General features: G+C 38.1%; 1 protein-coding gene and 1 pseudogene across 2 annotated transcripts; both read left to right on the top strand.

Moving 5' to 3' along the window:
• Positions 1-20,148: 20,148 nt before the first annotated feature.
• On the top strand, positions 20,149-42,593 carry LOC103256250 (probable small intestine urate exporter). Its single transcript, XM_008054151.1, has 12 exons — positions 20,149-20,232; positions 28,082-28,208; positions 34,632-34,837; positions 35,503-35,736; positions 35,820-35,907; positions 36,350-36,436; positions 37,522-37,640; positions 37,762-37,923; positions 40,131-40,263; positions 40,356-40,503; positions 41,355-41,445; positions 42,360-42,593. Exons 2-12 carry the CDS (start codon positions 28,118-28,120, stop codon positions 42,492-42,494), a joined length of 1,494 nt encoding a protein of 497 aa, XP_008052342.1. The 5' UTR covers positions 20,149-20,232; positions 28,082-28,117; the 3' UTR covers positions 42,495-42,593.
• Positions 42,594-67,650: 25,057 nt separating this feature from the next.
• On the top strand, positions 67,651-68,449 carry LOC103256249 (annotated as a pseudogene). The gene has a single exon (XR_504066.2). The product of XR_504066.2 is annotated as a male-enhanced antigen 1 pseudogene (transcript).
• The last annotated feature ends 3,640 nt before the right edge of the window (positions 68,450-72,089 follow it).

Here is a 72,089-nt window from a genome sequence, read left to right as displayed (position 1 = left end):
ACACCCCAGCCTGGATGACAGAGCAAGACCTTATCTCAGAAGAATAAAAGAAAGATATGATATAAAAATAAATAAATCAACCAGGCATAGAAAAACACATATCACATGTTCTTACTCATATGTGGGAGCTACAAAACTTTTTCTCACGGAGGTAAAAAGTAGAATGATTGTTGCCCGAGGTTGGGAAAGGTTGAGAAGGAGAAGGAGGGAAGAAGAGAGGTTGGTTAATGGGTAGATAATACCATTAGGTAGAAGAAATAAGTTCTAGTATTTGACAGCATGGTAAAGTGACTATAGTTAACAATTATTTATTGTATATTTAACAAGAGCTAGAAAAGAAGATTGGAAATGTTTCCAACACAAAAGAATGATAAATGTTTAGAGTGAAGGATATCCTAATTATCCTGACTTGACCGTTTCATAGTGTATACATGCATCAAAATATTACATTGTTAAAGTATGCTCTCTGCCTACAGACAAAATGAACTGACTCTCTAATGGCAAACTGAGGTACTAAAAGTTCAAACAAAACCAGAAAGCCATAGTTGAATGATCAAGAGGTCACAGACCCTGTGTCCTCAGAAAGATGTTGTAAAAGTGTCATGGACCTCCCATAATCAAGCAAAACCAGTCGTTGGAACCAGGATACACTGCAGCCTGAATCTTCCCACCTCCTTCCTACTATTTGCAAGAAACCTTGAAGAGAGACTTCTGAGCTTAGAAACCAGTCAATCAGAACTCATCTGCCCATTTCAACCACATTGATTAATCAGACTTCAGCTACACTGACCAATCCAAACTACAAGTGTTTCAATCCTTCATATGCATAAATGGGCCTGACAGGGAACAATGTACTTTTTTATTTAACACAGAAGGCTGCTCTCCCTGATTTGCAAACTATCACTGGAATAGCCTCCCTCCTCCAAATTTCGTTTCAGAGAACTTATGTTCACAACATATACCCTATAAATATGTACAATAATTATGCATCAATTTTTAAAATATTGCTAAGATTGGAGATTTCAAGTGTTCTTACCACAAAAAATTGTGAAATAATACATATGTTAATTAGTTCATTTAGCCATTCCACAAGCATGTTCAACACAATTAAATATATACAATTTTTATTTGTCAATTTAAAAATTTGTACAAATTTTTAAAAGTTGATGCACATGAGGCTCTCTGAAGTTACAAACCACAAAATGTAGAAAAGTGCATAAATGCTTATCGGTGCTGATTGTTGAACTGAGAAATCATTAGTCCAGATGACTAATTAGTTTGAAAAATTAATCCAAGTAATTAGTCCAAAAGTACTCTTCTTTTGAGAAGGCAAGTGAAAAACAACTTTAGGGTTCCAATTTAACAACTCACTTGCAGTAATGTTCTTGGCGATCAATATATGGGAAACATCCCTTCCATTAAAGAACTTTAAGTGACTCTGAAGAAAGCCTTTGGCTTCTGGTGAAACAGCCCAATAGCCTTGCAATTCCCTGGAAAGTGATAAAGTGCCACATTCTGGAAATTTTTGCCCAGCAAGTCTTGATACCCATTCACACAGCCAAACTTTGGAACAAACTTACTTTAGGATCTTACCAATCAAATAAAACTTGTAATGCCAACATTTGTAGTTCTGACATTTCTCATCGCCTTTCCTAGGCATTCATACACCCACTCCACCTAAGAATGCATACTTAAACCCCTTAGATAATTAATCACAGAGTGAGTTGACCTTGGTTAAGAAAACAACTGTTGACTTTGATGGATGTGAGAAGGTGTCCATTGTTCATGTATTCAAATGAGGCTTTTAAATGATCAGGTCTGGCCAGGCATAATGGCTCACACCTATATCCCCACCATTTTGGGAGGCAAAGACGGGAGCTTTGCTTCAGCCCAGGAGTTTGAGACCAACCTAGGCAACATAGTGAGACTTTGTCTCTACTATGGCACATACCTGGGAGACTGAGGGCAAGGATCGCCTGAGTCCAGGAGATGGAGGATGCAGTGAGCTGTGATTATGCCACTGCACTTCAGCCTAGATGACAGAATGAGAAGATCCAACTAAAAAATAAATAGATTTAAAATTTTTAAAAATAAATAACTAGGTCTGATTGGATGAGTGATCATAGTAGAACATATGTAAAAATAAAATTGCTAATTCAACCTTGGTTTGATATATACCTAATCAGCATCATCCAATCAGAACACTTAATCTCCCCTTTCCCCTAGTCAAGAAGTTCAAATAGCTGCAAACACTTTTCTCAGTTATGTACTAAGTACTATTACTTTTCTGTTTTCTTCTTTTTTTGAAGGAGGAGAGCAGAAAGGCAAAGCTTACAAGAAAGTTCTATGTGTCATCTCTGGGGTTGGCAGGGAGCCAGTTGGCCAAGAGTGTCCATTCTGGAGTTGGCAAACTATGTGACAGCCACAAGACCCTTAATATCCCTGGATAACTCTGCAGGACTCTGCATGATCATTGCACAGGGCAGGCGTCCTGTTCAATACTCAAGAAATCAAGCACTAACACCACAGAGTCAAGGGGAAGTGAAGTCACTAGGTCATAAAGCCCAGCTAGTAATATACATTTCTGGGTAAAGGAAACAACAACAACAAGGAACCAACACCAAAGGCTTTTCAGAGCTGTGCACGTAATTTCAAAGAGTCTTCGACAAATGCTAGAGAATGATATACAATATTTTTTAAAAACAGCTTATTGTAAAAATGTAACCTTGACACCCTCTCTGTAAGTTCTGTCAGTAACTACCCTGTGAAAATGAGGTTTCCATGAAATTTAGATTGTCAATAGACTAATTCTGTTCTGTCCTCGTCTTTTTCATTTCTTAAAAACCATTCTTTTAGTGGCCATCATTGACCTAAAGTATAAACTGAGGTAAAATTAAAACAGTAGAGAGTTTATTTGACCCAAGCACAAGGATTGCAACCTGGGAGCACCTACTCCAATTGCCCTGAGTATACACTCTGATTAGCCGCAGTTACAAGTGGATTTTTAAAGACAAGAAAAAGGAGGATAGAAAGCTGTCAGGAATTCTCATTGACTTACAGAAATAACATTGATTAAAGATTGGCTATACATTGCTAAGCTATAGGAAATGGGTTATAGTGTCTAGTTTGGCAATATTAGATTAATTTGAGACAATACTAGTTTCAAGAGATTAAAATCCAGCTCCTGGGGGAAGGGAAGCAAAATGTGATTACTGTATTATTTTAATGTTTCTCTAAGCCTGATAATTTAACAGGACTCACATTTCTCAGATTAATGTTCTTTTCTTTTCTCACACTAAATTGATTTCAAGGTGTAGTAGAAAAACCGCAATTAAAAAAAAGCTAGACTAATTATCTCAAGAGAGTAGCCCCTTCCCCTGCCCCTACAGGCTTATGGGTAAAATAGAGCTGCTCTCCTGGGCCACAGTGATAGACCAAAGATGGAAAAACATCCTGAGTTGAGCTAGTGACATTTCCTGGAATTTTTGGCTCTACAACTGAAACATATTGTTTTCCTTTATGAAGAAGTTGCTAAAACTCTGGAATTGCTGTGAAAATATCCCCCTTCTTGGAAAAGATTGAGAAGAAAGGCAAATGAAAGGGAACAATAAAAATGAGAGCTTGAAAGTTTGGGGAAGGGAAGAGAGAGACTGGCATTTATATATCTTGATCTCAGTAGCTTTGCTTATTCCAAAGACTCTTTTCTTGTGATTGACCCCAGTTCATATAATGCTAAATTCTTCCACCAATTTTGTCTTTTTTTTAATGCTATTTGAGTTTGACTGCTGTCATTTGCAAGACATTGTGTCTGACAAATGAAAAGTAAAACTAAGTACAATGAAAATCCCATCCCTCCCATATTCCCCAGCCAAATGGGCAAATGAATGCTGTAATTCTGACCTTTCTTTTTTGTAGCAAAAATATTGATGTCTTCGCTGTTAATCCTTATATTTCATTATAGGAGAGGTGGAAGAGATAATAATTTAAAAGAATTGAGCCCATTTAAAAGTTTTAATGTAAATGGTAGAAGTGGAGAGAAGTCAAGTTAAATCTAAAGCTGTGCATGAGATTCTTAAAGAGAATAATGGGTATTAAGAAGAAACAGAAATCAAAAAGAAAAAAATGAAATCACTTATTGTTTTTGTCTCCAAGCTAAGATTCGAATTCTGAACTATTTGAACTAAGTAAGACTAATACAGAAAATTGAAGGGAAACTTTCATTTTCTAATGGGTGGTGGGTAGGAGGACATATCCTATAGCCAAACTTGAGGGCTAGAATTCTGACTCCATTCATTACAAGCAAGTTACTTAATCTCTCTGTGAAGGATAATGACAGTACATTGGAGATTTGTTATGAGAATTAAAAGCATAAATGTATACAATGTCCTCTGAACACTGTCTGACACATAGCAAGTGCTTGATAATTGCTATCAAAAGGAGTCCCAGAAAGGTAGAAAATGGAATCACAGGAATCAGAAAGAGGACAATTACTTTATCTGTAGGCAGCAAGGCAACAATATTGGAGAGAACCCAAAAATCAATGAAAAGCTACAACAGTAAGATAATTCAGTAAGGTGGCAGGATATGAAACTAACAAAAATCAATAGCACTATGTATAAATTCTAGCCATTTAGAAAATTTAAAAGGAAAGACCAAGTTTTCAAAACAAAATACATAAAATATTCCAGAGTAAACTTTATAAAAAATATGCAACACCTATTCAATAAAAACTATTTTTTCATTTTTACTTTTTTATAATTTTTAAGCTTCATAAAATTCTCTGAAAGACAAAAACTTTAAAGCATTCTTAAATGAACCAAAAGTAGATCTAAATAAAGGAGATATATCTCATACCTGTGGACAGAATGACAAAACATCCAAAAGATGCCAAATTCAGTATAATCCTATTTATTTAACAGGATAAAAAAGATAATTCAGCAGGGAATGAAAGTCAAATGGCTCCTAAACACGTGAAAATATGCTCATTCAAAATCAAAATAAAGGACAAATTAGTGCCACACTGAAATGTCCAATGCCTCTCATATGTTCAAAAATTCTATAATCCACTCTGCTGACAGTACTGAAGAGAAGTACACAAACTCATCCATTGCAGGTGACAGTGTGAAATGGTATAATGCATATGGTGGGGAATGTTGTAAAACCTAACATAAAACATATACCTCAACCATGAACCCAAGAAGTCCTCTGAAAATACATTTCCACATATGTGAAACAACAGAGATATACAAGGTTGCACATGTAGATTATCGGTAATATAAAACTTGTAAATAATGTCAAGGTCCTTTCACAGGGAAAATCTTGAATAATCTTCAGGAAAGACTCACATTAGAGCATCAGGGAAGCCATGAAAATGAGTGAGAATCATCCCCATGTTTTGGTAGAAAAAGCTCCATGATATACTGTGAAGTTAAGGAAAGGAATGTGGACAAATTGTGTATGTGCTACTTTGTGTAAAAGGAAGGACATTTAAAATCATGTTAATGATTCACATGTCCAAGAAATAAAGTTAAATCTAAAAGAATAAGCAAACTCTGATACTGAAAACAAACTGAAATGAATGAAACTAGTTGTATTTTATATTGGTAATGTAACCACAGAGAATAGCTTATTTCCAGTGACTTTTGAATACAGTCTTCTGATTATACATTCTTAACGAGATACCTTCTGTTTGTGCCAGAAACCTAAAAAAAGAAGAAAAAAATTACTAAGTTTTGTAAACTAATTCAAAGCACAGAAAAATAAGGCAGTTTTGAGATGTGTCAGGGCTTCGGTAGGGATGACAAGTGTCCCGGGCATGAGCCCTACTAGCAGCTGCTCCAGGAGACACTGCAGTGGGCCAACAGTTGCTTCACAATAACCACATTTGATCCAAAGGCCCTGATCAAAACTACAGATATACTGAAAGAGATGCAACAGGACTCGATGGGGTAGGTTAGTTAGTTGTTGGAGTAATATAATGTTACTCAGTTAGTTGTTGGAGTAATATAAAGTAGAAAAGGACTTTGGAGCCCACAGCAAGGATTTGAGAAGAACAATACTACTTGGCATTGCATAGGGGCAGGGAAGTTGGTAATATGGCACACGGAAACTAACACTTCATCTACTTCTACCTGGGCCAAGTGTCATTTTTCGGTTCAAATATGGTCAAAACAAACTGAAATAAATGAAACTATTTATATGGTTACATGACTACACGGAGAACCACGTATTTCCAGTGACTGTGCCACACATTCAGTGATTCTTGTAAAAACAAGGATTGCAGCCTAAATTCCAAATACCAGAGATCGAAATTTTCAGCCTTACTAAGGAAATGCCTCCACCTCTGAACTTTTGTTGTGTTTTGTACAGGGCACCCTGCACTAGTTTGCTGTGGTTATAAAATAACAACACAGCTTGCATTTATATTTTTTTAATCTAAAAATAAATTCCTTGAAAAAAATAAATTTGTTGCAAATGTGGGAGAAAAAATGAGAAAAATATAGTCGTTTCTATGGGATGTTGTAATCATTACCATGAAATCAAAACTAGACAAAGGTAACTCAAGATAACCTGAAGGTAATCTCAATTACTAGAGTAGATGCAGAAGTCCTAAACAGAATAATATAAAATTCAATTAAGCTATTTATTAAGGAAAAATACGTCATGGAAGCATTTGATTTATCCTCGTAATGCCAATATACTTAAGATCTTAAAATGTCATCCACATTCAGTTACTGAGGTGACATCCAAAAATGGGTTACTGAGGATGCACACATGACAGATAATGCTCTTGGCACAGGAAAATAGTGACTAGCTGGGCAATATTTCAAGGAGTTTATAAATAAAGAAGTGAAAAAATAAATAAATCATAATTTTAGAACATCAGTGCTAAAAGAAAGCTGTTGCTGTAGCATATATATTTACAAAAATTACTGAGAGCTACTGGGTTGAGAATGTGGTTCTGTTACAGCCCGATCCAACAATCGGCTGCTTCCCTCGTGATCAATCAAATAGGAGAGGCAGAAAGCTGGGAAAAGGAAGGAATTTTATTTTGATACCATGGTATCAGGGGAGAGGCTGTGTATTCACCAAAAACCTATTCATTTAAGCAGAGTTTCTATCCAGTATTTATATAATAAAACATACAGTTTCTTATCTTTTTCCCACTATTGATTAATAGTGACTACATGTCTAATGACCATTATTCAGTTTTTTTCTTACTCAGTGTTTAATCCCCAAACAGTTACTGTCACAAACTGGTGCTCAGATAACATCAATCCTGCCATTTTTCTAAGTTACAAGTACCTTGAACAACTTGGGGCTGCATACTTTCTAGTTCATTACAGTTTTTGCTTATTTCAGGAGTTCTGGTTCACAAGGCTTGATTAAATATTATACATGAAATTAATACAAAGACATGAAAGAAAGCAGTCATTATTTAGAGACTAAGGCATCCAATACATTTTTTGGTTTTAGAAAGTTTCAGCTGAGTCCATTTCTTATCTAGGTTTGATGGAGCCTTTTCCAGGGACATGCAGTCTTTTTGTGTGTGCCTTCTGCTTATCAAGGTGTTCAATGAAGATGGTTGTGCTCCCTTCAGTACCAGCAACAGTTACTAAATACAAGGACAGTGAAAGGGGGACAAGGAAAAATGTTCACTTTTAAATTCACATGGCTTCTACATTTAGCCCAACTTAGCTTAATACAAGTTTCCAATTTCTTTCTAAATGACTGTTTTAATATAACCAAAATGGCCTCTTTTCAATCTGTAACAGTTCTGATGGGAGGGAAAGAAGGATGAAAAATTTTCCCAAGGGAAGGAATATTTGAGCCAGATCTGGAATTTGTAACATATCTGTAGCTATTACATTGTGAATAACCCAAAATATTAGGGAAATATTATTTCAGTATTCAAAAACTATTATCTGATTCAGCAAAATAGTTACTCATGCCATTGACATCTGAGCAAAGTTTTGATATACTTCCATTTCACTACCTTGCAGAGAAAAGGACAAGGTTTATTTAGCGAGATAGAAGAGAGTCATTAAAGGCACTGACAGAGGTATGACCAAAGATTACTTCTTTGAGTAATAAAAATTTCGTTGAGTAATAAAAAGTAATCTGATTAGAGAACACAGACATAAAGTGAGGAGATATGACTGGGTGGCATCTTGGGGTCACTTGACCCAAACTTTTATGTGACATGCTAAGGCGATTGGAAACTTTAATCAAAAGGGCAGACGTCCAAGTCTTCTGAGTACAGGAGTGAAATAATCAGATGTGTGAGTAATCAAAAAACTACTGGCCCCAAAGTAGGTAGATTGCAATGGGAAGATGGTGAAATAAAAAGATCTATACCTATCCAGTTTGCTTGAGCAGAAACTTGGAATTCTCTGAAGCTTAGAACTCTGCCCTTCATTCCTATGAGCAGTCAGTCATCCACAGAGCCCGTATTGTGCTGGAGCTGGCTCTAGAGAGAGCAAACCTATTCACAGGGGCCAATTGTTCAAATTTCAGGAATTTTGCAAGCTGGTTGCTAAACGCCATTATTAAAAATTAAATTACATATAAAATGTCAAATAAATAAAGTTAGAACAGTTAAAATATAGTACTCGTTACTTCTTAATTATGTGTCAACATCTGACAATTTGCTATCCATGTTCTTGAGGCTATTTATATCCATTCTATCTGAGTGATAGAATTGCTATTTAATTGTATGCTATTGTGCATCTCTTCTCAACTCTGCATTCAGTGATGTGTAGTTGGATATCAGCCTGGTGCACTTTTTCACATTGTGGTAATCAACAAACACTATAAATCAGGGCTTCATTCTTTTGCTGACTGTCTAGACTTATGAACTTTCAAGCAACTTGGATGGACTTAGAATCTATAATACTGAGTGATCTATCACAGAAACAAAGAACTGACTGAGTACCACATGTTCTCACTCATAAACGGACCTTGAACAATTATCAAAATACAATAAGAAAGGGATTGGCAGTAGTTGGAAACTGCCAGTGTCGTGGGGGGGGAGACTGCCAGGGAAGGGGGTGACACCTCATCAAGGGTGCCTGCATAATGACCATTTGTATACCTAACCCTGAATTGTACCCCACATCTTTAAAATTTAAAGAAAAAGAGATTTAACTTCAAAAAGAAAAAGAAAAAGAAAATCTTGGAGAAAGTAGTGTAGATTAATCTTTAGAATATGACATATTTGTAGCTATTACATTGTTAATAGCCCAAAATATTAAGGGAATAATTTTAGTATTCAAAAACTATTATCTACTTTAACAAAGTAGTTACTCATATCATTGACATCTGAGCAAAGTTCTGACATATTTTCATTTTTCTGAATTTTTTTTTCAAAAATGAAAGAAAATAACCAACACTGACATCATAACTATACTCATTAGTCAATGCAAGTGACTTTTGTGATGAAATAAATAATAATCAAGCAGTTTCTAATCTGATTTTGTGACACTAGTTTTGGCAATAATATAAAAATTGATAGTAGAGTTTGCAATCTATAGAAGTTCTTTTAAAGTTATAATGCTATAGTGAAAATTAAGAAAGAACTTTTGCTTAAAACATGCCTAAAATTATATAAAGAAATATTTAACAGAAAATTTTCCATCAACCTTCAAGTGGTATCATTAATCTTATTAATATATGTATGTGTGTGTATGTATGTATGTGTGTTTTTGTGTGTTTGTGTATTCACTTTTCTCTTAGAGCCAGTTGTTAAACATCTTCTAGCACATCGCTATTGACAAACCATACATAAGAGAGACTTCCAAATGAACTGCATGCAGAGAGGACAATGAGAGGTAAAGGAATACTTTAACACTTTTTGGTATTAAATCCCAACATATTCCCTGATGCCAGTAAGGCTGAATCATAGGAATAACACCTTTTACCTGCACTAAAGAAAATAAAGAGCAAGTAAAACTTGCTCAATATTCATTCCCATTACCAACATTCCTAATTAAAGACTTTTTCTTAGGCTGTAGGTCCTTCTCTCTCAGACACAGGATAATGAATCATCAAAATAACCAAAACACATGCTCCGGCCTCTTTCTAAAAAATATTAACTCAATGTTCACAATACTCTGATCTTAAGGCTGAAAAGTCTGAGACACCAAAACCGCATGGGCCTAGTCAGGGTATTTATTACTTGTCTCTTGAGAGTTCCTCCTTCATTTGAAAAACTATTTCTTCCACACATTTCATCTATAAAGTCCAGTTAACAAATCCTCAGATGCTTTCTAGAAAAATGCCAATACACAAAATTGTTTCAGAAGTCTTTAAAGATATACTTGAAAGTAAATTCACATATTTGACTTAAAAACAGAGGATCACTCATGAGCAGATTTTGTAACCATAACAATAAATAAAATTAATTGTAGTCAACCTGATGTACTTGACTGTTTACTACATCTGCAAATAATAAATTGAACAAAAATGCATCATATCTTATATTAACTGTTTTATCAAATCAACCATATGATTCATAAAGAAACTACTGTTAATCACAGCTGTTATTTTGGAGACTTAGTTGCTCTGAAAGATGTTTGGTTTTTGATGATCTTTAAGCAGCTTATTTGCAGCTGGAGTTCTTGGCAACTGCCTCATAGAATTCCTCTTCAGAATGAAAGGGTGCCCACTATTCCAACACAATAATATTTATAAAGTTGATTCACCAAATAAGTCAATACTTATAAAACCTTATGTTCATAAAAAAAGTTACCAAAAATACATTTAAAATGCTAGCTATAAGTTCTTCAAATTAAAAACTTGTAATAAACAGGTGATAATGAAATAAGTCCTAAAAATTATTGAATGGATACATCTCAAATGAAAGCTCAGCATTATAAGTTCAGTCCTAAAAATAGTTGTATTGCCATTAGCATCAGCAACCTGTAAGAAAAAAAAATCAAGTTCTTATCACTACCATATGTCTTGTTGAGACATATTAAACAAAGCTATGAAATACAGAATTTAACTTTGGTCAACTCTAGGACAGTATCGCACTTTGGAATGATTTGATTGTGTAGTTACCGTGGTAGTCAGATTCTAAGATAACAACACATTATCCCTGCTTTTTGGTATCCACGACTTTCAGCAGTTCCTTCTCACACTGTACCAGGGTTGGGCTGTGGTACCAATGAAATACAGTATGGTAAAAGTGATGGTAATCTCTTTGGAGTTTCTGTTGTGATCAATAATGCAGCTTCTTATAGTCACAAAGTAGGAAATACAGTCAATAAAGCAATTGACATATTCATCAGCAATAGGCTGACAATAAAAAGATATTTTATCACAACTTTTATCATGTAAGTTTACAGTGCTCTAAAAATAATCCTGTTTTTTTCTTTTTGTGGGGTACAATTGAGGACTAGGTATACAAGTGGTTATCACAGAGTAAAGTTTTGGCCTCCCTTTGGTCCCCACTTCACCTGATTTGAGATCAGGTACTTTTATTGATGTTATGGTCTTCCCACCTCCCACCCTAGCAGTATCCCACTACTGCCAATCCCTTTCTTATAGTATTATGGTAAATGTTCAGGGTCTGCTTATGAGTGAGAACATGTGGTACTCTGTTCTTTGTTTCTGTGATAAATCACTGAGTATTATAGACTTTGAATCCATCCAAGTTGCTGCAAAGTCCCTAATTTTGTTCTTCTTTATGGCTGCATGATATTCCATCTTGTATATGTACCACATTTTTTTATCCAGTCCAGTTTTTATGGACAGCACGGTTGGTTTCATGTTTTTCCTATTGTAAACAGTGTTGCAATTAAACATGTATATGCAGGTATAGTTTTTGTAGAGTGATTTAAGTTCCTCTGGGTATATTCCCAGAAAGGGGATAGATGGTTGGTATGGAAGGTCAATTTCTAGTTCTTTTAAAAATCGCCACACTGTTTTCCATAGAGGTTGAACTAGTTTGCACTCCCACCAACAGTGTAGAAGCATTCCCTTTTCTCTTCATTCTTGCCAGCATCTGTTGTTTTTTGCTTTACTAATGATGACCGTTCTTACTGGAGTTAAGTGGTATCTCAATGCAGTTTTGATTTGCATTTCTTTGATGTTTAGTGAGGCTGAGCATTTTTTCCTATGTATGTTGGCTGTTCGTATGTCTTCTTTTGAGAAGTGCCTTGTCATGTCTTTTGTCCACTTTTTAATGGGGCTGTTTGTTTTCACATCCTTTGGGTTTCTTGTAGATCCTGAGTATTAGAACTTTGTCAGATATGCAGTTGGTAAATATCTTTTCCCATTCTGTGGGCTGTCACTCTGCTCTCTTAATGGTTTCTTTTGCTTTGCAGAAACTTTTCAGTTTGATGAGTTCCCACATGTCAATCTTATCTCTTATGGCATGGGCTTTTGGGGTTTTGATCAGGAACTGGTTGCCTATTCTGATTTCCATAAGGGTGAATCCTGCATTTTCTAAGATTCTTAATGTTTATTTTCTATGACTTCATTTTTTAGATTTTGTTTCCCCTTTCCCCATTTTTCCATCTCTGCATGCTCTTTATTGGTTTATTCATGATTTATGTTTCTGTTTTCTTGATTTTTATAATTTTATATTATGTTCTATTATGTGACATTTTGAGGAAGGGTGTTTAATTTCTCTTGAGTCTTGTGCATATGCTCTCATATGGATTCATACTGCTTCAGGTATATAGTATAATTTCATATTATAAACTAATATTTAATAAGTTTTACATGTAGGTCTTTGATACATGTGGAGTTGATTTTTGTGTATGGTGATAAGTAAGGGTCCTGTTTCATTCTTCTGCACGTGGTCAGTCAGTTTTCCCTGTACCATTTACTAAACAGGTTCTCCTCTCCCCAGTGGTTGTTGGAAGCTTTGTCAAAGATGAATAAAAATAATCTTTGATTCTAATGACTGGAGCTCCCCAAAGCAATTCACTGAGAATACAACCAAGAGAGGAACTCATGATGCTGAAATTTGCAGAGAGGAAGCCGACATCAAAGTGGGTCTACTTTAGCACCACCTGCAGGTAGCAGAGCAGCTAGTCCAGCATATTCCTGCAGCAACACGGCCATCCTTCCTGGTTAGGGCATTCGTGGAGGTATTCTAGGGTAAGAGAGCAAAGTGCAGTTGTTCTGGCATTGTAACAACATAGGTTTTGAGAAAGAAGAATAAATATGCAGATTAATGTGAATTGGTGGGGATATGTTATTTTAAGTCTTGCATTTCCGTGATATACGAGGTAGACTTAAACATTAATTGAAATAGAAGCAATGGAAGAGGCCTATAAACTTGCAGCCTCTAGCTCAACTGTCTAATTGGAGAATATGCCCCTATGACATCAATAAATCAACCAGCATAACACCACACCTCCAAAGCTACACAAAAGTAAGTATCTTCTAGCCAGAAATATCCTTCCAAGGCTTAGCATTATAGACTGAATGTTGGGTCTCTCCCAAAATTCGTATGTTAAAATTTCAACTCCCAATGTGATGGGACTAGAAAGTGGGGCTTTGGGGAAGGGGGATTAGGTCATGAGGCTGGAGTCTTTGTCAGTAAAATTAGTATAAGAAGAAACATAAAAGCATGCTTTCTCTGTTCCCTGCCACTGGAGGATACAACTGAAAAGACAATTGTCTGGGAACCAGGAAGTGGGCCCTTACCCAATTCTGAATCCAGCAGTGCATTGATCTTCAGAACTGTGAGAAATAAATTGATACAGTCACCCAGTCTATGGTATTTCATTATAATAGAGTAAGATACCTAGTCCAGGATATATTGACATTGGGAAATCTACAATATGTGATTTATAAATACCAAGTCAAAAGATCAAAAAAATGTGTTAAATTCAAAATTCACTAGAAGGGCGTATGTACATATTTACTACTTTTTTTAAATGAAGAAATGGTTAGTAAAACTATGACATATTCTTACTTATTAGACCAGGTATACCATAACCTAAACCTCAATACCATGTTTAACAGTAAAATGTCAATACCATTCTCATGATAGTCAGTAACACAAAAGTGGTCTCAGATTTGTGTTACCTAGCAGAAGCAAACACGAAATATCTCTGGGAAAACAATTCTTCAATTGACAACAGGGATGTCTGAAGTAAAACTTATTAAATATGAGTTTATTACCTGAAATTACATTATATACATGAAGCAATATGAATCCATATGAGAACATATGAACAAGACTCAAGAGAACTAAAAAAGATCAGATATTCTTCCTCAAAATGTCAGATAATAGAACATAATAAGAAATTACAAAAATCAAGAAAATAGAAACATAAATCACAAATAAACCAATAAAGATCATGCAGAGATGGAAAAATCAGGAAGGGGGAAACAAAACCTAAAAACTGAAGTCATAGAAAATAAAACTCAGTAAAAGAGAATTTAGTACTAGACACTACTTCATTTCTGAACTACAGGTAATGACTTGAACAAATAGAATTCTATTTTTCTCAATTTACAGGCATTTCAAAACTGGTACGCTGGTTCACTGAAGCCAAAGGGTCTCAGATTTTTCCATTTTTCAACTCCACACCTGTGGTAGAATATATTATTGTTCATAGATATAGGCTATGTTCCTTAGAGGAAGGCTCTACTCCTTGGCTGCATTAATGTCCATCTGGATCATGTTACTTGTTTTGGTTAATGCAATTTGAGCAGAAATAATATATATAATTCCTAGTTATAGGTCTACAGCTTCCCTCTTTTCTCAGCCACGACACTGGCAATGTTACAGATCAAATCTGCCCATCAGCCTGATCTCAACATGAAGATTATGTGGAACAAAGCTGCTGGTAGCCAAGTAACATGAAACAGGAAATAAAATTGTGTTGTATGCCACAAGTTAAGATTTCATTTGTAACCATAGCATAACTTCATCTTTTCTAACCAACACAGAAATTAGTGCAAGGCATAGTACAGGATGTTACTATAGATTGAACAAAATAAAATAAAACAAAACACTAATTTTTTGGACATTGGATTTAGGAATTGGATAGAAACAAAAAAGAAACTGTTACTGAAGTTTAGAAGCACATTAGTACCCAATTTGCATAAATAAAGCATTTAGGATACTTTGTAAATTTATAGGTAATTTCCTAATTTAGCTTATTATTTTTGTTGAGGTTCTTTGGCATAATTAATGCAGATTGTGTGATTCACTATTGAAAATGTTTTACAAAGTACTACCAAAAAAAAAAAAAAAGACATGATCTCAAAAACTAATTAGCTCGTTTGAAAATAGGAATGAAACCGGGCTCGGTGGCTCAGCCTGTAATCCCGCGCCTTTGGGAGGCTGAGGTGAGTGGATTGCCTGAGCCCGCGTGTTCGAAACCCGCCTGGGCAGCGAGACCTCATCTCTACAATAAAAATCAAAAAATCAGCCGGGCATGGTAACGCATGCCTGTAGTTCCGGCTACTCGGAAGGCTGAGGCAGAAGGATCGCCGGAGCCCAGCAGGTCGAGACTGCGGTGGCCGGGAGCGGCCACTGCACTCCAGTCTGGGTGACAGAGTGAGACTCCAACTCAAAAAAAAGAAAATAGGAATAAAATAAATGAAAGAAAATTTAAAATTCTAGACTCATTAAGTCAAAAGTCACTACTTCTTCTCAACTTCAGACAGTTAAAAATACAACTGAAATAATTTAAGTTAAGAAAGTCCTTTCTCAGCTTTGCACAATTATCAAGTCAAGATGTTGACCATCTGCCAAATGTTACCAAATGTTAAATATCACTGAATGAACTAAAATAATATTCTGCAAATTTAGTTTCATTATTTAGTTGTCAAAATAATGAAAGAAAGAGAATGGTTTTTCAATTGAAGCCTGATAGATTCAAAGTACCCCAAATCAGAAAAAGAAAAACAATCAAATCTCAAAAAGAACTGTTGATGTGACTGTTGGTACAGGTAGACACATATGTGAGAAACTAGGTAAGATTTCAAGCGACATAGTACCAAAGAGCTACCAACCTGAATAAGGAAGGCTGTGACTGATCAATGGTTAAAATGTCACCTAGGAATTCTCTTATTATTTTATTGTCAGCTGTGGACTGAGAAATCTGCTCAGTCTTCAAGAACTATTCAAATATGGCCAAAGAGGGTAGTGGAAAAGAAAGAATAACCTACAGGGTGGAGTCAAGGGTCATGAAAAAATGATATTCTGGGGAACTACCCATGGGGTGCATAACCACAGAACAATGAGGGATTATTCTCCACTCCAGAGTAGGAAGACCTTAAAATAGCTACTCACGTGATTTCAAAATGGTTTGAACTACAAATTGCAACATGTTGTCTCTGGCTGCAATTATCCTGACTGTGTTCTAAAAGACACACTGGGTGTGCCTGGGTATGTGGGGAAGCAGACACCTTGTATTGTTAGTTCATGAGCTTCTGGAGCAAGAGAAGTCATATTCAGACTAATCAAATAATATAAAATTATGAATATCAGGCCTAATATTGTAACTAAATGAGACTTTTGAGTTGGCTTTTCATAGAAAGGGAGTAAGTATATTTTGTGGGCAGAAAGGATTGTTAATGAAATATTTAAGTTTGGAAAGTGATAACCTGTATTACTCTTCAAAAATAATCCCTGATTCTACCTTGGAAGGTATTCTTATTTCTCTATCTTGATTTTATCAGGTTTGGTCATATGACTTACTCTACCCAGTGAAATTTGAGTGGAGGTAACACCCAGGCAAAACCTTTAAGAGCCAGCACCCCAATGACAAGGATTTCTCTTTTACTTCTGCCATGAGACTATCCACGTTCCAGATAAAGTTCAGTTCTTCAAACTGGATCCTGGAGTGAAGGTAACATGGTAAGGAGCTGTAGCCAGAACACAATGAATGTGAACTGTGAACAACATATGAAACTTTGTCATTGCAAACAACTAAGATTTGGGGGTTATTTGTTATCTTAGTGAAACTTAGCTTATCCTGACTGATACAGCCATCATCAGTTTATTGACTTTCATCTTCATTCTTGCTGTCTCATGATGATCAGATACCTGCTATAACTCTAGACCTGACATCTACAGTTAAGAGAGAGGAGGGGGGAAAAAGATGAGGCATAAGCATGCTGTTTTATCCGCATCAATGGCCAGAAATGTATATGCCCCATTTGTTTCAAGGAAGCCACAAAAATAAACTTTTTATTTCCATAGTTGCTGTATATACAAGCTAGGGCACAGAAATTTGGAAATGTGGTTGTCTTAGCCAATTGATAGTGCCTGCCACATAACAATACCAAAATTCTTCTACTGCTTCCTCTTCCCAAAGAGCTTTTGCTCTATATGTGCTATAATACAATCATGTGATGCTTAATGACAGGAATATGTTCTGAAAAATGCATTATCAGGCAATTTTATTGTTATGTGAACAACACAGAGTGTACTTGCACAGACCTCAATGGTGTCGCCTACTAGCTATACCTGAGCTATATGGCATACATAGTCTATTGCTCCTATGCTACAAATCTTTAAAGCATGTTACTGAACTGAATACTTTGGTTAATTTTAACACAATGGTATGTGGTTAGGTATCTAAACATTAAAAAGGTACAGCAAAAATATTTTTTAGCCAGGCGTAGTGGCGTGCACCTGTTGTTCCAGCTACTTGGAAGGCTGAGGTGGAAGGATCACCTAAGCCCAGCAGGTTGAGGCTGTGGTGGCCGTGAGGGTGCCACTGCACTCTAGCCTGAGCAACAAGAGTGAGACTTCATCTCAAAAAATAAATAAATATATATATATGCATATTATATATATATAATTTTTTTTTAAACGGCACATTCTTCTAGGGCATTTAACAATGGAGCTTGCGAGACTGAAAACTCCTCTCTGAGTAACTGAGTGGGTGTTAAATGAATGTGAAAACCTAGGACATTGCTGTGTTCTACTATAAATTTTATAAACACTGTACATTTAGACTACATTATATATATAGTATTTTTATATGATAAATAATAAATTAACATATCTTAATTTATTCAATAATAAATTAATTATCTTACTGTGACTTTTAAACTTTATACACTTAAATTTTTTTAACGTTTCTTTGTAATAGCACTTAGCTTAAAACATACTTTCTACAGCTGTGCAAAAACACTTTGTTTCTTTATATCCTTAGTCTATAAGCTTTATCTACTAATATCTTTAACTTTTTAAACTTTTTTGTTAAAAGCTAAGATGCAAATACACGTTAGCCTTGGCCTACACAGAGTCAGGTGCCATATTAGAAGACTTTTGGAAAATACGTTTTTTATTTATTGTATTTATTTAATTTATCTTTTAATTTTTTTTAGTTGGAGTCTCACTCTGTCGCCCAGGCTGGAGTGCAGTGGCATGCTCAGGGCCACTCAGCCTCGACTTGCTGGGCTCAGGTGATCCTTTCACCTCAGCCTTCCAAGGAGATGAAGCCACAAGCACACGCCACCACACCCAGCTAATTTTTTTATTTATTGTAGAGATGAGTCTCGCCAAGTTGCCCGGGCTGGTCTCGAATCCATATGTTCAAGCAATCATCTCACCTCGCCCTCCCAAAGGGCTGGGATTATAAGCATGGGCCACCACACCTGTCCGTATTTTACTTTTCTAAACATCAATGAAACACTTGCAATCAACATAAGGAGTTGTATATCACTGGCAGGAGAAACTGCAAGTATAAAGGCATTGAAGTGGAAATGAGCTTTTTAGAGAAGGCAGAACTGGTAGAGATTTAGAGGGTAAGCTGAAAGCAGCAGGGACAGAAGCCAATAAGTTTGGCATGGCCCAAGAGTTATAAGGCCTTAGAGCATTTTAAAGAAACTGAATTTGTTCTATTTTATTCTAATTTCATTGGGATGGCTTTAGAAGATTTTTAATCCACTATGTAACATGATCATATTTAAATTTCATACAAACTGCCTACTACATGGAACTGGACTCAGTGAGACAGAGAGAGAGAGAACAGTGGAGTCATGTAAGCAATCGTTTTATTTATCTCAGTGATAGATTGTGATAGGAACTGATTAAATTAAAAATTTGTGGAAAATCTTTGAAGTTAGAACTGACAGAACATGCTGATGCAATAAATGTTGAGGGAAAACATCGAATCAAAGTTGTATTTGATAAGACTAATATGGGAAATGGTGATGCCATTAACAAACATGGGGGAGCCTGGGACAGAGTGGGGTTGGGGGTCGATTTGAGAGTTTTGGTTGTAGCCATGTTAACAATGAGACACCCAATAGATACTCAAGGAAAGATGAAGGGAACTGAAATTCAAAGTTCAGAGAAGTCAAAAGGGGACATGTGAGGAAAGGGGACTGGCTTGGGTCTCCCTGAAAGTGAGTTTAGACAGGAAAGAAGTTCAAGGACAGAGTCCTAGGCAAACGAACATGAGAAATCAGAGAAAAGATGAAAACATATTGGGAAGGAACCACCAATAATGCACAAGAAAAATTAGGTCTGAATGGTGTGTAACAACTAAGTGAAACAAAGCATCAGGAAGGAATGAGGAATGAGAGAGTGATAAACTCTCTCAAGCATTAGTAGATAAGACCACTGAATTTACCAGCACAGAGGCTGGTGATGGCTGTGCAAAGAATGATCTTGTTTCTGGATTCACAAGAAAATTGAATCAGCAAGGAAATAGAATTAATGTATGTTTGAACACTCTAAAATGTTTTGCTACAAAAGGGAACAGAATTACAGAGTGTTTATTTTCACAGAAAACTCAGTGGCCTTTGGGACATCAGAAAACCATAAGAATCACGCAAGTTAATTAAAATGTATTAAGTCCTTTGTGGAAATCTCAGTTATATTAAACAGGGGAATGATGAAAATGGACACAAAAGGACAAGCTCTAGTCATATTCCCATGAAGACTATAACTTTAAGAGAGCTCAGAATGTGAAGGTGGCAGGGCTGGAAAAAAGGCATGTGAAGTATCAAGGTGGTTAGAAAAAGAAGCATTGATTCTGACCAGAGAGTGAGGGGAGATGTACATGACCTCAAGCGGGCCTTGAAGCATGAGGAAGATGTAATAGCTTGATCTGCTTATCAACTGAACAATAAAAGTAAAGTTAAAAATTAAACCACTGAGCCAATAAAATTTTCTCATTGGTAACATCAGGGCTAAAGGTTTGGGGTAATCATTTACCTCCCGGGGATTAGACAATCACAAAAGCTGAGAAATATTTATTTGAAAGGAATGAGGATCCTGCACTCTACCCCTCTCAGGTTAGCTTTCAAATTTTTGTCCTTAATATTCTGCTTTGGGGATGATGGAAGTGGGGTTTTTTTTCTCCTTGGAGAATGGCTTGATTTGCTGTTTGGGGATAGAGCTAATAGGAGTGGACAAGAGAATGCCTCTTTCCTGAGATAATTCTGAAAAATGAGAGGTGTTGCCTCTCCATGGAATAAAATTCTCCAAAAGCATAGCTAGACAGAGCTAGAGAGGGAGACTGTGAGAATAAGAGCGACAGAGAGTGAGAGCAAGAGTGAGCAAGAGAGAGAGAGAGAGAGAGAAAATTATTTGAACCATCAAGAAGTGAGTCAGCAATTTAAAACTATATTTTTGAGGACTAGTGTCACTCAAATATTGAAACTAGATGATCTTCAGACTAGGAATCATATGTTGGGCTTTTTTGTGGGATATATAATTTTTTATAAAACACTGGCTAAATTAATGGTGAAATAATAAGTAAAAATGTTGAATTCTCACAGAAAAAGATTTTCATCAGGTCTAAAGTATTAAATGAATCAAAAAATACCAAACTCTTCCAATGAATTAATACATGCAGAGAAGCAAAACTAATAAAATCCCACATGGCTTTAGGAACTAGTTAATGGGTGAAGAGCTTAGGACAGTGGACATTATCTGGGAGCTGTGAATAAAAACCATAAGCTGTTTGTTAGAGGGAAGAGATAGTCAGTGCTGTGGTCAGATAGAGATGACATTTGAACTATTAATAACTCAGTACAGCATCTTAAGGAAAATTCTCATTTTACAGTGAACTGGGGAATAGCAGAGGGGCAAGATCTATGTTAATCCAAAGGGAACAGACACAGACAGCCTTGGCAAGAAAAACTGTTATACCAAACACTCCAGTTTCTTTGCTAGTTCTTCCTCTTTTACCTGTTCTCAGGAAAAATAGTAAGGTTGATGACTTTCAAATTTACATTTCTACCAAAGCCCTCTGTTCCCAGCTACAGACTCATAGACAAAAATTCTACTTGGAAATCTTCCCTTCTGAGTCCAACAGGCATCTCCCCTGTGTCCAAAACCAAACCCTTGCTTTCCTCTGGAATCACCTCCTCTCCCCGTTCACTTCCCCAACTCCAGTGAGTGTAACACCATTCATTCATTTGCTCAAGCCATAAGTTTAGAAGTTTTTGAGTATTCTCCCCTTCCCCTCCTTCCCATAGCCATCTCATTAGCAAGTCTTAGTGGCTTATCTCCAAAATAAGTACCCAATATGATCTTTTTCATCATGGCCAACATAACCAAGCCATGGTCAACACTTGTGCAGGTGAGGACAACAGCTTATTCTCAAATCTCTTGATTCCCCATCTTGCCCCTTATAGGCTATGCACCACAAAGACGTCAAAGGAAATGCAGTCGCCTTATCAGGTCTATAGGATTCCAAATGGTCTGGTCCCTGCCCACCCTTTCCATTCCATCTACCATTAACCTCCTTACTCACTCTGCACTTCCGTGTTGCACTAGTTCCTACCTCAAAAAACATAACAAACTTGTTGATTCCTTTGTCCGAATTGCTCTTGCCCAGAACTGCCTCTTTCTCATAGTTCCAATTTTAGCTTAAATGTAATCTTTTGTACAACAAGACTAAGTTGTTCTTCTCTTCAGGAGCCAGTGACTTAGTCGCTGTCACTGCTACTCTTTTTTTTTATTCTTCAGAATAAATGCCATTCTTTTTTATTTATTTATTTTTTTTTCTGAGTTGGAGTCTCACTCTGTCACCCAGACTGGAGTGCAGTGGCCGCTCCCGGCCACCACAGCCTCGACCTGCTGGGCTCCAGCGATCCTTCTGCCTCAGCCTTCCAAGTAGCTGGAACTACAGGTGCGCACTACCACACCCGACTAATTTTTTGATTTATTGTAGAGATGAGGTCTCACCAAGTTGCCCAGGCGGGTCTCAAACCCGCGGGCTCAGGCAATCCACTCACCTCAGCCTCCCAAGGCACAGGATTACAGGCTGAGCTACCGAGCCCAGCTTAAATGCCATTCTTACTTATTTCTTTTCACAGTGTGCCTCTCCTGGGATGTAACACTCATGAGGTGTGCTGTCTGTGGTTACATCCTTTGTCCTATAGTAGCTTTTTCCTGCCAACCCCCTCAACTGCCTGCTTCCACTGCTCTTGTCAATACCAGCATAACCATTACCACTGGTGAACAGAAAAACTGGTAAATACTTCTGTTATAACAAGTACAGGGTAGGGGCAATTTAATGAGTCCCTCTGTCACACAGGAGAAAGCACTGTAGAAGCAGAACATCCCATTCATTGATTCAACAAATGCTTGCTTAATCAATGAACAAACAAACAAATGGTCAGTGAACTCTTAGGCACTGGAAAAGCAGAAGAGTCTGTGTGGGTATAAACTGTGATAAAAAAAATGTTACACTAAAAGCTATGGTGTCAGTTCTTGTGATTGACATCATTTTTTTCCACTGAACTAATTGCCCTAAGACAGCAATGATAATCAAATTATTTTTACAGCAGACTATTCAGTTACTTTATTTTACCAAGTCTCTTCTCAGAGTTACCAGAACCACTTTATTTTACCAATGAATATTGGCTTGAACTTACGTTCAATTTTGAAATTGTTTTTGAATTCCAGTGCAGACTGGAGGAGTCCATAGTCTAATATTTATGGTTTTGAATAATGTAAATGAGACAGATCATCTGTCAGTTGCTTGCTTACCAATTTTAGTGGTGACTTGCACAAACATTATATAGCATTTCTATTACAACACCATCAAAAGATCAGATATATTTTCTTTGATATTAATAGAAGTAGTGTTCCACAGAGAAGTAGTACTCCATAGAAAATTATTTAATTTCACCAGAAACTACTTCCTCACTATTTAATTCCTTTACATTTTCTTGGCCCCGTAATTTCTCTGATCATTTTCAGATAGTAAAAAGTTTGTTGTTTATGCTCAGTCTCTGAATAATCTCATGTTGTAATTAATAGACCCAGTCCAACAAAAATACAAAACACCAAACTTTAAAAGTAAAGCATCTTCCCTTTACCAGCTTCAGCCTGAGGTGAAAAGGAGTCCTTTGGTTTGGCTTCTCGTTCCCCTTTTCTGGCACCTCCTCCTCTCACCTCTCTTGCTATCCATGGCCTCTGATCCTTCCAAGGCCAGTGGTCAGGGAGACAGAGATGTTGTAAGAGGCAGGGAATGTCTGTTTTGTCTGGAATTCTTGTGATCTGCAATTGATGCTCTCTGGGCTGGGTGGATGTTCAATGCTGGATCCTATCCAGTACCCCACTGTGTACATCCACCAGTCTCTTCCATGTCATGAGAGTTCTGTGTCTACTGTTTCCATCTTCATAGTACCTCCCTCAGCTGCTGGGCAACATGGAATCTGCTCCTTCATTTGGGGTCATGTAGTCTCTCCAGATAGTTCTCTTGTGCACGATTTTAAAAGGCTATAAACTAGATCTCTCCTGATTATTCATACCTGGTTCACAAGAGACCTGCAAGTCTCCAACTGCGCATCTTTTCCCTGCTGCTGTGGGAGGTATCACAGTCTCCCGGTGCTGTGTGGACTTTCATCTGCTCTGCAGCCTTGGATCAGTAGTCACTATCTCATGCCCTTACTTTCTGAAGGTTGCGCCATTCATCAGTCCCTTTTACATGTACACAAAGTGCGCGCGTGCGCGCACACACACACACACACACACACACACACACACACACACACACACACACACGTCTAGGGGACATGTGTTAAGCTCTCTGAATAACCCCTAGCATGCAGCTTCTATCATTTGATTTGAAGTGAGTCAACAGTGCCTTCATCCCCTCTTTGACAGAGGCAGGGTGAGTAAGTGACAAAGAATACTAGCAACTTTCTCTAAAGAAATTTTCTAAACTTCTTCATCTCAGCTTATTTGTGCTCTTGAGATGGGTTCAATAGCTTTCTCCTTCTTAAATCCTACACAGTGGTCTCTCTATTCTGAAATGGAGGAAAACAAATTATTTTATTCTAAAATTAGAATAAGTTCAGTGAGGTTGGAGTCAGAAGAGTCCCATTTTAATATCCAGTCACATATCTACACATGTGCACCCATACACACAACACAAACACACACCTATACACAATTTCTGAGGATGTCAGTCAGGACAAGATTCCCATAATCCACAGATTGTGACCACAGGTTTTGTCATAGTTTTTGTTGCTGCTTAAGGTGTATTATTTTGATCACAGTAATAATTCACAAATACATTATTGTTATAATACATTTAAACACCAAAGACAAAGTTACATTCCTGCATGACCATTCCTCCTTCTCCATTCTCTGCCACAGAGATGATCAGGATTACCAAATACATATAACTTAATTTTAAAAGCCAATCTCTGGGCAATGTAGATTAGAACTATCACTGTATAAATATTATTTTTTTCATCGTTTTCTACTCATTCATAAACATGCTTACACACAAAATACATAATGCAATATCACTATGTGTGCTTGACGTATTTATCTTGTTCTTATTGTTCTACAATTTTCTTTTTTCTCCTAATATGTTTTTTAAATCTTTACATACTTTTATATAGATCCAATTCTCCTGATGGCTGTATAATATACCAGAAAATATGTGCACATTAATTTTACAAATATTAATGATCATTAGTTAATTTCTGGTTTGTTTTTTTTTTTTTACTTTTACAAATATTGTAATAATAATGTCCTGAAACATACTATTCTGTATAGCTGCTCCCATTAGTCTCTGTTGCACACCATGAAGCAGCTACACTAGGTTCAAGGATGCAGTTTGATTTCCACAACAATAGTTTATTTCCTCATTTTTTTGCCTAAACTTGGTGATAACAATCATTGTAAGTATTAATATTAATTTCTGTGGCCTTAATAGTGAGACACAGCATATTTTCCTATGTTTGTTCTTTATCTATATTTATATATTGTTCTGATATTTACCTAATTTTTACCATTTTCCTATAGTTGTCTTTTTTATTATTTTGAAGAAGTTTTTTAAATGTCATTCCTTGTCTGGTATCATGCTGTTCATTGTTAAAGTATGCCCCTGGTTGACAGAAAAAATGAACTTCCTATGGCTAACTGAGGTGCTGAAATTTAAAACAGAACTAGGCAGCCCTAGCTAGTGATGGAATGGTCACATATTCTATGTTCTCAGAAAGATGTGGTAAAAGTAAAATGGGACCTCCTTTTCTACAATTAAGCCAAACCATTTCCTATCATTGGTGTCAGGATACACTGCGGCCAGAAACTCCTAATCCCCAAATCCCTTTACCTTCAGTTTGAAGGTAACAGAAGGGAACATCTGACAGAGACATCAGTTTGGGTTTGGAAACCAACTAATCAGAGTTCTTCTGCCCTGGCCAATCAGAGATTAGATGTGGCAACCAATTAGAGCTCAGTTGTATTAACCAATCAGAACTAAGCAAGTTTCACTCTTTCATTTGCATAAATAACCAGATTGGGAACCTGAGCCGAAACTTTTGCTATAAAAGCCTAATCTTCTCTTTGTCCTCTGCAATCCACCTTCCTTTCATGTACTTAACTATTTGTTGGTAAACTATTCACTGAAATGAGCTCTTAACTCCAAGTTTCCTTTTGGGGACCTTTTAAAAATTATTATTAAATTTTTTTTTTATAGAGATGTGGGGTACAAGTAAGGATAAACTACACAAGTAGGCTACATGTTGGTGAAGTTTGGACCTTCAACTGGCCCTGACTTCCCCTGGTTGGGACCAGGTAATTTTTGTGTTGTTACATGTGCCCCCTCCCTCTCTTCCTTGGTAATGCCCAGTGATTGCTGATTTCTCCTTTGTGCTAGTGTGGCTAATGCTCATGTCCCACTTACGAGTGAGAACATGCAGTATTCAGTTCTTTGTTTCTGTGATAAATTACTAAATAAGATGGTCTCCAACTCCATCCAATTTGTTGTGAAGTCCATGATTTTGTTGTGTCTTATGGCTGCATGATATTTCATCATATATATGTATCACATTTTCTTTATTCAGTCCAGTTTCAATGGGCACTAGGGTTGTTTCCATGTTTTTGCTAGCGTGAATAGTGCGACTAATAAACATGTGTGTTCAAGTGTCTTTTTGGTAGAATGATTAATATACCTTTGGGTATATTCCCAGAAGAGGGATTACTAGATTGCATGGAAGGTCAATTTTTAGTTCTTTTGGGAATCACCACACTGCTTTTCATAGAGGTTGAACTAGCTCACACTCCCACCAGTAGTTTTGTTTACACTGTAATTAGTTTCTCCCCTTCAATAAGTGATTTTTTAATGTATCTATAAGTAATTTTTGTGCTTTTTGCATCTTGCAGTATACTTATGGTGTGTCTAGGTGTAGAATGAATTTAATTTCCCTGGCTCAATATTCATTGTGATTCTTGAATCTGAGAAATCTTGTTTCATCTATTCTAGAAAATTCCTATTTATTATTTCTTAAAGTATTGCCTTTCTTCAATTCTCTATTGTCTCCCCCCTTAGAAGTCCTGTTCAACATATGTTGGACCCCTTCACTCCATTTTCCAGGTTCTTAACTTGCTATCATCCTCCATTATCTTACTGAGCTTTATATTATACGATTTATATAGCTCTTCTATTTCGCTTTCATTAGTTATATATAGCCACTTAGTTTCACATTTCAATGCCTAAACTTTTCTTTTGTACTTCAAGTAGTCTCTCAAATCTGCTTTTTCTTATTGGTATCTTCTTATGCTATAGAGTCTATATTGTATTTCTTCAATTATTGTAAGCATAATGTACAATATCTTTATTGCTTTATTCTATCTTTGGTATTCTATCTTTGGGAGTTTCCAGCAGACTATTCTTGTTATGTGTTAAGTCTGAGAACTCTTTGGATGAAGAGCTTTTTTAAGTGTTTATAATTTTGGACTTTGAGCTCACATTAAGTAGAGCTTCATCTACAGTAATTGTATGTGATCTGTGTTGAACAAATCAACTTGGGCCTGATTCTTCAATCAGGTTTTCAGCTGGAGGTAAGCTCTCAGAAAATGAAGACAGAGTGAACTGCTACCTTCAATGCTTCATAACATAGTTATACATTTTTAGGGAAAGGTTTTTATTCTCAAACCAGAACTTAGAACAATGTAGAGAGAAATTAGAGTTTTACTGTTGCAATGGATAGAACTTCTGTAAGTTTAGAACCTTTTTAAAGCTTCTGACTCTATATTAGACACTGCCTTATAATTACCTTCCTGGCATGGACCCAAGGATTTACCCCTAACCCCAATAGGGCCATAGATGGCAAGCCCCCACATCACTGAAATTGATGCCTCTTCCATACCCCAATTGCATAGTCACTAAAGAGTTAGCTTATATTTGTAACTTTTCATTATATCCATGGAGATATCTCTTAGTATCTTCAGAACTATGACTTTAAAAGAACATTTACTATATTTTATCTAATATTCTAAGTATTTATAATAGACAGTTTTTGAAGTAATTTACTCTGCTAGAATATTTCAGATGAAATTTTAAATAAGGCTATCAATTTTTAATGTTCAGTTAATAGTATCAATTTAGAGACATGGGAACAGAGAACTAGAAAGAATCTTACAATGTATCAAGGCACTCCAGGAAAAGTTTCTCATTTTAGGGAGGAAGATACTAATACCTAGGGTATCTGTGACATTTCTAAGGTTAGACAATTGGTCTGTGATAGTGCCAGAATGACAAATTAGTTTTCATGAACTCTAAGGTTTTTCCCACCAGACAATATTGCCCCCCCAATTCTTAGAAAAAAGAACAGGGACAGTGTCATATAAGATTATTTCTGCATTTGATTTTGCATTATTTTATTTCAGTAGGTAAAAGCCAGTTCCTGGGAGGCAAGAATCAAAATGTCTACAAAGGCAGATATCAGGGATACAGTGGAAGATATTTCCTATGATGGCAACTTAAACATGGCTCAAGAACAATCCTCCAGGAAAGGTAAAAGTATGCACAGGAATCCAGCTGTCGATAAAACTAGAATCTATGGCACCTTAACTTTTCTTTTGTTGATATACATCATTCTTATTACTATCACCAGTTGCCAAGAATACTGTATAGGAATAAGGCATTTTTACCAGTGTGTATTTCATTCCTCACATGAAGCCTTGAAGGTATATACTACAGGACAGGCAGGTATTATGGCGTTATTTAGGGACTAAGAAAAAATTTCAGAGCAGAGTCTAAGTGGGAAACATAGAAACCAACCGTTGCTCTGCTGATTCTAAGTCCAAGCTGTTTCTCATTAGATGTCTCTGTTCATGTTAAACCCAGACCTGCCTCAAAAAGATCAAGCTTTTTCTTTTCACCATGTCATAGAAGTCATATTTTCCTCTTCTCATCTACATTACCACTTTGCGCTTTTCTATAATTGGTCTTAAAGAAAACTGTGGAGCAACTTATTTTACCTTAAACCCTTAATGACCTATAATATGTTATACATCAATTCTCTTAAGGATGCAGGCTTTTCAGAGTATAATGCTTTTAAAAAGCGAAGCACTCACCAAGATGGCATGCCTTGTATTACTCAACATTTAGCCAGTTTGCCTGTTAGGAAGTATGCATATCTTCATAAAAGGAAGATTTTCCTAATCTCATCCATCAGAGGAGAAATCAGGAGATTTGTATGGCAATACTCATCGTACAGTTAACAACCATTTGACCTAAAGTGAATACTATTCCAGTCTTAGCTGAAGGTCTCATACATCTCTAAGTATTTCAGAATCTACTGGACTATACACTAGCCATATTATCCTAACCTTTCTCTTTCAAAATTAGTCATATAAAAAGCTTATGAATAAAATTTTACCACTGGCAAACTGGGTAAGAGTACAAGTGAAAAGTCAGGCTGCCTGAGTTTGCAATCCAGTTTCTGTCATTTATAGGCTGTATGATCTTAGGCAAGTTTATCTATAATTTTTATATCTCAGTTTCCCCATCTGTAGCCACCTCATAGGATTGCCAAAAGGATTAAATTAGTTAAAAAATAAATATTTAGAACAACACCTCATGTGTAGTAAATACTATATAAAATTAACTATTATTATTACTACTCACATAGTGTTTCCTCCTCGGCCCACTTTTTGGCAGTCATTGGAATGTTTATAATTTTCCTAAAGTGGGCCTCATACAATCTTTGATTTATTCCACAATTTTGTAAAATATCTGCCTCAACATGCTGCTTGGGCCTCTAATGACCACACCAGGAACTATAAGACATTCAGATAATACCTTTCTAACCCACTTTACCTCAACCTTTGCTGCAAATGGCATCACACTAATAACATTCATCCTTTTATGACAAAGTCTCATCCCACCTGATAAGGCAGAACCCCAGCTACTCCTCAAAGTCTCACCAATTTTTTTTTGTTGTGTCTCCAAGTATTTCTCATAGTTGCTTAGAAATCATCCCTGCTGATTGTTTCATCAGTTGGCATCCAACATTTAATTTTTCTCTCATCTCTCTTGCTCGTGCTCACTGGACATGGCCAGGTCTTCTGTATCAAACCCCCAGGGCACTGCTGAGGCTTTCTCTGAGTACTAGTGCCCCAAAATCTACTGCTGTCTTTGCTGGGCACCACTGTGCCTCCAAGACACTCAGGAAACCAAATGCAGGTGTTCCACGGGATGTGGAGAAACGCCCTCTCCCCTGTTATATATCTTGTCACCTGGTCACACAATGAAACTGCTTTTGCTCCTAGATCCCCAGAGAACTTGATTGAAAAAAGTTCAGCCTTCAAGTTCTGCCAGTCAGTGGACTTCTTTCAGGCTCAACTAAAGATTCATGAGGCTGGGATGGAGACAGACACCACTTTAATTTTCTGATCCCCCTTTCCCCTAGAGGCCCATGAGTTTCTATATTATTATTGGTTAAATCAGAAAAACAGAAACCAGTCTAGGTATTTCTGAGAAGTAAGTTTAATACAGGGGACTGGAAGATTTCACAACTTTGGAAGGCTGGAGAAGCAAAAGTCAGGTTAGTCACTTTCAGGAAATTCAGGAGTACAGGATGAGACATGGCCAGTGATCCCAGCTGGTATGTGCATCACAAAGAAGACAATTTTCAGGAGGACACCCCAAAGTCACAGACAGAAATCCCATACCTAGTATAACTGATCCCATCTGCAGCTATCTCTGGAGCACAGTGGTTTCTCATTCAGTTTAGCCTTCTAAATCATGTCAGAATGCCCTCATTGGCAGACTCTGAATGGAATCCTGCTCTGATGGTCTGACAACTGTAATTTCCAGGAATTTGCTTCACTGTTATTGTAGAGATCATACAGCGTGGGACTATGAGAATGGAACTGAGAGTTAATAAACGAAACCAGGGACAGCTTCCTTTCTCTCTATCATACGCACACAGAGAGGAGGATATACCCCACCTATGGGGAAGAATACTACCTGAAGGCCAGTTGATAATAGTACACCTTTCCGAAGGCCATGGAAATCACTAAAACAAGAAGAACATTTTGAGAAAGTATCTCTACTTAGATTGAAACTAGAGAATTATTCCTGTCACCAGCTATGAACCCCATGGCTCATTGACAGACTTAATACAATTTTAAAGAGATTGAGAGAGAATGCCAAGAACTGACAAAACTCCCATCCTTGAAGCATGAAGCAGTGATGCAGGAAGAACAAAGAGGGTGCTGTGTAGCCTCAGCTCATGCTCTCCAGCTTGGAGGAGCAGCGTCTAGTAGCTGGGCAGAGCATAGTCATGGTGAGCCCCTTAAGGGCATGCAGCACAGGAATGTGCTAGGTCAAGCGTACTTGGGCTCACGTGCCAGTGTTTTCCTCTCATGGCTAACCAGCTTTTCTAAATATCTTCAGCTTAGCATCAGGGAGGTCATTGCAACAGAACATAGGAAACTATGAGTGACTGCAGAAATTAGCTTGGAAATTTTGAGGTCTCTCTCAAATTCTGCAGTGTTATTGCAGGCACCATATTAATTCATTGACTCCTCACAACAAATCTTCAAAGAAGGTACAACTAGCATCCTCATTTTAGCAGCCAGAACTCAGGCAACAAGAGATGAAGTAACTCCTTTAGTCATTCAGGCACAAAGAGGGAGTGATTGGATTCAGACCATTGGGGTTGTTGGCCATTATATCACACTGCTGTGCTGGTTTTATTTCAGATAAATTGAATTATATTTTTATCCTCAATTTCTTCAAGTTCTCAATAATAATAATAATAATAATAATAATAAAACAGAGTATAGGAATTAGATCAACAGAAAAATAGGAAAGAAGACCCCAATATTGATGAGAAAGGAAATTCAAGAGAAAAAAAGTTGACTGCAGAATTAAAATTGAGTTAACAGCAACAAGGAGAAAAATCATCACTACAGAAAATCAAAGCAGTGACATGGAGCCACGACTTGAAATAATCATGAAAATTGCAAGAAAGAAAGAAGGATAATGAACTAGAAGATGATAGATGTGATGAAGGGAAGAAAATTAAGATTATATCATAATAAATAAGTTATACTTTTATTATGTTATAATTTTATATAAATTATAATTTCTAGTAATTATAAATTATAACTTTATCTTATAAATTTGAATAAAGAAAAATAAGAAAAAGTATACATGCTAAAAACATGCAAGAAATGGAGAAAATTGTCAAAAAGTTATCCCTTTTATAACAAAGAAACAAATTATGTCCTGATGGTTTTACTAGAAAAATTATGTGAGTTTTTTAAGAAGTAGAAAATGTATATTCATCCTGTGCAAAAGATTCCAAATAGTTTATATGGTCACCCCCCCCTTAAGAAAATGGAGCATAGGTATGGACTGGTGTGTGTGCCTTCTTCCAGAGTACATTTGTATGTATGAAATCATATGAAAAACTCTAAGGAAAAGAAGAAAGGAAAGAGTAATTTCACGGTGGAGAAACCTGACAAGCACTGCCTCAAGCCAGAATATTAAAGTCAACATGAAAAGTGAGACGCCATTTTGATAGTAAATTATAAATTATAACTTTATAGCTCCAAGTTCTCAATAATAATAATTGATATAATGTGAGGAGAAAGTCACTTTACCTCTCTGGTTTGCCTCTCAAAAACACATAATCCCAGTCTAATCATAAGAAAAATATCAGGCAAATCCCAGTTAAAGAACGTGTCCCAAATACTTGACTTTTATACTTCAAAATAGTTAAGGTTATTAAAAACACGGAACATCTGAGAAAGTGTCATAGCCAAGAAGAAGCCAAGGAGACATGACAACTAAGAGTAATGTGGCATCTAAATGAGACTCTAGAACAGAAAAACTGCATCAAGTAAAAACTAAAAAATCTGAAGAAAGTATGGATTTTATTTAATAATAGTAATATATCAATGTAGGATTATAATTGCTACAGATGCACCATAAGATGTTAATATTAACTATGTTACTATTATATTATATTATATTAATATCTTAATAATATTAATAATAGAGGAAGCTTTGTGTTCATTATATAGAAACATAATCATTCAATAAATCTAAAACTGTTCCAGAATTAAAAGTTTATTAAGAAATGGCTATGTACCTTTAATACTTCAGATCACTGATTGAGATAGAGAGTTTATAATTCTTGTTTTTTAACAAACTAGTACAGCAAAAATAACACCTGCATGCACAAACTGAAAATTAAGTTTAATTATGCATGCTAAATAAAATTCTAGCTAAAAATATTAGAAAATAAATCATGTTTTTCCATTAAAAATAGCCTATTAAGAATAATAAAAAATCATCCCAACAGTGCAAGGTTAGTTGGTTTTAGTAATAGTAATTATATGACTTTTCATGAACTTATTCAATTGTTATCAGTGCTTTGAGGTAAGCACTATTAATCCCATTTTCAGGTGAAATGTGAGGGTCATGTAGAGCTCAGTAACTTGACCTAGAACACACAGTTTTTAACAGAGTAACTAGGATTGGAAACAAATCCTATGATTCCAATTAAAATACATTTAATAAAACTCATGTATTCACATAAAAATATGTAAAGGTAAGGACAGGGTAGTTTAATACAGTTAAAGTACGTGTCCCACCAGCGACCAGCAGCATACCTAATGGTATAATGTGAGAAGCATGCTCAATAAATTCAGAAACAGCAAGACTGCCCACTCTCACCATTCTTATTTAACTTTGTGTTGAAAATGCCTTTTAATAAAATTGCCCAACAGAATGAAACAAGTGTTGCAAATGGTAAAATATAATCAAGTTTTTTTTTTCTATTAGTTGTACATAATGTGTCATTATTTACTTATTTAGTCAAAATCCAAGGGATGGAGGGAAGACTAAAAGAAATGATGGGGAAAAATTCTGTTAGAGAAACTTTGAAAAGTATTTTTAAAAACTTGTGTTGGCCTTAACTGAGGATAATTATAAAATTCCACCTTGGGACAGAGTAAAAGATTTGCTTACTTGTACATCCCTTCTTGGCTAGGGATGACAGTACTATAAATGTGGTAATCCTTCTTAATTTAATCAGATGTATCTGCAGGCATTGATCAAAATTCCAATGTAGCTTTTTGTGGATGGTGCATGGTATAGGGTGGGTTTGACTAAAATCTCTCAGTTAAACCAAAGACGAGGTCTGTCAATTCCTGGAATTTAGCAAGCACTGCACAATTGGAAACTGCTGTTCACTCCAAGAGCATTTGTTCCCTTTCAGGAACCAGGAACTAGTGAACCTACATACCTTGAGGCAGTGATCACATATTGTCGCAGCAATTTCTCTAAAAGAATAGTCAATGAATCCATTCCACAGTTGTAAAACTAATTTGTTTGGACTAAACCATAGGGACCGCCCCAGAACTTATATGGAACACTGCCAAATGTGTAGCCATAGATTACAATAATAAGATGATGTTTAAATGTTTCTGTGATGTAACCCTTGCCTACTTTTCAAGTTTCCTCTCTCCCCAGACCCAAAAAAAGTTAACCTTACACGTTCCTTGGTTACAAAAGGCACTTCGCATTATCCCAGCTGCCCTAGCAGGGCACCTAGAAGCCATTTTCAACTATTTTTTCTCTCATGATCCATATTTAATCAGTAACTGCTCCCAAGCAGTTATTTCTCCAAATCCATTTCTTTCCATTTTCACTCTCAGCAGCTCATCCCAGAGCCCCGCCTGAAGAGGTACTCCCTAATATTTGTTGTGATCAATGCTTGAGCAAAGCTTCTGAGAGAGCTACTTCCCCCATTCCCTCCCAGGGAGACATATGTCCATCACACACCTACAGAGCAATGTCTATTCTTCCTATATCTCTGCATCACAGAGAGACACCAATCTTCTTTCTTCCAGACATAGGAAGAGTAAGAGAAAAATCATCCTGTTTATGACTTTTTGTGTCCTTTTCTCCTGTCAGGTTTTTGTTCAGTACGGCATGGGCTGGCCCTCATCTTGCAGCTCTGTAATTTTTCAATTTGCACCCAACAAATGAACTTGAGTATTGCCATTCCAGCTATGGTAAACAACACAACCCCACACAGCCAGCCCAATGCCTCCACAGAATGGCCCTTGACTGGCACCCAAGACTCCCAGAATGAAACTCTAAAGGAATTTAAGGCACTGGTAAGTTTTATGAGACTTTAGAATCTTTCTTTGATTCACATGAATTGACTTAAAAGGGTATCTTATAAAGGAGTGAGTTTAATTTTCTTTTATAATAGGATGAAGTTTCATTCATATTATAAAATAATCTTATTATAAAATCCATCTTTTTCATTTCATTTATTGAGCATGTAGCATGTGCCAAGAACAGCACAGGAACACAATAACTATCTTAGGCAAATATCTTCCTACTTAGTGTCTATGAGTATAACCAGGGACCAAGTTACATTGAAGGAAACAGGCTTCACAATTTAGAAAACATAAATTCTTCCCGTACAATGATGAAAATCACCACTAAATACATTGCACAAATGAACGTTTGCTTTATCTTCCTTTCTTCCACATTTCTTTTATTACCTTGCCTATGATGCTTTCTTCTTTACAGGATTTCTTTTCTTTGCAGACTTTTTTATATTTTAATGGGTCAGTTCATTGTGTCAGGGTGAGGGAAAAGAATGTGCTTAGCATATATTCAGAGTTTGTAAAAAGTAAATTGGTATATTGGAGGATTTGGGAAAAGGTAAAAATAAAAAACTACAAATTATTCTTTGCCTCTCAAGTCTTCACAATTAAAATTGTTAACTCTTTAACCAAAGACAAACAGTAACAGTCTCCTTGTTATCTAGGCCCCCACATACAGCTGGAGTCCTGAAATCCAGGGAATCATCCTCAGCTCCCTCAATTATGGTTCATTCCTGGCTCCAATCCCCAGTGGCTATGTGGCTGGCATATTTGGAGCTAAGTACGTGGTTGGTGCTGGCTTGGTGATTTCCTCAGTCCTGACCCTCTTCATTCCACTGGCAACCAATGCTGGAGTGGCCTTGCTCATTGTCCTTCGGATTGTCCAAGGCATAGCCCAGGTACCAAGATGTTTTCCAAGCATAAGTGAAACATAAGTTCCAGAAAGACCTCAGATATCCAAGAATGAAATCCCTCCCCCCAGGTTATGGTATTAACAGGTCAATATTCCATTTGGGTCAAATGGGCTCCCCCGCTGGAAAGGAGTCAACTCACCACCATTGCTATATCAGGTAACTGATACCCTGCGCTCATCTTATATGCCCTATCCAAAAGTGCTCAGCAAAGGACTATCAACAGAATCAAGACCTTACATCCCAATTACTCTGTCTTCATAGTCCTTACTCTACATCTCTACCCTATATTGCCTTTCTTGATCATAACTGAATGATTACTACACCAACCATTCTTGTGTTTTACACATACTAATTTCATTTTAGCCTCAGAACAATCTGAAAGTCAGCTGTAATTATTTCCATTTCACACATAAAACATCATATCCAAAAATAGACTTTTCCGAGATTACATAACTACTGATTGAAGACAGAGAATTTGAACCTAGGTCATCTGACTTGAAGCTCATACCTTCAATTACTACACAGCTCAGCTTTGTAGGATATACAGAGTTCCAAGACTGTCCTTCTTAACCAGAACATCCTTACATCTTCTGTTCAGGGTCATTGCTGGGGTCCTTCACTGTTCTCCTGGTCGGTGGTCTTCTCTGCCAGACCATGGGATGGCCTTATGTCTTCTATATCTTTGGTGAGTTTGGCTTTTCAAATTGAAGAATTTTATTTTATGACAGACAATACTGGATATGATTTCTGTAATGAAACTTATCTATGGCTAACCAAATCCTAATTAAAATGGATATTTATATTGTTAAAGTTGATTATATGCAAAGTTAATCATATTGTGAATCTTGCTGGCGTGTAAAAATGACATTTACGTTTCCATAACCCAAGAGTGTAACCTTATGACATTAAGAACATCATAACTTTTTGTTTGTTTTTAAATTGAACCCAAAGAAACTCAGAACAATTTCTTTTCTAAAATGTTGAAAATAAAGATAACTCTTAAAACTTTTTTTAAATTTTAAAAATGGAATTTTAAGATAAGCCATACTTCCACTTAATACTGATAATGTTGTGCTTCTCAAGTGTGTATATATTAGAGAACATTTTTTGCTGAGGGTTTATTTCCATTCATGTCTAAAAAATATCTGGGTAATCAATCAATCACACATAATAATGTACTGATGCTAAATGTTAAGTGCTTTGAGAAAGACAAGAGATAAATATGGAATGGTTTAGTAATGAAAGAAACTTTGCAAAGTATGTTACTGCCTGGTATGTGAACATTCAAGATGTTTTCAAGCATATGGGGCAAACCCTCTAATAACTTGTAACAATGTGTCATATCTTCAAATAATAGTGCATTGCAAAACTTCCCAAAACTCACTGGCTTACAATGACAGCCACTTATTCTCACAGTTCTGTGATACATTTAGGTGGCTCTGCTCTGTCTGTCATCTACCTTGGACAGTGGATTAAGCTGGAACATGTTCTTCTGACAGTGACTAAGACACAAAAGGAGAATTTTTAAAAAGTATATGTAAGACTCCTTAATGCCTACGCTTGAATTTGCCCCATACATTGGAAAAAGCAAGTTACATGGCCAAAGTCAATGGCAAGAGGTGGGAAGTATTCTCTACCACTGATAGGGTGCTAATATGCGGGAGTAGAGTATTAAGGCCAGCCATTTTGTCAACCACAGGAATCATCTCAAGCAGAATCAAACTGAAAGAAGCACTTCAATCCAGTGCTAACTGGATTCTCTTTCCCTAGGTGGAATTGGCTGTGCTTGTTGTCTTCTCTGGTTTCCTCTCACTTATGATGACCCCGCAAATCATCCTTTTATCAGTGCCGGTGAGAAGAGATACATCATGTGTTCACTAGTTCAAAAGGTACATAGAGGGAATCCCGTACCATTTTCCTAATCTACCTAGATATCTCAGAGGTGAAGAGTATAGTAGAGAGGGTTCTTGTCTTCTAATGGAGGGGATATTGATGCGTACTTTCTTCTAGGATTGCTCGCCAAGCTGGTCTCTTCCCTTTAAGGCTATGACCAAATCCTTACCACTTTGGGCCATTGCAGTCTCTTATTTCTGTGAATACTGGCTTTTTTATACCATCTTGGCTTACACACCAACATACATCAACTCTGTTCTTCAAGCCAACCTCAGAGATGTAAGTACAAGGAAAGCTTATTTCGATCTTCTGTTTAAATGCTTTATTATGGAATCCTTTATCTCTCCCACGGTCACAAAATCAGGGGATTAAGCCAGGACCTCCATGTAAGAAATTCAGTCTAGTTAACTTGAATTCTGATTGATCTCAATGTGGTTTATTACTTATTAGAGCAGGGTGGTATGTTTCTAGATTAGCTTGATATTCACAGAATATTATATTTTTAAGAGCTATGTGAAAATTGTATACTCAATCCAATCAATATTTGCAAATAAGACGCTCTCCTGGTTGCATACACAATAAAGGTTTAACATGACAAATTATTCTTTGAGAAAATTGTGACAGTTAAACATAAACAGAATGTACTGAAAATAAGACATTATTAAGAGAACATAAAAGACCCAAATAAGACTTAAATAAAAATGTGTGGATAATATATTGAGAAAAGTGCACACATTTGCAGCTCTCTGAATTATCACAAAATGCACAGATGCTCTGATTGTCTTACAAGAACCTTTCAATTCCTGCTAGATAGGTGTCTTAAACGAGGCTTAGCGTATATCAGAAGTCATAACCTGTTAGTGACTGTTCAAAATGTCACTGATTTATCATTATCCTCTCACTCTTTGTACTCAAAAAGCAGCCATGTCATCATGACTTGGCCCCTCTTGCCAGAGCTAAGTGGTCAACTAAGAGCTGACCCTCTTAGCAGTGGTCAGAGTCTGGAGAGTGTGCCTGTGGACAGGCTGGAGGTCCTGGGATCAGGAAACCCCAGGAAGGAGGGGCTCTGCATCTTCTCAAAGAGGAAGAGGGAAGAAGCAGGCAATGAAATCAGAACCTCAAGCCGTGGAATCAGGAGACCAGACAGGAGGAAGCCTGTCCTGAATTGTAGACATCCTGCAGCTGGTCATTGGGAACTATTTGTCTATAGTATAAGGCTGCATGGGTTTCCTGCCCTCACAGGCCAAGGCTAAGGAGGAAGGAATAAATGAAAAGATAAATTGTCACCCAATAGCAGATCTTCCCAGGCTAGGAAATTAAAAGATCTGGACTCTCATTGTTCTCAGTGTATTTTCTCATTAAGTCACATAACCTTGATGGCCTTGGTTTATCTATCTAGAAAATGAACCACTTGAACCAGGTGACAGTTAAATTCTTTTCATTGTTTGGAGTATATACAATAAGTATGGTTACCTATTCATTGAATTTTTTAATAATATTTTAGAAATTTACTTGATAATAACAAAGTTCAACATTTTAAAAACTATATAAAAAGGAGGAGTAAAAAATCTTTCTCTCATTTCTGTTCTTAATCTGTCCTGTTCTCTAGCCCACTCCATAGATAGCTCTTTAAATTTCTTACAAATTCTTCCATTGTTTATTTATGAGAATGCAAGCAAACATAAATGAATATTCTCATTTTCTCATCTTATTTTTAAACAAAACATTATCTTCTATATATTCTGCTATGTTTTATATATAAGGTTGTTGCCACTTAATGTGGCATGGAGAGATTTTCATATCAGTACATGAAAACCTTACCGAACAATATTTGAGTTGTTTCCAATCCTTATGCAATGCTGCAATACAGACCTTGTTCATTTGTCATACATTTGTGCAACTATTTCCATGGAGTAAATTTCTGCATATTTGATTGCTGAGTCAAGGGTAAATGCACTATAAATTTATGAGTATTCTCAAATTGCCCTCCATAGAGCACGAATAATATTTGTGAATACTTGATTCTCCACAGTGTCAGCACTGAGCATGTCAAAAAAAAATGTGAGGTTTTTGCAATTTTGATTCCTGAAAAATACTGTCTCACTGTAGTTTTATTTTGTATTTATTTCCTGATGAGTGAGTTTGGGTACCTTTTAACATGTTTAGACATCGTTTATTTTTCTTTTTATCTATAAATTTTTCATATATTTTGCCTATTTTTCTACTGGATTTTGGTCTTCTTATTATCTCTTTCCAGATGATTTTATATACAAAGAGAGCATTAATTCTTTTTTTCAATTGAGCTATATACATATTTTCCTTAGGCACTAAAATTATATTGGCTTATTCCATTAGCATGGAGCTTATATTAAAAGTGATGTGTATATAAGCAAAATCCACAGTTGTGAACAATCTGTCCAAGTTTCAGTCTGTGTCATGGTGGGGTGATGAGAATACATGCACCTCACCTCGTCTCTGGTCCTCAGAGTGGGATCCTGTCAGCCCTGCCGTTTGTTGCTGGCTGTATCTGCATTATCCTTGGAGGTCTATTGGCAGACTTTCTGCTCTCCAGAAAAATCCTCAGACTCAACACCATCAGGAAACTCTTCACTGCCATTGGTAAGGGCCAAGCTGGACACAGGGATTAATGTGGAAAGCTTAGGGCTGCCTTCTATTTATGTTGTTTTGTTCTGTTTTTCATTCTATTCGAGGGGTTCTCTTCCCATCTGGGATCCTTGTGTCACTGCCTTGGGTCAGATACAGCCACAGCATGACCATGACCTTCTTGGTATTGTCTTCTGCCATCAGTAGCTTCTGTGAAGCAGGATCCCTTGTTAACTTCTTCGATATTGCTCCTCGGTAAGACTCCTTCGCTTCATCTACACAGCAACTCAGTTTAGGTTCTGCAGCCCTAAGCCTGTCCCACTGCACAGACAAAATGTGATATGTGCAATAGATCACTGTAAATGTTAGCACCAGTCCTTCATTCAAATAATTCCTAGAAGGGATCCAAAGCTGGTCAATCATTATGAATTTGACTTTTCTCCGTGCGAACAAGGGGAGTCAGTAGCCATGCTCATAGATCAACTGAGTGAGACTCACACAAGTCTGTCTCTGTTGAGGAATTCAACAGTTACACAGGGTTGGATCACTGAAAAGACTCATAAGACTCCACTGTGTTTGCTCATATAAGGCTTTAATAAAGATAAAAGACACAGCATTGCAGGAAAATTATTTATTTTTGACATAGGTAAATACCAGAGTCAACTGGGACTTTCAAAGGTAGTTCCCAGAGTCCTGTCCCAGTCAACAGGACATCATCTTTAGATAATGAACCACCAAGGTCTCATCCAAAGAGATCTTTTATATTCAAACAGGGGACTTATGTACCCCAAAACAAAGCTACAAGATCAGACTCAATAGCAGAAACAAACAAAACCAAAAAACAGCTCTATAAACCAGGTGCAAACCATCAATGTGTATTTTTTTTTGTAGACACAATGTTGACAAGTTAGTACAGATTATTCCTTAGAAGTATCAAACCCTTGCATATGATTATGCTAATTATTAATCAATATACTTTATTCAAATTTAACCAAGGGTCACACAATTCCAGGCAACCCATAGATAAGCACAGAGTTTTAACTGACCGATTGAGATTAACTGTTTGTTTGCATGGATATGTTTCTCTCTCTCTCTCTCTCTCTCAGGTACACTGGCTTTCTAAAAGGACTAATGCAAGTTTTTGCACATATAGCTGGAGCCATCTCTCCCACTGTTGCTGGATTTTTCCTCAGTCAGGTGAGGTCAAATATTCTGATGAATATTCACAAAGGAAACTTACACATACATTATGTTTTTACATTTGTATAGTTTTCCATCATAGAAGATGCATTTAAAGTAGTCAAAGTGAACAAATTCACCAGATAACTTGAGCATTTCTTAAGAATCTTATTGATACAGACTTTACATGAAGAAAGATGTACATGACATTTACGTGAACATCGTTCTTTAACTTTGCCGTGCTTTTTCACCAACAAGTCAGGAAAAATGAATGGAGAATAACAAAGTAAATGTATTCTTTCTGAAATCAAGTCCCTTCTCTTTTTTAAAACTTTAGTTACCTTCTAAACAAACCAACACATGTCAGAAAATGATTGTTTAAAATGGAAATTTTCAAACTGACTTTGTTTCTCCTGTAATTTGTTGATTCATTCAACGAATAAGTATTGAACATTGCATGTACTAGGCATTCTTTCAGTGAGTAAAATAAGGAAAAGCCCCTCCTTTGTGAAACCTGTATTGTTGGAAAGAAACTGAAAAAAAGCTAATAAAATAAATAAAATACATGATATATCGAATGGCAGTAAATGCCAAGAAAAGAGGAGAAACGGGCACACAAAAGTAGATGGAATTTAAGTTTTAATTGGGTCATCAAGGAAGGACTCACTGAAAAAGTGAGCAAGGACTGAAAGCAAGTGAGGGGGTAAGTCAAATGGTTATCTGAGCAGAGGAGCACTTCAACAGAGGGAATGCCCAGTGTACTGATCGTATGGCAGAAAGGTACCTGAATATTCCAGGAGCAACCAGTAAGTCCACACAGGCAGAAGTGGAGGTTGGGGGGAGGGAACAGTGGGACACAGAGTCAAAGTCTTTCTGAACAAGAGGGACAATAATTGAGTGACCATTAGTAACTTATAGTTTTCTGCTTCCAGGATTCAGACTTTGGTTGGAGAAATGTCTTCTTGCTTTCAGCTGGTGTTAACATATTGGGCCTGGTCTTCTACCTGATCTTCGGCAGAGCAGATGTGCAGGACTGGGCTAAAGAGCAGACATTCACCCATCTCTGAGCAAACTGAGAGATGCATTAGATTCTGATGCTTAGCTGCTCATTTGTCTTCCTTCATGGACATTCCCCTTTCATGCCTGTTTGACTGATTAGACGTTTAAGTGCAACTGACTCTGTTTCCAGTGTCTTCTCAGAGACCTTGACTATGTCATACTAAAGACTACCACACCTGAAGATTTTACAGGGGGAATGGCTAGTTATTTAACTGCAAGCTCCTGAAAGCATAGGTATATTGAGATTGCTACTTATTCTCCACTCTTTTCATTGTTATCCTGGTGAAAGCATCAGGGACTGGAGGACAATTTCTCACTAAAGCAAACGAGGAAGCCAAAACCACAGGAAAGAGAACTAGGAAGAACCATGGGAGAACTAGGGAAAACAAGAGACCTGTGCTCAAACTCACAGAAGATGACCCCTGTGAGCTGACAACAAAGCAAGCCCAAAACAATGGAAAGTATAGTGTATATGATCTAGAGTCCTGGGCCAGGAGTGTGGGCTAAGGCACTCTCACATCAAGTGAGGAGGGATTCAGGGCCACTCTGATGCTTGACACTTGCAAAGTGCCTGGGTAAAAAACACAAAAAAGCAAGGACACTGAAGAGTGAATCCAAAAGGAATGAATGTGTCTGCAACTAATGAGGGTGAGGTAGCTGAGTCCAACTGTTTCAGACAACTTGTATTCTTTGGAAAGGAGCCACCTCAGTAATATCAATATTTACAGAGTCAACTCTTTCAGCTACCTCCTTTCTCCATCTTGATCTCTGCCTCACATCTTGTTTGTGAATCCATGCAGATTCTTTACACCTTAGAGAATGTACATTGTCCAGTGTCTCTTCTAGCTTCTCCAACATTTCTTCATGTGTCATCCTGTCTTGATGCCCTTCATCTGCCACTCTGACTATTGGAGTCCAACCTACCATTCAGTGGGCCTCATTCAGTGTTCACCTCATTAACCTGAAATGTCTTCCAAGAATGTATGTATAACCCATGCTGGCTTGACCAAACACCAGGGTGTGCAGTGCTTTCATTAAAGCTCCCATATGAGCAACATGGGGACCATGAGAGAGAGCAAAGCCATTTCAATTCAGAATTAATATTAATGCACATATACCTCAAGGGGATGGCAGACATCAAAATCATACACAGTTTCAAGGAGCTCAGCACCCTGGGTGGGCAGATGACTTTAATAAAAATATCTCACAAATGAATGTGTAATGACAAGTGCAGAAAATGAAATAATGAGGGTTATAGTGGGCTATAAGAGCAAACAATTAGGGCATTTGCACTAATCTGAGGGCAGGACACAAAACTTCATGTCACCTGGGATCTGAAGGACAATTGTTAACTAGTGTAAGAGGCTGAGGGGCAAATGTTCTGAAAAGAGGAAGCAGCATGAGCAAAGGTTTGGTGTCAGGAGGGAACAATCAGTTATGGCCAGAATACAGGAAATAAAGGAAACATGGTTTGTGAAGAGGCTATAGAAATCTTAATATCAATAACACACAGGACACTGGCCTTTTTTTGAAATCAGTGGGATGTGTCAGTAGGAAGGGTTCTGCTTTTCAAAGGTTTCTCTGCATGAGGAAATAGGTTGGAGTAGGCACTCACAGTGTAGTCTAGGAGAGAATGATGGCCCCTTGCACAAAGGAGTGGACATTATGAGACATAGGGGAATGGATTATATAATTTAGGTGGTAAATCTAACAAGATTCTAATAGAGAGTGGAAGATGTTCAGAGTGACTCCTGGATTTTGATTTGTTCCTAAATTGATGTGAAAGTCTCACAAAAATAGCAATCATACCCAAATGAAGACAAGAAGAAGAAAAATGAATACATGGGTCTGATTTTCACTTGTGAGATGTGGGCTCCATTTTTGAATTTAGGAATCATCTAGATGTAAGTGGGGGTTAATTTTTTAGCATGGATGAGATTGCCTAGGGTGACAATATGGCTAAAAGGAGAAAGCCCGGATATAAGAGCCTTAAAGAACTCCTATAATCAATGGTCATCTGAAGGATGGTTAGTTGAAAGAGAAAGGGAGAGAGGGAGGGAAAGGGAGAGGAAGGAGGGAAGGAAAGAAGGAAAGATCAGAAAGATGGAAGGAAAACCAAGAGACTATGGTGCAAAGAAAGAGAAGGGAAGAGAGAATGTGTTTCAAAAAGGAGTGAATAGTTACCAATGTCAAATTTGAGGAGATCAGGCCAGATGGCACATGAGCACAAAGTAGAGAAAGAAGACCACTGCTGAGAAGTTTAGGTGTGAAGGGGAGGTTCTTAGTCTGTTTCTTGATGCTATAATTACCTGAGGCTGAGTAATTTATGAAAAAGAAAGACTTATTTGCCTAAACATTCTGATGCCTGGAAAGCTCAATATTTGTCATCTGCATCTAATGAGGTCCTTGGGCTACTTCTACTCACAGGGGAAGATGAAGGGGAGCCTGAATGTATAGAGATACCACAGCAAGAGGAGGAGAAAGCAAAGGTAGGGGAAGTGCCAGGCTTTATTCTTTTAACAACCAGCTTTTATAGGAAATAATAGAGTAAGAACTCACCCTCAAGGGAGGAATCCACCCCTATGAACCAAACACCTCTTTCTAGATCCCACCTCCAACAATGGGGATCAAATCTCAACATGAGGTTTGCAGGGGGCAAACATCCAAACCACAGCTGGAGGAAAGAGACAAGAAAATAGCTTAGAAAGATAGGGGCTTAAGGAAGTTTAAAGTGAGCATGTCTAAGGTCAAGAGAAAGGACTTAGTTAAGAGAGAAAGAACAAAGCATTTATAGAAAATTCCTGAGATTGGAGTGAGAAAGAAATTTTGTGTCCCAAACCCCAGTTAGGAGAATGATGAGAGATGGATGGAGTATAGACAGCTTCTGCCTTTTCCCCAAAAGGCCCAAGATCATATTCATGTCTGCTAAGGAGAGATCCAGGGAAGGTTTTATTTTGTGTATCTTTCCTCTTCCTTGGAAGAGAGGCCGTTTGGGGGGTAAGAAAAACAGCCTGAATTGCTCTTGTCAGACCAGGGGAGACAGGCCCTGCAGACTACCCAGCAGGACAGTCACCTCACACAGAGTACCTCAAGTATCTCACACCGTTCTCAAAGTTTCATGTATAACAGTTTCCTCTACTCAGTCTGAATGTAAACTCCTAAAGTTAAGGAATCATAGCATACATCATTATGTAACATCTTTAATACAAAGCACAATCACATCTTGTATATAGAAAGTGCCAAGAAATGCTGTTGAGTTACCTTATGAATCAATGAATGAACAGTTCTGAGGTGGTGGGAAACCTGTTAGGGGAAAAATGGATGGGAAGAAATAGGACCTGATTTTGACCCAATTTTTTAATAATTATCTTTGTTTTAAGCACACAGAATCACCTAAACCCCTATTTTTTTTTTTTTTTTTTTGTACTTCATCTGGAATTATGCTATTGAGAGGCCTGTCACGGAGGCTCATACCTATAATTTCAACACTTTGGGAGACTGAGGCAGTGGGATTGCTTGAGCCCAGGAATCCAAGACCAGCCTAGGCAACAGTAAGACCTCACCTTCACAAAAAGTTTTTTAAAAATTAGCGTGGCATAGTGGCGTGCACCTGTAGTCCCAGCTACATGAGAGGCTGAGGCAGGAGGATCACTTGAACCCAGGAGTTTGAGGCTGTGGTAAGCTGTGATCATGCCATTTCACTCCCTTCAGGGAAACAGAATGAGACTCAATTGAATGCATATTGTTTCTTCAGCAATCACAGAGCCAACACCAAGTTCTCATCAGTGATGATTAAGATTCTGCCCATGAGGTCATAGGATCACTTGTTCTTTTCTGAGCCACCCCATAGCTGCATTTATTCGTCTCCCTTCCTTCCCTGGACCTTTTTCTTTTTTTCTAATCTGTCACTTTTAGTTACTTCTGAAATGAGTTTTATTCTTCCCTGGGCTCACCAAAGACAGAACTGACTTGGGCTGTTTCCTCCAAAAAGAGTCAACCTTAAATTACAGGAATCTTCTAAGATTTTCTACTTGTCTACAAATCTACAATAAGGAAAAATAAAAGTTGGAAACTGTAGAAAAGGTCTTTCATGAAGTCTTATAATAAAATTTTGGAGAAGGGGAAGATGGCAGTGGAGACAGTGTGAGTGTCTCTATGAGTCAATGTGTGAAAGGGCAAGAGAGCTCATGGGTGGGAGTGTGTAACTAGGCAGATGAGTGTCTTAGCGGGATACTGAGAGTTGACGACATAGGCTTTCCCCACAGTTGAACACTACTGCTGCCACTTGGACCCTGGTACTTCCCAGGGGGAAGGACTCAGTACCATTTTTCCAAAACAAGGAAGGTTCTTCTGGAGAAGCATCAACAGGAGGTGACTGCCACCTGGCACCTGGACTTAACGACCACCAACTCCAGTGCCAGGCTAGAATGCAAGGTCCTGCCACTGGGAGCTTGGATTCAGAGACTGTGATACTTGTTGGGAGGAAGCTGACTCGCCGGTGCGGCCACAGCAGTCTGTAGAGGAAATGAGCAGCTAGCCTAAAGCCAAGGCAAAGAAGTGCTCCAGGGTGGTCTCCATGGAACAGCAGAGCTGTGTCTTAAGACCATGGGGTAATCTCCGTGTTGTCTTGGGGCTACTCTACATGAACCCAGAGAGAATTGCCCCCAGTGCACAAGCCCTAGTGGGTGACAGCAGATGCGGAGCCCCAGACAATCCACCCCACAACCCCACCCCCACCCTGAGGCAGCTGCTGGGCGATAGACAGAGGTGACCAGAGAAGAAAACTGGTAAGTAAGTGCTGAACTGGCTCAGCCTCATCCCCAGCAACCAGTGAAACAGATCAGGAAGGCAGGGTAGAGACGAGAGGTATCCTTCCCCTACTATGAACTGGATGCAGTGGGAGCTGTGACCATGCTGGGAGAGGAAGGGAGGGAGAGAGAGTCCGGGAGACACTGAGTCAAGTCACATCCCCCACCACCTCCCCTCCAGCTATCAGTGACAGGGAGGGGAGGGTGGGGTGAAGATTCCAACATCTCAAGTTTCAACAGCAAAAAGGGAAACTGCAGTAACAGAACACAGTTGCAGAACTCGCCACAAGAGGGAGGCCCACCTTAAAAAGATCAATTGGTTTTGGGTTTTTTTCTCTTTTTGAAATTAAGTTGCTTTTGTTTGTATATGTGTTTGACATTGGTAACTATTCACAACATCTCTTGTTGTTTGTTTTTTCTTTCCTCCTTTTTTTCTCTCTTTGTTCTCTTTTTGCTGTTTTCTTTTTTTCACTGTCTTTTTCTCTCCTTCTTCCTCTCTTTTCTCTCTTCTACTCTATCTTGGACTTAGGGGATACACACAAGCAAACCTACCCATGGTAAGGTCATATTGTGTGGAAACAAAGAGCGAATCTCAGGTAACCTATTCACCAGATAATGAGCATTGTGACCTATCAGTAGGTTCTGAAACCTTGAGGCCCCTCCTCTGCCCCATAGTAAGTGCTCAAAATTGTATCCCTGAAGCAGAAAGAGAAACAGAAAACACCTTGGAACAAACATTCCATGAACTCATCCAAGAAAACTTTCCTCATCTTGCCAGAGAGATGATTATATAAGCAAGAGAGATTCAGAGAACACTTGCAAGACATCTTATGAGAAGACCAACCCCTAGACACAGCAATTCATCTACAAAAAGTAGTTATTAAAAAATGCCAAAAGCCAGCCAGGCAAAAAGTTTAGACTACCTACTGGGGAAGACCAATCAGGATTGCTCCAAACCTATCTACAAAAACAATACAGGCACTGATGATTTCCTTGTGGGTTGGTTCCTCTTCCCTTCAATATAAGGAGTTTGGTTCCAGACTCTCTAAGTGCTGTTTTAAACTAAGTTTTATAGAGAAAGGAAAACAAGAGATGTCATTGATTAATTCTTGTATCCATTTTCAACATTTCAAAAAGATGGTCAGGTCTAGTATATTTTTCTCAAGCTGTTTTCTTTACCCTAGTGATAGATTATCCTTGACATATTTTTACACTTTTCTTTTTTGACATAACAATAAATATGACCATCTGGTATGGGTTTATCACCTTTCTTCTTCTCTATAGTCAAAAGATCCAAACAATTCCACCATTTTGCTATGTACAGGTACATGGTATGAAACCATCCATCAGCTTCTCCTCCCCCAAAAAAAAACACTGTTACACCAGTGAGGTTTGGTACTCAGGCAGTTTAATATTGCTGCTTTCCCTATTAAGAATACATTTTATCCACGGCAATATCAAGGCACACTTTTGGTATTGTTACTAAATTCCATACTTTGTAAACCAATTTGTTATTAAGAACATAAAAGTAAAAACTTCCTATATGATCCTGCATTCACTACACCCTCTGGCCCTACCCAGAAGTGTCACCAGATCTTTCAGAGAATAACGGCTGTAACCTGTGATTAGGACACTGCTCTCTGGCAAGCTGGGCTGAAACTGGACCTTACTTGGGTTAGCAAGTGCCCCAGTTAGCTCCTCTAATGTCATATCTTTCAAAAACTGAAAAGAAGTGGTCAAGGTGCTGAATTAGGTTGTCAGTCCAGGGTCCCATCTGCGGTAACAGCAAAGACAGAACACACTAGCTTTTCTTTATATTGAAAATTTTTTATTGCTTTGTGCATTTCAAATCTTAATAGTTATTTAAACATGGCACTCACACAAAGACATCTTCTGTGTTTTTCAGTGAAAAAAGCTACTTACATTGCCTAATAACTGTCTATACATGCCCAGATATGTCTAGATATGAGCCAAATATAAACATTTCCTTCATATAGGGAATCATGACACATTTTGCCCCAGGGAGGGAAAATTGTACACAAAAGTTGTATGATGAGCTGCTGATAAACAATTCATCTCTCACCAAAATGCCACTCCTTTAAATGTACACACTTTATCGGAAGAAAGAAAAACATCTGTTGCTCTCCTCCTTGTTGAGACGGCCTATATTTGGCACAAAAAAAAAAAAAACCTTCATAAAAGTGTGCATTAATTATTCTGTAACAAGATGACCGATGATGCTACATTGGAGACTTGGGTGTAAGTGGCAAAATACAATACAAAAGAAATTAAAGATATCTTAATCTGCTTGGGCTACTATAACAAAATGCCAGTTTCTCACGCTGTTTCCAAAAGTTACCCCAAAATGAATCAAAGACCTAAATGTAAGAGATAAAAAAAAGTTTAGAAGAAAACTTATAGGTAAATCTTTATCACCTTGGATTTGATATTGGTTTCTTAGAAATGGCACCAAAAACACAAGTGATAAAAGACAACACAAATAAATTAGACTTCATAAAAATTAAAAACGTGTGTTCATCAAAGGACACTACCAAGAAAGTAAAAAGACAATCTACATAATGGGAGAAAATATTTGCAAATCATATATCTGATGAGGGTCTAGTACCTAGATTATCTAAAAAAAACCTCTTATAATTCAACAATAAGAGGATAAATAACCTAACTAAAATAAATGGGCAAATGCTCTGAATAGACATTTCTCCAAAGAAGATAGAAAAATGTCCAACAAGTGATACAGGAGATAGCTAGAGAAAGGTAGACAGACAGACAGACAGGGCGTGTCTTCTAGTAACAATGTAGCAAACTCCCCGCAGGCCATTCAGGCTGGTATAGTCACTTTGAAAAACAAGCTTCCTATGAACCCCTCAACCTAGACCTTAAGTACTCATTGCTGGGGTTGAAAAACAACCAACCAGCTTACTGCCAAGTACCAACCCATCAGATCACCATTAGACCCCTACCTCCTGCGATTTGTCCTTAGTATTGACCAATCAGCACAGCTAGTGCTGACCAATCAGCTCACAGCTAGTGTTAGCCAATCAGCTTGGTCTTAGGGCCATGTAAGTACCAGGTTTCAACCCACAGACTGGCCAACCCTTCAGGTCTCCTCCCGCCCTGGGAGGTTTTTTGTGTGTGTTCTCAATAAATTCTGTTTTCTTACTTTCTGGCTGTGTGTGTCCCTTGTCTTTTTCTGGGTACAAGGCAAGAACCTAAAGCCTCGACCTGAAGAGCTGCTGGAGATTGTTGGAGTCAAAGACCCGGTTGGAGCTATTTAACCTGGAAGAGCTGCTTGGAAAAAGGTGAAACTGAAGCTCAGTCTGGGCCCTATGCTTACCATCCCATTGAATCAGCAACACTCTCAGAGCTTGGCTTACCAACCCATCAGAGCTGACACTCCCAGGGCTAGACTTATCAGCTCCTCCAGATGACTGTCTCTAGGGCTTGGTTGGCCAGCCCATATGAGCTGACACTCTTGAAGCCCAGACTGACCTGGTAAATCTGTATGATAAGCACATAAAAAGATGTTTCCCGTCATTAGGGAAAAGACCACAGTGAGATACCACTCCACACCCACTAGAATGGCTGTATTTAAAAACGAACATGCACTCTGTCAGTTCCAGCAACTTGAGAAATTTAGATGGGAGAATCACTTGAACCCTGGAGTTTGAGGCTACAGTAAAGGTATGATCATGCCACTGCACTCCAGCCAAGGTGACAAAGCAAGATCCTGACTCAAAGTGTAGAGGATGTGGAAGAATGAAAGTCTTCACTTTTGGTGGCAACATAAAATGCTAATGCCATGGAGAAAAGTTTGGCAGTTCCTTAGAAAGTTACATATAGAATTACCATATGACTCAGCAATTCTGCTCTAGGTATACATTAAAAAGAACTAAAACATATCTTCATATGAGAACTTGTATGCAAATACCCATAGCAGTCTATTCACAGCAACCAAAAGGTGGAAACAAATGTCCATCAACAAAAAAGTAGATAAATATATAGCATACACATGCAATCAAATACTACTTGCTCACACACACAAAAATGAAGTACTGCTGTATGTTACAACATGAGTGAACCTTGAAAACATGCTAAGTGAATGAGCCCAGATATAAAAGACGTGATTTCATTCATATAAAATGTCCAGAATAGGAAAATCTAGAGACAGACATTGTATTAGTGGTTGTTTAGAGCCTAGTCTGTGCTTGGGTGGGCTCGTGAGTTTGCTGCTGACTTCCTGCCAGGAGCAAGACAGAGAAAATGCTGCATTCGGAGAAAACTGTGCTTTTCCATTTTTTGTCCCAGAGCTTATAGCAGCATTTTCTGTGGATTAGATGCAGGTCACACAAGAAAGATGGCTGTCCCCAAGGGACAACTTGGACGCGAGAACGGATGTACATAAAGAAAGATCTGTGTGGAGTGGAATCGAGATGCTAAGGCAGATGGGCAGCTGGAAGAGTCAAGTGCATTGCCTGCCTTCACTGCCTCTTGTACATGAAAGAAAGTGTCTGCTTTCAAGATCTATCAATCCAGGGAGAATAAAGGGATCTGAAAATGGGGCCAGACAAGCAAGAAATTTCCAAACCTGCTTTTTCTTCCTTCCTTTCCTTGTTATAGCCCCGGAGGGGTCAGAAGTGGAATTTACAGCCTAGCAAATGAAGAGAAGAGCAAGACAGAAGAAAGTGGTCACACCCCCTCTCTTTAAAGAAGACATCCTTTTGCAGCTTTGTCCCAGCTGGAGAGACAAGGAGTCTCATACCCAAATGACAATTGATTCTCTAAATTCTCAAATAAGTTTGCTCAATGATCTGACTGGGAACCTGCTGTTGCTGTTTGCTATTTAAAGTGACCATAGGACTTCTTATTATCTAAAAGTGCCTTTAAAAAAAAAAGTAGGAGGAAAGTGTAAAGTAAGATGGGGATAAGAGAATCCAGAGTTTTATTATGTCTTCACTGAGCAGGTTTAAAGGGAAAGTGTAAGTGATTCACCCATTCACTTCATTTCCTGAATTTGCTTAAAAAGTCAATGGATTGGGAAGTGGGGGGGGAGCAGTGGGCAAAGTAGGCTGCTTTATAGCAGGGCTGGATTAAGGTCACTTGATGCCTTAAACATAGCTCAACAATATTGCTCCCTTGGCCCTGCTATTGTTTAAAAAAAAAAAAAGCTTAGGAGTTTCTTAAACAGGCTAGGCTCAAGCCTGTAATCCTAGCACTTTGGGAGCCCGAGGCGAGAGGACTGCCTGAGCCTGTGGATTCGAGACCAGCCTGGGAAACATGGTAAGCCCTCGTCTCTACAATATATCAGAAAATTAGCTGGGCATGGTAGCACACACCTATAATTCTGGCTACTTGGAAGGCTGAGGTGGAAGGGTCGCCAGAGTATAGCAGATTATCACTGGTGTGGCCATGAGCGTGTCAGTGCACTCCAGCCTGGGCGATTGAGTGAGACTCCAACTCAGAAAAAAAACAAATTTCTTAAACAAATCAGCTGATGAGTTCAATACTAGCCAGATCCAACCAGCTGTCAGGGAAGCAAAATTCTCAGGCCAAGACACAGAAACAAAAGTTATATCTGATATCAACTTCAAACCAAACTTTTAAACTTAAGCACTCACCATTCAAAAAAATAAATCATTAAAATAAAAAAAATTAGATTAAAGCCAAACACAACAAATAAATAAAATTACAAAAAAAATTCTAAATTTGCATATGAAAATGAAAGAGTTGATGACATGACAGCCCATGGAAACACTCTGTAGAAGCCCCTTTTTTTGGTGCCCTAAACAGTTTATTTTGCTTAATGGTTAATCAAGGATTGCTCCTGCAGGGCACAATGCAGAAGCCACAGTGGCCCTGTGAAGGGTATTGGAGCCCATGCAGGGTAAGGATTGAGTCCATGCAGGACAGTGTGGCACAAGATGCTGAAGTCTGACCAGCTGCAGAGGGTGTCGGTGCTGGGTGACAGCCTGGCACCCTGAAATGGGCTGAAGGGAGTTCCTAAGCAAAGGTGTGCAACCCAGAATAAATGTCAGTGTCCAGTAGATTAGGAGGGTTGCCATGGTCCAAGAGTGGTGGCCTTGGACAGGACATGGACAGGAAAGCAAAGCATCCACAAGAGAGTGTCAAAGAAAGGGGTGTAGGCATGGGAGAGAATGAAGAGGGTGTCTGTGAAAGTAGAGATGGCTATGGCAATAGGAGATTGGTGACACTGGGAAATTGAGTAAACATATACTTTAAGGCTAATGAGGGATAGCTGCAACTCCTAATAGAAGACAATATAAGGGCTACCTGAATATGGGTAAAACGCTGGCTGGGAGCAAGGACCCAGCTAAAGAGGCTGTGCCGGAGGCAAAGCCCCATGGATCCTGTTGATGGGCCCCTTTGATCTTAAGGAATGCGTGCATAAGACAAAAAGTACCCCTTTCTGGTGACAAACAAAACATTAACTAATAATAGGCGAGGATGAGGTATTAGTGAAACTAAGGCTTGAGACATGAGAAAGGAACAACAGCAAAAGCACAACCATTAGAGCTGCTAGAGAATGTTTTGTTACCTTCGTTTCCATGAAAAGCAAAACCATTGTGTATAAGGAAAATAAAAAACTTCCCCATTCTTTATTTTTAATGGTTAACAGACCCTATACTAAAATAACACCTTAAGACGGATAAGGTGGAGGAGGAAGTTTGTGAGAACTGAGACAAGTCGATCCTGAGGGCAGCTGCTTTTAAACATAATTTAAGAAAGTATAGACATAGTAGATATAAATTTGTAAGGTTAAAACAATTTAGTAGTATAAGTATAATAGTATAAAATAGAATAGTTATATAGATTAAAAATAGGATAATGGTTAAAAATAATTAGATAAAATATAATTAAATAGGAAATAAATATAGAATATGAGTAGTCAAGTATAATTCATATAAAAGTTAAGTATTATTAGATTATGATTCACATAAACAAAATAAAAATAAAAATAGATACATAATAGGAAAGTTTATAGGAAATAATTAAGAAATAATAAAATTAGTTATAAATGTAAATGCCAATATATTGCTGTTAAATTACATGTAAGAATTTAGTTAGAAACATGCTATAAAAGGGGTGAGGGTTAAAAGGTTACAGTTAATAATTTTTAGCAGATGCTGTTTCATTCCTGTCTATTGATTTTAACATAATGGAAACAAAAAGGGACAGGGAGGAACAAATAGATCATTGTAAAACATTTAATTGTAAAAGAAAAACATGATGTAAGCATTTGTGGGCACATATGTGAGGGGGTTTAGAGTTGAAAATGCTCTATATAAGCATGTGAAAAATGAATAAACTTTGGAAGAGTCCCGAACTCGACTCAGAAAGTTGACTTTTGTCTTCTTTCTTTGCCGCTCCTGATTCTCTCACCTCAGGCCCTAACCCTCATGTTGGAGCAGGTCTCCAGCAGCTGCTGAAAAAGAGTGTTACAAATATGAAAGTTAAAACAAAAACTAGAAGGAAACTTTTTGTGATAAATTGGAATGGATGTCCTGGTATGAGTTCATGGATATTAATACAGATTAAGTTGGTAAGTAAGTAGGTAGAGGAAGGAAGGGAAGGAGAGAGGCAGGGAGGGAGGAAGGAAGGAAAGGAGAAATAGATGCAGGGGAAAAGGAAGGGAAAAGGGAAAAGGAAAGAAAAAATAGATATGTATACACATACAGTCCCTAATATTGTCTTCCTAGAGGGCCCTGTAGCTATAAACCTGTCTAACATTCAGATTTGTGTTTCTAAATATGATCTCAAAGATTAAGAGGAACCAGGGCTCCTTAGAGAAAGGTATGACTCAAGGGCTTGGCCCAGGAAAATACAAGATGATCCTGAAACAGTTTGTCATGCCAGAAGTAAGAAAGTGCTCCAAGAATGATGAACTTCTTGCTGGCCAAATCTGAGATAAACTGTTGTCAAAGTAAACCATAATAGTAATATATTATAAACTACTGAATAAAATAGGAAATTGTGAGACCATACTGAAACAAATATATGAACACATTGAAAGTCTGATGTGGAATGGAATATTTACAGAGCCCCAAAGTACATTCCCACAAAATATTTGTTAACTTCAATGGAAAAAGGAGTCATTTTTTTCCAAAGGAAACCCCTGACAGACACCACCTTAATCAAGTGAAGAGTGAACATCATAAAGAATGGTACACATCAGCATCATATGACTGCTGGTATAATGACCTGAAGAAGAACATAGGGACACCTCTGTAGTATCCTTGCATAAGATGCCTAACCTGAATTTAATCATGTGAAAACATCAGAAAAAATTGCACCAAGGGACATTCTATAAAATAACCTGACAAACTCTGATCATGTCATCAAAGTCAAGGAAAGACTAAGAAACAATTCTGAGGTTAAGAAACAATTCTGAGGTTAAGGAGATTAAAGTAGCAAGACATCTAAATGCAACATGAGATTCTGAACTAAATCCTTTGGGCAAAAAGAACATTATTGGTACAACTGATGAAATGTGAATGGAGTCTGAGATATAGGTGGTAGGAATGTGTCAATATTAATCACCTGATATTGATGGTTGCTTTGTGGACAAGTAGGAGAATGTCTTTGTTTATAGGAAACACACCCTAAAGTGTTGGTGGGTGGGAGGGAGATGGTAGTAAGGAGCATTATGCTAGAAACTTACCTTCAAATGGTTGAGGAAAAAAAGTTCTTTATACTGTTCTTGCAACTTTCCTATACCTTGAGTTATTCTGTTGTGTGTTTTTGTTTTGTTTTTTTTCCAGTTACAGTTAGTGGAAGATCAGTTTTTAGTTCTTTTAGGAATCACCACACCACTTTCCATAGAGGTTGAACTAGTTTGCACTCCCACCAACAGTGCAGAAGTGCTCCCTTTCCACTGCACCCATGCATCTGTTGCTTTATTGATTTATTAATGACAGCCATTCTCACTAGAGTTAGGTGGTATCTCATGGTACTCCTCACTCATACCCCACATCTCTAGAATATAAAATGAAATTAAAAAGTTATTGGAGATAGACAATAAAACATAGAATGCATTTTGAGTACATCCCTTAAGTCATGCTTGCTCAACTCATTGGTTATGATTTTAATAACAGTCCATCCAGTTTTGGTAAGCATCTAATCTAATACTCCTGTAGGCTAATAAAGCCCAGAAACATGGGCCTGGAAGATGGAGAAGCTCTTATTCCTGTTTATTGTCTGTCCACATTATTCACTTAAAGAATTAAGCCCCAAGAAGACTGTCCCTCAAAACAGCTTGTTGGCATATTTTTACTAGACAAAGAGCTTCACAACTTACAAAATTTCCTTTTTTATTTTATCTTTGCTATCACGTTCAGAACTAAATATAAATGCTCAGCTTCTCCACCAACCATACCGTGAGTTCCTTATAATATTAGCCTTGTTTTTGATCTAAAAGGCTTGAACGTCAGGAATGGAAGTCTATTTTCAGTACTAAGATGCATATTATATGATCAAATCACAGAAGGGAAAAATATACTGTTAAAGATTTTTAGTCCAACAAATACAACTTTCTTAATTCAGCAAGTTTTGTTATGGCTATCTTAGTTTGGTCAGTTCCAGGGATTTTTGTGGGGAAGCCCCCGATAAATGTTAAAACTCTTTCAGCTGGGACAGTTCTTTTAGCTGGGACAGCTCTTTCAGGTGAGTTCTGGGTTCTTATCCCATCAACCAAGAAGAAGAAGGAGCATGAACACCAAAGAATACGCAAATCGGAAATCTTGCATCAAGAGAAGACCCAAAAGTGGGTTATTGGTGGTGGCTGAGCTCAGGGGTATTTATAAGCTGGAAATGGTGAAATGTGGGTTGATTGGTTGGCAGGTGGTCTTGAAAAATGCACCAATCAGAAAGAGGTACTATAGCACAATTGACCAATTGGGAGAGGACAGGATGAGGGCCAATCAGGAGAAAGCAAGCCAAAAGCGGTGCAGGAGTTCTCACTCCCAGTCCATGAACTCCATCCAGAACCTGGAGCTTGGCCCTTCAGATGTCAGATCATTCCCAATTTGAGAAAATTCCACTGGGGACCCACCCTGTATGCCTGACCAGCTTCTTCCATCTTCTCTCAATACAATCATCTAAATAGAAGCCACAAGTACATTTGACAAAACTCACTTTCCTTTCTTAATTTTTGAATTCAAACTAAAAAAAAAAACTCAGAAAGACAATTTATTAATAAAATGACTATTTTAAACTAACAACCAATGTATTATTTAGGAATAAGCCTAGAGTCTGTGCAAGTAAAGCCACAGAAAATAAAAGAACCCCTATTTTTTTTTTTTTTTTTTTTTTGAGTCAGAGTCTCACTCTGCCACTCAGGTTGAAGTGCAGTGGCACACTCATGGCCACCACAGCCTGGACCTGCTGGGTTCAGGCGACCTTTCTGCCTCAGACTTCCAAGTAACTGGAACCACAGACACGTGCCACCACGACTGGCTAATTTTTTGATTTCTTGTAGAGACGAGGTCTTGCCAAATTGCCCAGGCTTGTCACAAACCTGTGGGCTCAGATAATCCTCTTACCTCTGCCTCTCAAAGTGATGGGGTTACAGATGTAAGCCACCATGCCCTGCCTAAGAACTCCAATATTAATCCATTATTTTAAGTTTGTGTTCTGGACATTTTGTTTAGGACAATTGTTATGACCAGAGTGTGAGAAGGTAAATTGCCATTACGCAGAGAATTTAATTAAGAGTTCTTTATTTATGCTGGTGACCGAGAATGGACTATTGTTCTAAAGGGCTTTTAGCCCCAAGTGAAGCAGGTGGTGGGCTTATAAAGGCAAAAACTGCAAGGGTACATAGCAACTCAGCAACCAGAGCAACCATAAACTAGCATCTTAGCAACCAAATTGGGAACTTTTGATTGTCAGGGAGTTTTGATTGACTTTATGTCCCAGGCACAACTGGTGACTGGAACAATTAGGGCAGCTACATGGAGATAAGGTGGAAGAACTGCTATATAACGGAGTTACCTTGGTTAGGTCAGTAACAAAATATAGGCTTATGAGAATGTAACAATGGAGTTTTGCAAGGTATAGCATTTGAGTTTAGTTAACAAAGCATACAATTACACGGAACTTGTGGCTAGGGAGTTTTTAAACAGTCAGGAGAAACAGTTTACGGGAAACAGGAATGTGGGTCTGTGAGTACAAGGAACTTATTTTAGTCACACGCAGGGGGAGGGGCTATATCTGGGTAGCAAGCAGCTAAGATGGAGGATTTTTAACAAAAATGCAGCTACTTATATTAAGCAAGCTATTACAAGCTATTATAAGTTTTACAGGCATTTCATTTCCCCCCCCCTTTACCTGCTCATGAGTCGATGCGTTGACTTATCAGTTATAGGTATACTATTTGTACTGGGGTTGTGAGGATGATGACGTAGGGTTCCTTCCAGGCAGGGGTCAGTCCTTTTTTTCTGGAACTTTTTGACATAGACCAAATTTACAGGCTGGAACGGATGACATGGTGTGGAGGTTGGAGTTGGCAGTACAGCATGGACCTTGGTGTAGACAAGGTCCTGCGCTTACTGTAAAGACTGGAGCTACTTTAACAGAGATTGATTAGTAAACTTTTCAAGAATAGGATCCTGCAAACAGGGTAACAGAGGAGGGGGGTCTTTTAAACACGATTTTATAGGGCGTAAACCCAGCCTTGTATGGGGTACATCTAGCTTGAAGAAGAGCTAGAGGTAAGAGAGTTACCCATTTTTCACCAGTTTTTATTATTAATTTAGATAAAGTATTTTTTAGAGTTCAGTTCATGCATTCTACCTGTCCAGAGCTTTGGGGTCAGTAAGCACAATGCAGTTTCCATTTGATGTTTCGTGCTTTACTAACCACCTATACTATGGACAAAGTGAAGGCAGGACCATTGTCTGAGCCAATAGAAAGAGGAAGCCCATACCTAGGAATTATTTTATTTAAGTACTTTGCAACCGTAAGGGCAGTTTTATTTCTTGTGGCAAACGCTTTTACCCATTCCAAAAAAGTGTTTATTAATACTAGTAAATAATTGTATCCTGTATGTGGAGGTTTTATTTTAGCAACGTTTATTTTCCACTGTTTATCAGGGATTAATTCTTGTGCCCTGATTCCTGGAAGGAGGTTTGGCCCTCCCTTGGGATTGATGTGGGTACAAGCAGGACACATTAAAGTTGCTGAGTTAGCTTGGTTTTTTAAGTTGTTGATAATATAAAAACGGTTTAACAGACCAGCCATTTTGCTTCCTTTTAGGTGGGTGGTAGAGTGGAGGTGTTTTATTAATTTTTGTGCAAGGACTTTAGGTAGAACAATTTTGAAGTTCTTAACCCACCAGCCATCAGGTTTTTTGTAAGCTCCCGCCAGCTCTGCAGCCTCTTCCTCTCTGTGTATATATCTGGGCCACTGTGGGAGAGAAGGAACTGGAAAAGTTTTAGCTGGTAAAATATTTAGGGGTTTAATTGGGAGTTTTGCTGCTTCCTGAGCTGCCTGGTCTGCCAGGTGGTTTTCAATTGCTTCTAGAGTGTCAGATTTTTGGTGACCTTTACAATGAATAACAACTACTTTTTTAGGGAGCCAAATGGCTTCCAAGAAGGCTGATATTTCTTCCTTGTTTTTGATAGTCTTACCTGTTGTGGTGAGAAGGTTACGTTCTTTGTAGATCGCGGCATGTACATGAAGTGTAGCAAACACATACTGGCTGTCAGTGAAGATGTTTACTCATTTTTCTGCTCCCCAGAGCAGAGCTTGATTTAGAACAATTAACTCAGCCTTTTGGACTGAAGTACCCTGAGGCAGTGCCTGTGACCAGATTGCGTCATGAGTTCTAGTTACTGCTGCACCAGCCCTACGGACTCTGTTTAGTACCAGGCTGCTACCATCTGTGAACAGTCAGCATCAGCCTGGCACAGAGGAGCGTCCTGAAGATCAGGCCACCTGGCCTGGGTGATATCCACCACATCCTTGCAGTCATGCACCAGCGTCTCCAGAAGGTCATCAGGCAACAGGGTTGCTGGGTTGAGGTATTGAGTAGAACAGAAAGTTTGTCTGGGCTAGTCTAGTGAGTTTGACATCCAATGGTCAGAGACTCCCCGGAGCAGAGTTTCAACAGCACAGGGAGCAGTTAAAGCCAAGTTCTGACTGAAAGTTAACTTGTCTGCTTCTTTAACCAGCAAAACCGTGGCTGCAATGGCTCAAAGACAGGAGGGCCAGTCAGAAGCTACCGGGTCCAGTCTTTTTGACAAATAAGCCACCGGTTTTTTCCATGGCCCTAGCGTCTGAGTGAGGACCCCTTTGGCAATTTCTTGTTATTCATGAATGAACAAGTGGAAAGGCTTGGTAACATTTGGGAGGGTTAGAGCCATGGCTTGGTTCAGAGCTGTTTTTAACTGCTGGAATGCTTGTTTTTCAGCAGCAGTCCATTTTAGGGGTTGATCTCCTGCCGTGGCTGTGTATAGGGACTTGGCAATTTCAACAAATTCTGGGATTCACAGCCAGCAATTCCCTGCCACCCCCAGGGATTTCCATACCTGTTTTTGTGTGTGTGTGTGTGGTTGTCGTGGGAACCTGAAGGATGGCTTCTTTCTGGGCCGAGGTTAGGGCTTATTTACTTTTTTTAAGATGGTATCCCAGGTAGGAAACTTCGGCTGAACAAAGCTGTGTTTTTTTCATTGACATACAGTAGCCCAAGTCTTGGAAAAGCTGTAACAGAGTCTTAGTGCCTTGTAAACAAGTGTCCAAGTCTGCAGCTGCAAGCAAGAGATTGTCTAGATACTGGAGTAGAGTACATTTAGGGTATAAGCCACAGAACCCTGACAAATTCTGTTGCAAAGTTTTTCCGAAAAGCATCCAATTTAACTGACTGGTGTCCCCAGAGTCAGGATCTGTCCATTTAAAAGCAAAGATAGGCTGACTAACAGGGGACAGAGGAATAGAGAAGAAGCCATTCTTTAAATCTAACAGTAGGAACAAACATTCCAGTTTTGTCAGGTGAAAACACAATAGTGGCTATTAACTTCCGAAGCAGGTTTCAGCCCACTGGAGGGAATGGCAGTTTGGAGCCATGAGGAATGAGTGCATAACCCATTTTTGTCCTAAGTTTATAGTTTAGTTAGAAATGAATTTGCAACTAGTAATTGCCCCGTTGCCCCCTAGAGTTAATTCTTGGGGCTTGGAGGAGTGTGACCAGAATTTTAGCTTGTTTTCTGGCAGCTTTATTGGCTGCCTGTACTGCCTATTTCTGTTTCTTAGCATTCTGATTGTTAAAAACCTTTTGGGCCATTTCCAGCAGCTGAGAAATATTTATTCCTGCAAAGTTTTTAAGCTTCTGTAATTTATTTATTTATTTATTTATTTATTTTTTATTGGATGTCTGGATCTTCCTGTGCCACAAATTAATAGCTTGAGAATTCTAAGGGGCCGAGGGATTGAACAGGGTATAAGTACGAAAAGCCTCCTGGAGGCATTCAAAGAATGCCCCTCGAAGATTTCTTGGGACCCCAGAGAATCGCAAGTTTTAGAAAGATTGATGGATTTTCGGGCTGCTCCCCTTAACCCAGCTAATAGAGTCCGGTGATAAATTTCTAATGCTCTGGACCCTATCGAAGTGTTAGGGTCCCAGTCTGGGTGAGAGGAGGGAAAAATCTTATTTAACTTTTTTAAACTTTTTTTTCTGTGTACCTGCAGCTGAGGCTAGAATAGATTTCCTAGCCTCAGTTTTAATGTGTGCTTGTTTCTCAGAAGTAAACAAAATATAAGGAGTTACTGACAATTATCTTAAGTGGGACAATGTGTGCACATAACTGATTTTGTTAGAGACTAGAAATAGTTTGCTTGGTTTGATCTGCCCCCTATGGAGGAGGAATCTACAGAGGGGAAGGAGAGGGGCCAGATCGGTCCAAGAGCAGATGTGAGTTGCCAAAGGTAGAGACAACGGAGGGGAGAGGTGGTGATACTGCATGCAGGGTTTAAGAACATGCATGCAGGGTTTAAGAACAATATTAAAAAATGGCTTTTGGCTCTCAGGTTTTTTTTTTTTTAGTTTTTATTTTCCTATTCCTGCTCTTGGAAATATTCTTATGATCCTGGGAAATGGGGCAAAGAGCAGTTTTCCATAACTACCACTTGCTGAAGTGAGCTGTAGAGACTTTTTTTTTTTAAATCTATTTCCAAGGGCACGAATAGGAAACAGTGGGACTTTAACTGAATATTATTTGGATTTAATAAAATATCAAGCAAGAGCATAGACAAAATTATTAAGCAAGTAATGATGAAAAAAAGCTATTGCCTCAGAAACAATACTGGAAAGTGAAAGTAGTCCCATAAACTACATGCATGACCAGCCAATTTATTAATGTAAATTGAAACATTTCCCTGCAAATTATTTACCACTGTACTTTAACAAGGAAGACACAGCCATCTTGACAAAGTCTGAAGAAAAATTGAAAGCATTAGAGACATGCAATTAGGTTGCAGCCCAAATTAAGAATTAAAACAGGTAAACATTGGCAAGTTGTGATTTACAACAATTGATAAACTCAGGTTATTTTGTATTTATACTTTGTTGAATTAATAATCCTTGTGTCTAGAAGGAGATTTTGAAGTCCATAAGAAACTTGGCAGTGAAAAGCATTATAGCTAATTACAAACCGCTGTCAGTGAAATTAATTTACCTGGCCTGCAGGCAATTCAGAAGGGGGATGAGGTAAGTGTGGTTCCGGAAGCTTGTTTTTTGTTGTTGTTGTTTGTTTGTTTGTTTTTTCTTCCTTCCTCTGTTGTTTAAAGAAGAAAATTTTTATTATATAATCCAGGGGACTGGAGGATCAAGAAGTCTGTGATCCCATATTAAATGACAAACAAACAAACAAAACACAATGACAAACAAGATGCGTCCGGACCAAGTGAGAAAAGTTACAGATCCCTGGCACAGACTCAGAGTAGAAAACCAGAGGACTTTATTCAGCGACTGTCTTGTCCAAATGAATAGTGTCCAAAGGGCAGCCTCATCAGGCCATGACTCACTTAAACAGAATGTGGCCGCAAGCAAAACAGAACAGATTTTTACCAGTAAACAGAACAATTTCTTACCCCGGATGCAGATGGACTCAGGTTTCTTTGAGATGAGAGGAGTCAGCAGTCATTCCATCCCGCTCTAAGCCAGATGAGAGGTTATGGGGCCCTGAATAACTCTGGGGGCATCTCCCCAATAATTTCCCATTGGACTGGGGAGAGCTGGAGCGAGGCTTGTCTCCCGAAGTTGGCAACTTTTCTCTGGGGCCTCCAAATGTTATGACTGGAGTGCGAGAAGGTAGATTGCCATTACACAGAGAATTTAATTAAGAGTTCTTTATTTATGCCGGTGACCGAGAGCGGACTATTGTTCTAAAGGGCATTCGGCCCCCCGAGTGAAGCAGGTGGTGGGCTTCTAAAGTCAAAAACTGCAAGGATACATAGCAACTTAGCAACCAAACAACAATAAACTAGCAACTTAGCAACCAAAATGGGAACTTTTGATTGTTAGGGAGTTTTGATTGACTTTATGTCCCAGGATAGGCTTATAATATGAGAATGTAACAGTGCAGTTTTTCAAGGTGTAGTATTTGAGTTTAGTTAACAAAGCATACAATTACACGGAACTTGTGGCTAGGGAGTTTTTAAACGGTTGGGAGAAACAGTTTATGGGAAACAGGAATGTGGGTCTGTGAGTACAAGGAACTTATTTTAGTCACACATGGACGGGGCTATATCTGGGTAGCAAGCAGCTAAGATGGAGGATTTTGAACAAAAATGCAGTTACTTATATTAAGCAAGCTATTACAGGCTATTATAAGTTTTACAGAAATTTCACAATGACAAAGAGGAAAAAAAGAAGAAAATAGAGGTATAACTATTAAAAGAGAAGAAATAAAATTGTCAGTTGTAGATAATGAGGACTATCTATCTGATACCCAAGAATCAACTTAAAGCTATACTAATAAGATAGCTATACTGTTTTTCCATTTAAAAATAAATAAATATACTCAACATCTTTCCAGTATTCCTTAGTTTTTAAAGAACATACAATAAATATATATCAATTTTAGAAAAAATAAGACAAAAATCTTAAGTTTTATAAGAAATACATAGGAAATACAGGAAGCAGTGTGATACTTGGCTGAGGAAAAACTGAACCCAAGTTCAGCAGTGGCAATCTTACGTTGAGATTGTATTCTCTTACACTGAGATTGTAATTACAATGATCAATTTCTCCCAAATGAACTTAGTACAATTCAGTACAACTCCAAGAACACTGCAATGGGTCTTTTTTAAAGGGGCACACTTTGTAAACTTTCCTGGAAGAATAAAAAGCTTATCCTAGAAAATAATATTTTCAAAAATGAACATAAAATTTTTTGACCTGCTTAATATTTACATGTAATAAAAGTTAGACCAATGAATATATTATATAACAGGTCCCAGTTACAACAGTTATTAAAATAAATATTAAGCCTAGGAATAGACATAACTATATAAACTTTTATTTTACTAACAAATGGTATTTTAAATCACAAGGTTAAAAACAATGTTGATAAAACTCAAGCACTTGGAAAACAAACCCAAATCCCTACTTATGCCATGAAATGAAAATTATTGATGAACTAAAGACACTAAAAAGAGACTATGAATTGTCTAGAAGGAAACACGTATATGCACCTACCCTTCTTTCTCTCCTTTTCAGCTGTGTGAGTTCACACCTCCTGGATGACTCCAAGGCCATCAACTGCCCTAATTGGTTAGGGCACAGCCAATTTTAAAAGCCTACAAGAGATTAAACTGCTATCATAGTCCTAGGTTTTATCCCTGCCCACGGTCATGTAACTGCCATAGTGTCAGAGGGAGAAGTCACAGACTTGTGGAGTCCACCGGTAGGTGCAACAGGCAGAGGAAATCTTTCCTATCACTCAGGTGGCTTCATTCTTTGTCTCCAGCTTCAGGGAATAGCAAAGTTGTCGTCTATTTCTCTGTACAAGCCCAAAACATTCGCCTAAATCTGGTGATAATAAAACTCATTTATCGCCGGGTTCGGAGGCTCAGCCTGTAATCCCGCGCCTCTGGGAGGCTGAGGTGAGTGAATTGCCTGAGCCCGCGGGTTTGAGACCCGCCTGGGCAGCGAGACCTCATCTCTACAATAAATCAAAAAAGCAGCCAGTCGTGGTAGTGCACGCCTGTAATTCCAGCTACTTGGAAGGCTGAGGCGGAAGGATCAACAGAGCCCAGCGGGTCGAGGCTGCGGTGACTGGGCGACAGTGAGACTCCGACTCAAAAAAATAAGATAAAATAAAATAAAAATTCATTTATCACCAACAAATGTGAACCTGAAAGAGCTAAGCCTTCAAGATAGATCCTGAGTGGATTAACTGGACTTAAATTTAAAACAGAGCCATGTAATCACACAAGTACTCAGAGCTCCCTGAAAAAAACGCACCTTTTTATATTTGGGACTTTCAGAACTCATTGAACCAGCCAATCAAAGCTCAAATGTCATGACCAATCTGGCATCAGCTGTGTTGACCAATCAGAACTCTGCTGTGCTACCCAATCAGAAGTGACTTTCAATTTTTTATTTGCATAAGGAAACCTAATTGGGAATCTGGTCAGGAAACTGCTATAAAGTCTGAGCCTTCTTTTTGTTATCTGATAAACAACTTCCTTTTATATTAGAGATGCATTGTGGTTTGCAGACAGTTCACTGGAATAACTTACTCTAAATTCCTATCCAGAAAATTTTTGTTCACATTATTAGTATCAGAAGGAGGATTTGAAGCGACCTCTGACTTTCCTAGCACTGTCTGAGCCCCTTGAGTTCAGTTGTCTTAGTGGTGCCAAGGAGGAGGGAGAGTGTAAGGTAAGTTTTCTCCAGTTTAGACCTCTCCCTCTTTGGTTCAAGACTCAGAGACTATGCCATTCCTATAGGCCCTCTCCATCTGGACCGTTGCTTGTTCCCACCATTTGGACTCCAGAGGAGACTCTCAAAGCTGGTCGCTGGTTTAGGGGAAGCCTTCCTATTTGGAGTCGGCCAGGCAATCAGGTTTTGTGGGAACGTTCACACTAAGAGCACTGGAAGGGATGCCTTTGTCAGGTCAGTGCATGTTTTGAGTGTTTCCCTGGTGAGCCACCTTCTGGCACTCTAGTTGGCTTTGTAAGCAAAAATTTAGGTCTAGGGAGTTGTAACTGCTAATCTGTGGACAAAAATTTCCCAGGATAATCTTAAGCATTATTGGCCAAAATGGATTCCTTCGAAATTCCAAAACTTGCCTATCTGTGCAAACAAAGAATATAACCTTTGAGACAATGGGAAGCTTTTGTCAATTGACACTTTGAAAGTTCTAAACAGAATCAAGAGGCTATACTGCCTTTCTTAGAGAAAGTAATTATAAATTGAGTGACCACCTTAATGAAATTAGTGCTTGTGAGACTGAAACTAAAGTTGTAAAAAACTCTTTGGAAGAACCTTCTTCCACCTTTCCTGCCACTTTGCCTATCTTCTGCATCTTTTTTTGCCACCTTTGCTTTATATTTTACCCCCTCCTTTTTCACTTTTTCATTTGGTTATTTTGAAAATGTTTCTAAATTTTTTCTGGACTCAGCTGTGTATTTTCCTGTGGAATCCTGTGATGAATTCCTGTGATTTTTTTTGTCGCCTTGGCATCCATTTTGATATTCCTTAAACACACCCAGACTTCTACTTAGAGAAGTTTGAATTTTCTCTGTTTGAGAGGTAAGTTTGTTGCCTTGTTTTCTCTGAAGTTTGGTAATGGCTTCAGCCATATGGAACAGATAAATTTCAGCCTGTTCCATTACAAGAATGCAGTTTGAATCCAAATGTCTTTTTAAACTAAATTTTACCTGAGTCATGACTAGAGTTTTTAAATTAAAGCTGTAAGTTTTTTTATTTGTGGTAGCTTGTATTTTTGTGTATATGCTTGTATATATGTCTGCTTATATAATTATTTATGGTACTAAATTGGCTTATAAATAAATGAGTACTCATAAATTAAGCAAATAAGCCCAAATGCTTTTCAAATTCTTGCAACTTAGAAATCTTTTGGCAAATGGGACTAGTCCAAAATGGGTGGTTTAATGGGAATGCCTGTCTTCCGAGTTTTTGGCAAAATATGTATGTATTTATCTTTAAAATTATTTGTTTTATGATACTTGGCTGGTATGCAATAATGTAAAACTGGTTGATAGAAAATTAAGCTTGGAATGATGGCTAGATTTATTTGATGTTTCATGAAATGTTCCTGGCATAATTCTTAAGATTGAATGAATTGCAGGTCTGGCGGCCGGCTCTGAGCAGCCCCTGCCGGGATGGCAACAGTAGCTCTAGGGGGAAACACCATGGGCCCTGAGTGTCTCTTCTCCACCCAGACCAAGGAACTGGGACCACATCAGGGCCCCTCAGAAGGCACTGGGGATTGGAGCAGTAAGGAGCCTGAGGAAGACCAGGAGGAAACAGGGACAGTCCCAGCTGGCTACTCCTACCAGCCCCTAAATCAAGATCCTGAACAAGAGGAGGTGGAACTGGCACCCGTGGGGGATGGTGAAGACGTAGTTGCTGACATCCAGGATCGCATCCAGGCCCTAGGGCTGTGTTTGCCAGACCCCCCATTGGAGAGTGAGGATGAAGATGAGGAGGGAGCTAAAGCATTGAGCAATCACAGCTCTATTCCCATAGACCCAGGACATGTAGAGCTGGTGAAAAGGACGATGGCTGGAGTGAGCCTTCCTGCGCCAGGGGTTCCTGCCTGGGCTCGGGAGATATCGGATGCCCAGTGGGAAGACGTGGTACAGAAAGCCCTCCAAACCTGGCAGGCATCCCCTCCTTGGAAGTGACCACACTGAGAGTTGCCTTATCTCCCTACATTCCTGCCCAGAACCAGCATAGGACTGAACACATCCCTGGTTGTAATGTTCATCTCCATCCTCCCCATCTCCCTTTCCACATCAAGGCAAAATCAGGCTACTTCTCAGAGACCCACTTTATTCAGTCCTGTACATATGGGGACATTGGCCCAAGCCCTCCTTAGCATGTATCACTCTGTGGAGAATAAAGCACCCTGTGTACATAGCCAAAAAAAAAAAAAAGATTGAATGAATTGGATGGATGTGAATGGGATAAATTTTTCCAAATGAATTTTGTTAATGGCTATGTTTTACACCAGCCACAGTGACTTATGCCTGTAATCCCAGCACTTTGGAAAATGAAGGCAGGAGTTCGAGACCAGGATGGTCGGCATAGTGAGACTTTGTCTCTAAAAATTAGCCTAGCATGATGGTATGTGCCTGCAGTTCTAACTAGTTGGGAGGCTGAAGCAAGTGAATTGCTTGAGCCTAGGAGTTCAAAGTTATAGTGAGCTATGATCATGCCACTGCACTCCAACTTGACGTGGAATGAGACCCTGCTTCTTTTTTTTTTAATCAAAATGCTATGTTTTATTGTATGTTTACTTGGGAAGATTGCCCAAATATTTTAAAATAACTATACCCTTAGAGTTTTGTTGAGTAAAATTAAATGATGGATGTTTGCTGGGATAATGACTCTCCTTCAATGTTTTTGTTAGCGCCTTTAGCTTTTTCTGGTTCTAACTGTGCTGTTTTAACTTGACACTAAAGTGTTTATCTTGAAGAGCTAGAAAAGCAATGCTTTACTTCATTCTGACTTACTTCTGTACGCTAGCCTTTTCTGTATGTTTGAATTGTTCCATGTAGCCAGGACTTCACGTGCTTTTACTAAGAACCACATATTCCCTGCTCAAGGCCCTAGTTTTCTTGTTTAAATACTCTGTAATATAATGTACACTCATAAGCCTGGACACACTCTTCCTGTGCCTGATTAAATTCAAGTACTTTTATTATCAGGTTTAATTTCCAGGTGATTTAAGGAGGCTTTCTGTGAGGAGAAGCAATCACACTACAGGAAGATTTTGCTTTCTTTACCTCTTAGGTAAACTGACTTAGGAAACAAAGATCCTGTGTTTTACCAAGATGATTTCCTGTGCTTCATGTTGTTTTCATTAGGTTTCTAATTGCTTAGGAAAACTAAGCTTTAAAAGAACTGAGGTTCCTACATCCATGTAATTTTCTGTATTGCTTTTGAAGTCTTTTGATTGTCACTCCAATTAAATGAATAACTATTATTTAGCCATGACCTATGATTCTGTTTAATCGAGTACTTTGAACATTTTGACATCTTTGGCAGATTTCTCCAGAATCAAAGTTCTAAATTATATTGTTTTTATATTGTAAATATAGTAAATGATTAGGGCTATTTAATAAATCATAGGAGATGCATTGTCAAACAAGAAGTGGTGTTTAACTTCCTTCAAGTTACATTTGTGTAAATGTGTTGTGCACAAAAATTGTGTGAGATTTCTAAAATTCTGATATGCCATGATATGTGTCATGATTATGTGATTATGATTCTTTTTTTTTTTTTAGAGTTGGAGTCTCACTCTGTCATCCAGGCTGGAGTGCAGTGGCACGCTCTCAGCCACCGCAGCCTCAACCTGGTGGGCTCAGGCAATCCTTCTGCCTCAGCCTTCCCAGTAGCTGGAACTACAGGCATGTGTCACCATGCCCAGCTAATTTTTCTTGATTTATTGTAGATTTTCTTGATGAGGTCTCACCAAGTTGCCCAGGCTGGTCTCAAACTCGTAGGCTCAGGCAATCCTCTTACCTGGCTTCCCAAAGTGCTAGGATTATAGGCGTGAGCCACCACACCCGGCTGATTATGATTCTTATGTTAAATGGTTGCATGTTACAGATATACAAAATTTCCCGTGTCAATCTTAAGCCCTCATCGGATCTTTGACCATGGTTGTTCTCGGTTTCTGTCATTCACAGTTACTGCTATAAATTCTTCTCTGGAAGAATTTACAGTTGACTATAATCCTAGGGTGCTTTTCATGGAACTACTAAATGAGATCAAGCAAAACAATTACATGAAATTAGTAACTGGTAAGAATAATATTTTTATCACTTTTACTTTAAATATTGTTGATTTCTTACCTCAAAAACTTGCCCTGGTCCAGCTTCGTAGCCTCAAGGGGTTCTAAAATCTGAGATTTGCTATATGATCAATGTGGAAAGAAAAAGTTTTGCTGCTAAGGAAAACTAAAGTATATCTGTTGTTAGACTGAGGCTTTGTGCATAGTTTTCAGGTTCTTGTTGTCTGCCTGTTGACTGGACTAGATCCTGAATTCTAATTTCCTCCAATATATGGCTGCAACTAAATTCCCATAAAGTTCCCCAACACTTTTTCCCAATCAAAACTAGGAATGCTTCAGGGACATTCAGGGGATTTCTCCCTCTTAAAACTGAGTTTTCAGAGGAGGAATTAGCTTCTCAAAAAGCTGAGGTGGGAGATGAATTAGATACCAGAACTGGGGACAAACCAGGGGATTAGATTTCAAAATTGAGGAGAAACTAGTTAGAGCATTAGCCAATGCCGAGGCTCTCTGTCTTTCCTTAATCCTGACATACTTTCAATGTTTCCTCTTCAGAGTTCTGAATTTATATAGACGATTGAGGTACCTAACCAACCTATGAGGGTTCCTAAATCTTTATTCTTCCATTTAGGTCTCCTTACTCTCAGTGATTGCTTTTTGCTTTTCCTGTCAGTCCCCATAACCTCCTGGGAAGGGAACTCTTAGAAACCTAACAGGCTTATCTTTCCTTCTCCCAAAAAGAACTAATGCTTGAGTTATCCTTACCAGGAGATTTTGCTACAGAAACTGATTTTACCCAAATTCCCATCTATTCAGTTAGCCACATCAGTGCTACCCACACTGCATTCCAAGAGCTACATGAGAATCTTTGGGCACAATCCAATACTGATGTTGGTCACATCCATTCAGCACCTCCAATCAAGATCCAGGTATGCCATAATAAGCTTCTCCCTGATATTAAGAAATATTCCCTAAATCTGGAGGCTCTGAATATTACACAAACTGTATTGACCTTTGTAGTGTCCTCTTCAGTATACTTGTAGATCTTGATGCCAATACCCTTTTCATGGTTTTCCAAATCTGTCAGTTCAATCATACCACTATGTCATTACTCAAGATGAGCATTTGGTTTGACCATGTACCCTTGCCTGTAAAAGACTCCTCGAATTTTTATAACCTTTCAGTGAAATTGTGTGCCCTTCCAGGTTAAGTTTTTCACTGCAATTATTTTTGTCTACCCCATCTCAGGTGCTGAGAAGATACAGGAATTTGTTTTCTGGATGTACTTATTGCTACCCCTTGGGGGCATTAAGGTTCATATACCAAGGCTAAAAGAGCCCTATCAATAATTGACAACTGCCCTGATGAAAACTCCTCAGATTATGAAAATAGTAGGTGTGGACACTCTCAAGGTTGTGATTTTCCTGAGAGGATTAATGCTAGTGAAGGAGCTACATTAAGGAAGGTTTCTGGGGTCTCAGTTTGGACTAGATTCTGCTTAGCATGAATATATGACCAAAAACCTTTCCTTTATTTTTTTCTCCATAATTGAGTTTATTGGTTGTGTTGAGGATCACTACACAGACATTTCAATTTGTACACAATTCTTAACGTGAATACCAAAAATCTAAAAAACCATATATCGTTATTTTTTAAAGTTATTCCAGTGATTTTCCAGCTTAAAATTTGGAGGCAAATTTCCCTTAAGAAGATATCAAGTACCAGTATCTTCAAATCTTTATAAGCTGTTGCATACATTCCACCAACTCAC

This window comes from Carlito syrichta, unplaced genomic scaffold (genome assembly GCF_000164805.1).
Source record: "Carlito syrichta isolate Samal-C Ts95f unplaced genomic scaffold, Tarsius_syrichta-2.0.1 Scaffold289164, whole genome shotgun sequence".
NCBI lineage: Eukaryota > Metazoa > Chordata > Mammalia > Primates > Tarsiidae > Carlito > Carlito syrichta.
This window is presented reverse-complemented; position numbering and strand designations above follow the sequence as displayed.

Excerpts from the sequence above, each read along its gene's own strand:
- LOC103256250 (XM_008054151.1), top strand. The coding sequence starts at position 28,118 with ATGTCTACAAAGGCAGATATCAGGGATACAGTGGAAGATATTTCCTAT. Across the intron at positions 28,209-34,631 it reads AGAACAATCCTCCAGGAAAG|GTTTTTGTTCAGTACGGCAT; the intron begins GTAAAAGTATGC and ends TTCTCCTGTCAG. Across the intron at positions 37,641-37,761 it reads TGTGTTCACTAGTTCAAAAG|GATTGCTCGCCAAGCTGGTC; the intron begins GTACATAGAGGG and ends ACTTTCTTCTAG.